At 41.4% G+C, this 60,948-nt stretch overlaps 4 protein-coding genes across 4 annotated transcripts in view; 3 read left to right on the top strand and 1 right to left on the bottom strand.

Annotated features, from left to right (window-relative positions):
• The first annotated feature begins 289 nt into the window (after positions 1-289).
• Positions 290-1,837, top strand: LOC133096691 (GTPase IMAP family member 1-like). The gene is made up of 2 exons (XM_061198290.1): positions 290-296; positions 492-1,837. Exons 1-2 carry the CDS (start codon positions 290-292, stop codon positions 1,445-1,447), a joined length of 963 nt encoding a protein of 320 aa, XP_061054273.1. The 3' UTR covers positions 1,448-1,837.
• Positions 1,838-21,966: 20,129 nt separating this feature from the next.
• Positions 21,967-22,270, bottom strand: LOC133096544 (large ribosomal subunit protein eL43-like). The gene has a single exon (XM_061198160.1). The coding sequence runs from the start codon at positions 22,268-22,270 to the stop codon at positions 21,992-21,994; it is 279 nt and encodes a 92-aa protein (XP_061054143.1). The 3' UTR covers positions 21,967-21,991.
• A 1,825-nt stretch (positions 22,271-24,095) lies between these two features.
• On the top strand, positions 24,096-31,618 carry LOC133096543 (GTPase IMAP family member 7-like). Its single transcript, XM_061198158.1, has 2 exons — positions 24,096-24,154; positions 30,696-31,618. Exon 2 carries the CDS (start codon positions 30,737-30,739, stop codon positions 31,616-31,618), a length of 882 nt encoding a protein of 293 aa, XP_061054141.1. The 5' UTR covers positions 24,096-24,154; positions 30,696-30,736.
• A 24,837-nt stretch (positions 31,619-56,455) lies between these two features.
• GIMAP4 (GTPase, IMAP family member 4) overlaps positions 56,456-60,948 on the top strand; it is a 6,358-nt gene continuing 1,865 nt past the window's right edge. Inside the window, exons 1-3 of the mRNA XM_061198157.1 lie at positions 56,456-56,536; positions 58,189-58,287; positions 59,369-59,422. Coding sequence (XP_061054140.1) covers positions 59,383-59,422 — 40 coding nt within the window. The 5' untranslated portion in view covers positions 56,456-56,536; positions 58,189-58,287; positions 59,369-59,382. The remainder of the gene's footprint in view (positions 56,537-58,188; positions 58,288-59,368; positions 59,423-60,948) is intronic.

The raw sequence follows: 60,948 nt of genomic DNA, 5'->3' as shown, positions 1-60,948 counted from the left end.
CCTCCCAACAGCCCTATGAGGACAGCGCTACAGTATTGATCCCATTTGTGCAGAAGAGCTTTAGCGCTTAGATTAAGCAGCTTCCCAGGGTTACACGGCTGGCAGGGGGTGGGGCTGTGATTCAGACCGAGGGTGTGGGACACCAGACAGCCCTGGTGGCCAGGCCCACGGCCCCTCCTGCCTTTCTTCAGTGGCAGGGTATCTGGGAATGTACGGCAGAGGCCACAGAAGTTGTCAAACAGGGAGCAGCTCTGCGCAGTGTGGATGACAGGTCATGTCACGCGAAGTAATGGCCTGTATCATACAGGGGTGTCCTCTACAGAAACGTTCACCAGGTGCTGGAGCACCTACAGGTGCACGTGTGACGTCAAAGAGGGAAGAAATAGACGGGTAGAGATCCCCCGGAGCTCACAAATCTCCGACCAGGGCACTCAGTAAAGGTTTGGTCCGAAAAGCAAAAGCCGAAGCACTCTGCTCTCCTTTGTCCAAAGGCGTCCAGGGGACTCGGGTACCGGGATATGTGCTTTCAGGTTCGGGAGCTTACACATCATTGGTGCTCACAGGTTTAGAAGCCGACGAGTCTGCCCTGCAGGAGCCCAGGCTGCGGCTCCTCCTGGCTGGGAGGTCAGGGACTGGGAAGAGCGCCACGGGAAACAGCATCCTGGGCCAGAAGCGCTTCCTCTCCAGGCTGGGGGCGACGTCGGTGACCCGGACCTGCGCCGCGGGCAGCTGCAGGTGGGCCAAGTGGGTGGTGGAAATCATTGACACCCCAGACCTTTTCAGCTCCGAAGTCTCCCAGACAGACCCGGGCTGCGCGGAGAGAGGCCGCTGCTACCTGCTCTCGGCGCCGGGGCCCCACGCCCTGCTCCTGGTGACCCAGCTGGGCCGCTTCACGGCCCAGGACCAGCAGGCCTGGAGGGGGGTGAAGGCGCTGTTCGGGGACGGCATCGTGACGCGCACCATCGTGGTCTTCACCCACGAGGAGGACCTGGCTGGGGGCTCGCTGCAGCATTACGTGCGCGACACCGGGAACCGCGCGCTCAGGGAGCTGGTGGCCGAGTGCGGGGACCGATTCTGCGCCTTCGACAACCGAGCCGCCAGCGGGAAGCGGGAGGCGCAGGTGATGGCGCTGATGGGGCTGGTGGAGGAGCTGGTGACGGACCACGGCGGCGCCGCCTACACCAACGACGTGTACAGCCTGGCGCAGGCCCTGGGCGGCGCGGACCCCGCGGAGAGGCTGCGCAGGGTGGCGGAGCGAGTGGCCGTCTGCGCGCAGAGGCGGCGAGAGCGCTGGCCGCTGGCCTGGCTGTGGCGGTGGCCCAAGGCGCCGGGGACCTGGTGTAGGCTGGGCGTGTGTACCCTGCTGGGCGCCCTGGTCCTGCTATACATGCAGATCTCCAGGCACCAGCCTGACGCCTTTGGTGAGATCAGTCCTGACAGACTGTAAATAACACTTTGACCCATCCACTGATAATTACCTTCATCCTTGGTGCTCTGCACCTTCAGTGCCCACATCTCTCCTTTCCTCCCTCACCTCGCCTATTCTACCAATTTCAGAGTCCTGCCAGGTCCCATCTCCCGCCTGAAACCTTCCTATGAGCTCCCCCTTTCCCAAAGCCAAACAACCACAGTTAGTTTTGCCTATTTTCTACTGACCTCAGACTGCCTTTGACTCTCTCCTGTCATTGAACTGTCTTCACCCCTGAAAGCAGATGAGGAGCCTTTGCCCTCTCACCCCCTGGACTCCCGGCACGACCAAGGTTAGAACCACCACAGAGCAGAGTCTGAGTACATACTCATTTGCTTGAATTGAACTGAATGAAAGAAATAAATGTACTGGACAATCACATTGTGTTAAATGAAATCAATATTTGTAGATGTTTGTTCACCTGCCTTTTTATATGCCCACTGAGCAAAGATCCAACTCTCTCATTCCTGACCCCACGTACAAAAACCTTGCACCCACACACACTCAGGTGTGTGATCGTAAGGAGAGAAGACACTGGTGCGCGCCTGCCCCTCTGTACCGGCAGGGGACTGTCTCCCTAGCATCCCCACCCACACCCCTCAGCAGCTTGAATGCCGGTGCTTCTGCAAGTGCAAGGAGACTATCACTGGAGACTTGATTCCCTAGGGGCCATGGAGGTCCTGCAGAAAGTCTCCTTCCAAGGAGGAGTTTTCTCCCTGGCTTACACACTCACAGGGTAAGCAAGGATATGATTTTTCAATTCAGAGATAAATCAAAAATTTTCAGCAGTTTGGTGATTTTTCTTTTATATGAATCTCAAAATAAAAGGCAAACAGGTCTTTGTGGGCTGAGAACTGGTGATATGATGGTGGGGTAGAGAGTCATCTCTGTCCCATGAGTATCTGGCAGAATCAGCTCTCTGGTTCAGGTAAGTGAGACAGGTTAGCCTGTGTGGTCAGTCCTAACTGTGCCTCCTTCTCTCTTCACCCACACTTGCTTTGTCCCCAACACCACCGTCTTCACACACCAACACAAGCTCATCTCTGATACGGCTATGAAATTCCAGATCTCTCCCCTACAGTATCCTCTGCCCATTGCCTTCACAGCCAGAGAGTCTCAGGTTACTGATGACCGCAGATCACTAAAGAGACATGTAAAAAGGGAAAATAATCTGCAACAGCTGAGCACATCCTGGAAAGCGGGGCCCACAACCCCTACATGGACACCATTGCAAACGTTAACAGGAACACCAGTGCCAAATGCTGAGGCTTGAAATTTCCTCAGCCAGAAAGGTCATTTTGGTTTAAGGGGTTGTGTGCAGATCTCAGCAGAGGTCCTGATAGAGGATCTTGATTTTGGTCTTGTTCACTTTTCAATATACTCTTGGAATGAACAAACAGAGAAAAATCCTGCCATTGTCACTCCACTGAGAAAAAGGATGGTCACTGGTGAAAATGAATGTGGAAAAAGAATGAAAATAGAATGACAAAGTGCCCAGTGTGAGCAACGGAAAGTTTCAATCCATGACCCAAATAATGAGAAACATTTGATTCTTGCTCTTGCTTTGGGGAAGAATGAAGCCCAGGGAGTTCCTAAGTGACTGTGATTGAGTTGATGGGCATATGGGGAGGAACATGCCAGGGATCCCAGAGGGCAGGCAATCGCCTAGTTCAACCCACACCCCACTAAGGCTGTCATCCAGTACACACAGGGGAAGAGAGTGTATCTGCAGGCAGTGTGTTGGGGGCTGTCTGTATATACGCAGGATATACACAAAAGGATAAAGAATGCCATGAAGAATATCTGAAACAGATTAATGGATAAAAACAACATATAGTGCTGGGAAAACTGGATATTCACAAGCAAACTAATGAATTTTGATCCTTATCTTGCACAATATAAAACTATTAACTCAAAATGGATCAAAGACCTAAATGTAAGAGTTAAAACTGTAAAACTCTTAAACCCAAGTGTAAATCTCCATGACCATGGATTAGGCAATAGTTTCTAATATATGACACCAAAAGCACCAAAGAAAAACAGATAAATTACATTTAATCAAAATTTAAAACATTTTCTCCATCAGAGAACACTATCAAAAAAGTGAAAAGACAACCCACAGAATGGGAGAAAATATTTGCCAACATATATCTGATAAAGATTTAATATCCAGAATATATAATATAATATATATAACAAACTCTTACAATTCCATAATAAAAAGACAAATAACCCAATTTTTAAATTGGCAAAAGATTTGAAAACAAATTTCACACAAATGGCCAATTAACACATGAAAAGATGACGAACATCATGAGTCATTAGGGAAATATAAATCAAAACCAAATAAGATACCACTTCATACGCACTGGGATGGTTATAATATTTTAAAAAAGAAAAAATAACAAATACCGATGAGTATGTGGATAAATTTAACCCTTATACACTGCTGGTGAGCATGTAAAATGGCACAGCTGCTGTGGAAAACAGTTTGGCATTTCCTCAAAAAGTTAAACATAGATTACCATATGACACAGTAATTCCACTTCCTAGGTATATATCCAAGAAGATTGACAACACATGTTCATACAAAAAATTCTACATAACTGGTAAAGCAGCATTGTTCATAATAGTCAAAAAAAGTGGAAACAACCCAAATGTACATAAAAAGGAATGGAGTGCAGTTACATGCTACAATGTGAATGAGCCTTGAAAACATTATGCTAAGTGAAAGAAGCCAGGAAAAAGATCACATAAAGATATGATAATATTTATATGAAATGTCCAGAAATGAGAGTGGGCTCATGAGAGTGTCCTTAAGAGGGTTTTAGTTTTAGTTCCTTGTACTCTATTAATATTTATATTCAGCTTCACTTTTTAAGCCTTTCTCCCCTCTTATGGCTTGAATTGGGGGCAAAAAAATGTTGAAACCCTAACCCTACGAATCTTACCTTATTTGGAAATAAGATCTTTGTAGATTTGATTGTTAAGGTAAGGCCATTAGGATGAGCCTTAATCCATACAACTGGTATCCTTATTGGAAGAGGGAAATTGGACATGCATCGGGAAGACAGTCATGTGAAAACAGAGGCAGAGGTTGGAGTAATGCTGCCTGGGGTCACTAGAAGCTAGAAGAGGCAATGAAGGATCTTCCTCTACAGCCTTCAAAAGGAGCATGGCCCTGCCAACACCTTTATTTTGGACTTCTGGCCTCCAGAACAGTGAGAGAATAAATTTCTGTTAATTATAAGCCACTTCGTTTGTGGTATTTTATTACAGCAGTCCTGGGAAACTAATATGTCTTCCATGTTGTGATTCTCTCTAGTTAGCCTTGGTCAACACACAATAATTACATGTTGCTACCATTCAGGGAGATGAAATGTCAGATCTTACATAGGTGTGGGGAAGCAGAGCAGTGAAGGGGAATGCAGGCTGCCCCCACATCAGTCTCCTCTGAGGATGGCATGGTGGTGGCAGTAATGACCTAGGGAGGACATTGATCCTGGAGGTCAGCTGCTGACCAAAACCAAATCAAGCTGAGGTTCACTGTAGAGCTGAGTGACATTCAAGCGAAGGGTGATTATGAAGTAGCTGATATGCAAGGACAAACTCAGAAACACCAGGAGACTTTTATTCCCTAACCCTAAATACATAGTTGGATAGGGAGTGAGGTGCCTAGATCCTGCTATTCTTTAGACAAGGGAGACAGAAGTGGCAGACTCTGGAGAGGCACATCATGCTCTGCCTCCAGACTTTTCATCAGAAATCATGGAGGTCAGAAGGAAGGGACACAATATTTTTCAAGTGTTGAAAAAAAAAGTGCTGTCAACCCAGAAGTCTATATCCAGAGAAAATATCCTTCAAGAATGAAAGGACAATCAAGGCATTCTCAGATGAAGGAATGTTACTTAAGGGAATTTGCCTCCAGCAGATCTACTCTAAAAGAATGACCAACAGGAGTTCTGAAACAGAAAGGAAAGAATAAAAGTACCAGGAAAGAAGAAAGTAGCAAAAATATGGGTAAGTAGACTGTCCTTCTCCTCTTGAGTTTTCTAAATTATGTTCGATGGTTGAAGAAAATATTATAACACTGACTGATGTGGTTCTAAATTTATGTAGAGGAAATAAATTTTAGAAAATTATATTGTAAACAGGGGAAGTTAAAGGGATGTAAGGGGAAGTAAAGTCTGTGTACTTCTCTCCAACTGGTAAAATAATAATACTGATGGATGGTGATAAGTTATATACACATATTACAATCCCTAAAACAGCCATTTTAAAAGTTATACAGAAAGGTAAATTTTAAAAACACTATCTATAAATCAAAATAGAATTCTAAAAATTGAGTAACCCACAGGAATGTAACAGGGGTAATAGAGAAATGAAAAACAGAACAAAGGAAAAAAAACAAAGTAAAATGGCAGACTTATGCCCTAACATCTCAATAATTATATTAAGTGTAAGAGCTCTAAATACACCAATTAAAAGCAGAGATTGGCAGAGTATATTAAAATACATGATCCAACTGCTTACAAGAAAATCATTTCAAATATTATGGTAGAAACAGGTTGAAAATAAAAGGATGGAAAAAGGTAAATCCTGCAAATATTAATCATGCAGAGGAAAGAAGAAATGGCTAAATTAATATCAAATAAAATAGAATTTAGAGCAAAGAAAATTACTAGATACAGAGAGACATTATATAGTGATAAAAAATGTCAATCCACCAAGAAGACAAAGCAATCCTAAATGTGTACTCCCAAAAAATAGAGATGCAAAATTTGTGAAGCAGAAACTGACAGAACTGAAAGGAGAAACAGACAAATCCAGAATTACCGTTAGAGACTTCCCACTCCTCTCTCTCTCAACAATTGATAGAACAACTACATAGAAAATGAGCAAGGATATAGAAGAGTTCAATGACACCATCAATCAACAGGATCGAACGGATATTTAGAGAACACTCTACTGCACTCTTTTCAAGTGCACATGGAACGTGCACCAAGATAGACCATATTCTGCGCTATAAAACAAAACCCAGCAAACTTAAAACCACTGTGGTTCTCTGACCACAGTGGAATCAAGCTAGAAAACGATAACAGAAGTGTCTTCTTCACTGCCCTATCAGCAGCATCATGACTCCCTAAAGGATCATCAGAACCTGACAAAAGACCTTGCTGATGGCCCTACAACGTCAAACTCTAAGTCTGAAAAGGGACTTTTCTGGGCTTGGAAAACACTCATGACACTGTCAGTGAAGGATGGGAAAGTAAGGGGTAAATGGCCATTCCCCCCCCCCCTTTTTTTTTTTAAAGTAAACAGTACCTTATTTTATTTAATTAATTTATTTATTTATTTTTGGCTGTGTTGGGTCTTCGTTTCTGTGCGAGGGCTTTCTCTAGCTGTGGCAAGCAGGGGCCACTCTTCATCGCGGTGCGCGGGCCTCTCACTATCGCGGCCTCTCTTGTTGCGGAGCACAGGCTCCAGACACGCAGGCTCAGTAGTTGTGGCTCACGGGCCTAGTTGCTCCGTGGCATGTGGGATCCTCCCAGACCAGGGCTCGAACCCGTGTCCCCTGCATTGGCAGGCAGATTCTCAACCACTGTGTCACCAGGGAAGCCCCTCCCCTTTTTTCTACCTGTTGCTGAAGCCAATCTCCTTTGCTGTTGAAGAGAAGAGAGGATAAGATTTTCTCTACCCTACATCTGTCTCCTGGTCCCACCACTCACCGATTCCTTTTCCACTTTGAGTGCAGGTGACTTTGATCAAGAATGAGCAAAATCAGTCTCTACTCACCAGCCTCTGCCCACCACTTACAGCATAGCTAACCCTATGGGCATCATCAGCTGCAACTAATGTTGGTGAAAATTCTGAGAGCAGCTGCCTGGTCGGAGGTACACATCTAGGCTATGCCAAGAATCGGCTTCACAGAACACTGCAAACACCACAGGTCTTATTTCTGAGGCACCATGAACAGCATCCACCTCTGTCTTCTCATAGTGATCTCAGGGGATCTGGCTTTACTTTCAGGCAGAAGAGAGAAAGCTATCTTTTTTTGAAAAAAGAGGAAACTGAGGCCCAGAAATCTTAGATGGCATATACCAAGCCACTCCCTGTGCAGGATCTGGAACCATAATCTAAGTGTTTGAATTCATCCTCCTTCTGTTCCTTCATGCACCTCTTCAACCCCACCCCACCCGCTGAAGGATAAGATTATGGGAAATGGGGAAACGAAACCACAAGTCAGAGTTTCATGGGAAGAAATCTGAATTATGAAACACAATTTCTCTTCCCTTGTCTGTGCTCAATCTTAAGGAAAAAAAGGAAATAATAAACATTATTGATAAAGGAGTGTTGAAATCTCAAACTCTAACTGTGGATTTGTCTATTTTTCCATTTATTTCTGTCAGTTTTTACTTCTTGAATTTTGAAGTTCTCTGGAGTTTTTTGAAGCTCAGTTACTTATGAGGAGCATCACGCTCAGCATTATTGTGTCTTGTTGATGGATTAACCTATTTACCATGATGAAGGGTACGCCTTTATCCCTGAGATAGAATGGTATTGTCCTGAAGCCACGTTGTCTGATATTATAGCCACTGTAGGTTTCATATGCTTAATCTATGCATGATATATCTTTTTCAACCCTCTACTTTAACCTATCTGTGTCTTTATATTTAGGGTGGGATTTCCTTTAGACAGCGTGCAGGTAGGACTTGCTTTTTTATCCCAACTGTCATATACTTGAAGAATTCAGATAATTTATAACTGATATGATTATTGATATGGTTGTGTTTAAATTCATCATCTTGCTATTTGTTCCTATTTGTCCCATCTCTTGCTTTTTTTCTGGTGAATTTTTAAATTTTCATTTTTTTTTTCTGCTATTGCTTTATTAACTATACCTCATTTTATTTACTTAATGGTTGCTCCACAATTTATAATAATGCACCTTTAACTTCTCACATCCTAACTTCAGAGAATGTTATATCACTATCACTTCACATATACTGGAAGTTCTTTTTTTTAAATTAGTTTTTATTGGAGTATAGTTGCTTTACAATGTTGTGTTAATTACTGCTGTACAGCAAAGTGAATCAGCTATACGTATACATATATCTCCTCTTATTTTAGGTTTTCTTCCCATTTAGGTCATCACAGAGCATTGAGTAGAGTTCCCTGTGTTATGCAGTAGATTCTCATCAGTTACCTATTTTATACACATTAGTGTATATATGTCAATCCCAATCTCCTGGTTCATCCCACCTCCCTTTCCCCCTGGTATCCATGTCTGTTCTTTACATCTGTGTCTCTATTTCTGATTTGCAGATAAGTTCATCTGTATCATTTTTCTAGATTCCACATATAAGTGATATTATATGATATTTGTTTTTCTTTCTGACTTACTTCAGTCTGTATGACAGTCTCTAGGTCTCTACACCTCTCTGCAAGTGTCATAATTTTGCTCCTTTTAATGGCTGAGTAATATTCTATTGTATATATGTACCAAATCCTCTTTATCCATTCATCTTTGATGGACATTTAGGTTGCTTCCATGTCCTGACTATTGTAAATAGTGCTGCAATGAACATTGGGGTGCATGTATCTTTTTGAATTATGGTTTTCTCTGGGAATATGCCCAGGAGTGGGATTGCTGGGTCATATGGTAGATCTATATTTAGTTTTTTAAGGAAACTCCATACTGTTCTCCATAGTGGCTGTATCAATTTACATTCCCACCAACAGTGTAAGAGGGTTCCCTTTTCTCCACACCCTCTCCAGCACTTATTGTTTATAGATTTTTTAAACAAATTTATTTATTTTATATATTTATTTTTGGCTCTGTTGGGTCTTCATTGTTGCACACGGGCTTTCTCTAGTTGCAGCAAGTGGGGTGTTAGGGAGTGTTCTAATTTCATTCTTTCACATGTAGCTGTCCAGTTTTCCCAACACCACTTATTGAAGAGACTGTCTTTTCTCTGTTGTATATTCCTGCCTCCTTTTTCATAGATTAGTTGACCATAGGTGTGTGGGTTTAGCCCTGGGCTTTCTATCCTGTTCCATTGATCTATATTTCTTTTTTTGTGCCAGTACCATACTGTCTTGATTACTGTAGCTTTGTAGTATAATCTGAAGTCAGGGAGCCTGACTCCTCCAGCTCTGTTTTTCTTTCTCGTGTTGGCTATTTGGGGTCTTTTGTGTTTCCATACAAATTGTAAAAGTTTTTTGTTCTAATTCTGTGAAAAATGCCCTTGGTAATTTGATAGGGATTGCATTGAATCTGTAGATTGCTTTGGGTAGTATAGTCATTTTCACAATATCGATTCTTCCAATCCAAGAACATGGTATATCTCTCCATCTGTTTGTGTCATCTTTGATTTCTTTCATCAGTATCTTATAGTTTTCTGAGTACAGGACTTTTGCCTCATTAGTACAGGTCTTTGCCTATTCTTAGGTATTTTATTCTTTTTGTTGCAATGGTAAATGGGATTGTATCTTTCATTTGTTTTTCTGATAGTTTGCTGTTAGTGTATAGGAATGCAAGAGATTTCTGTGTATTAATTTTGTATCCTGCAACTTTACCAAATTCATTGATTAGCTCTAGTAGTTTGCTGGTGCCATCTTTAAGATTTTCTATGTATAGTATCATGTCATCAGCAAACAGTGACAGTTTTATTTCTTTTCCAATTTGTATTCCTTTTATTTCTTTTTCTTCTCTGATTGCTGTGGCTAGGACTTCAAAAACTATGTTGAATAAAAGTGGTGAGGGTGGGCATCCTTGTCTTGCTCCTGATCTTAGAGGAAATGCTTTCAGTTTTTCACCATTGAGAAAGATGTTTGCTGTGGGTTTGTCAGATATGGCCTTTATTATGTTGAGGTAGTTTCCCTGTATGCCCACTTTCTGGAGAGTTTTTGTCATAAATGGATGTTGAATTTTGTCAAAAGCTTCTTCTGCATCTATTGAGATGATCATATGGTTTTTATTCTTCAATTTGTTAATATGGTGTATCACATTGATTGATTTGCATAAATTGAAGGATCCTTGCATCCCTGAAATAATTCCCACTTGATCATGGTGTATGATCCTTTTAATTTGTTGTTGGATTTGGTTTGCTAGTATTTTGTTGAGGATTTTTGTGTCAAGGTTCATCAGTGATATTGGCCTGTAATTTTCTTTTTTTGTGATATCTTTGTCTGCTTTTGGTATCAGGGTGATGGTGGCCTTGTAGAATGAGCTTGGGAGTGTTCCTCCCGCAGCAATTTTTTGGAAGTGTTTGAGAAAGCTAGATGTTAGCTCTTCTCTAAATGTTTGATAGAATTCTGTGAAGCCATCTGGTCCTGGACTTTTGTTTGCTGGAAGATTTCTAATCACAGTTTCAATTTCATTACTTGTGATTGGTCTGTTCATATTTTCTATTTCTTGCTGGTTCAGTCTTGGAAGGTTGTACCTTTCTAAGCATTTGTCCATTTCTTCCAGGTTGTCCATTTTATTGGCATAGGTTGCTTGTAGTAGTCTCTTATGATCCTTTGTATTTCTGCGGTGTCAGTTGTAACCTCTCCTTTTTCATTTCTAATTTTATTGATTTGAGTCCTCTCCCTTTTTTTCTTGATGAGTCTGACTAAAGGTTTATCAATTTTGTTTATCTTCTCAAAGAACCAGCTTTTAGTTTCATTGATCTTTGCTATTGTTTTCTTCATTTCAATTTCATTTATTTCTGCTCTGATCTGTATGATTTCTTTCCTTCTACCAACTTTGGGGTTTGTTTGTTCTTTCTCTAGTTGCTTTACGTGTAAGGTTAGGTTGTATATGTGAGGTTTTTCTTGTTTCTTGAGGTGGGATTGTATTGCTATAAACTTCCCTCTTAGACAGATTTTGCTGCATCCCACAGGTTTTGGGTTGTCGTGTTTTCATTGTCATTTGTTTCCAGGTATTTTTTGATTTCCTCTTTGATTTCTTCAGTGATCTCTTGGTTATTTAGTAGCATATTGTTTAGCCTCCATGTGTTTTTGTTTTTTACATTTTTTTTTCTGTAACTGATTTCTAATATCATAGCATTGTGGTCAGAAAAGATGCTTCATATGATTTCAATTTTCTTAAATTTACCAAGGCTTGATTTGTGACCCAAGATGTGATCTATCCTGGAGAATCTTCTGTGTGCACTTGAGAAGAAAGTGTATTCTGCTGCTTTCGGATGGAATGTCCTATAAATATCAATTAAGTCTATATGGTCTAATGTGTCATTTAAGGCTTGTGTTTCCTTATTAATTTTCTGTCTGGATGATCTGTCCATTAGTGTAAGTGAGGTGTTAAAGTCCCCCACTATTATTTTGTTACTGTTGATTTCCCCTTTTATAGCTGTTAGTATTTGCCTTATGTATTGAGATGTTCCTATGTTGGGTGCATAAATATTTATAATTTTTATATCTTCTTCTTGGATTGATCCCTTGATCATTGTGTAGTGTCCTTCCTTGACTCTTGTAACATTCTTTATTTCAAAGTCTATTTTATCTCATATGAGTATTGCTACTCCAGCTTTCTTTTGATTTCCATTTGCATGGAATATCTTTTTCCACCCCCTCACTTTCAGTCTGTATGTGTCCCTAGGTCTGATGTCGTTCTCTTGTAGACAGCATATATAAGGGTCTTGTTTTTGTATCCGTTCAGCCAGTCTGTGTCTTTTGGTTGGAGCATTTAATCCATTCACAGTTAAGGTAATTATCAATATGTGTGTTCCTATTACCATGTTTTTAATTGTTTTGTGTTTGTTTTCGTAGGTCCTTTTCTTCTCTTGTGTTTCCCACTTAGAGAAGTTCCTTTAGCATTTGCTGTAGAGCTGGTTTGGTGGTGCTGAATTCTCTTAGCTTTTGCTTGTCTGTAAAGCTTTTGATTTCTGTGTCAAATCTGAATGATATCCTTGCTGGGTAGGATAATCTTGGTTGTAGGTTTTCCCCCTTTCATCACTTTAAGTATATCCTGCCACTCTCTTCTGGCCTGCAGAGTTTCTGCTGAAAAATCAGCTAATAACCATACAGGGATTCCCTTGTGAGTTTATTTTGCTTTTCCCTTGCTGCTGTTAATATTTTTACTTTGAATTTAATTTTTGTTAGTTTCATTAATATATGTCTTGGCATGTTTCTCCTTGGGTTTATCCTGTATAGGACTCTGCACTTCCTGGAGTTGGGTGGCTATTTCCTTTCCCATGTTAGGGAAGTTTTCAACTATAATTTCTTCAAATATTTTCTCAGACCCTTTCTCTTTCTCTTCTTCTTTTGGGGCCACTATAATTCAAATGTTCATGTGTTTAATGTTGTCCCAGAGGTCTCTGAGACTGTCCTCATTTCTTTTCATTCTTTTTTCTCTGTTCTGCTCCTTGGCAGTTATTTCCACCATTCTATCTTCCAGCTCACTTATTCGTTCTTATGCTTCAGTTATTCTGCTATTGATTCCTTCTAGGGTATTTTTCATTTCAGTTACTGTGCTGTTCATCACTGTTTGTTTGTTCTTTAGTTCTTCTACATCCTTGTTAAAGATTTCTTGTATTTTCTCACTCCATGCCTCCATCCTATTTCCGAGATTTTGGATCATCTTTACTACCATTACTCTGAATTCTTCTTCAGGTAGATTGCCTATTTTCTCTTCATTTATTTTGTCCTGTAGGTTTTTACCTTGCTCCTTCGTCTGTAACATATTTCTCTGTCATCTCATTTTTGTTGATGGCTGGGGCTGTGTTCCTGTCTTGCTGCTTGTTTGGCCTGAGCCATCCAGCACTGGAGTTTGCAGGCAGTTGGGTGGAGCCGGCTCTTGGTGCCCAGATGAGGACCTCTGGGAGAGCTCACAGTGATTAATATTCCCTGGGGCTTGAAGTTATCTGGTAGTCCAGCAGCTTGGACTTGGTGCTCCCACCACAGGGACTCAGGCCAGAACCCCAGCCTGGGAACCAAGACCCCAAAAGCCACATGGCAACGCAAAAAAGACAAATACAAAAACAGACAAACAAAGCCCAAGGCAAGTAATAAAAACAGAACTGAACATACAAAAACAAAACAAAACAAAAAAACACACACTCACAAAAGTAAACAAACAGAAGAATAAAACCCAAGACAAATAACAAAAACAAATCCAAGCCAAAAAAAAAACAAGCGAACAACAGCAACCAAAGAACAAGGAAAGCAAAAAACAAGACACCCAAATAAACAACAGAGCCCAAGACCAAAAGAAGTAATAAAAACAAAACTAACCTAAACAAAAAACAAAAAATAAAATCAAAGAAAATGAACTAAAAGAAAAGCTAAGAAAATAAAAGACAAACAAGGCTTCCCTGGTGGTGCAGTGGTTAAGAATCCACCTGCCAATGCAGGGGACACGGGTTCAAGCCCTGGTCCGGGAAGATCCCACACGCGGCAGAGCAACTAAGCCCGTGCACCACAACTACTGAGCCTGCACTCTAGAGCCCGCGTGCCACAACTACTGAAGCCTGTGTACCTAGAGCCCATGCTCCGCAACAAAGAGAAGCCACCACCATGAGAAGCCCACGCACCACAACAAAGAGTAGCCCCCGCTCACTGCAACTAGAGAAAGCCTGCATGCAGCAACGAAGACCCAACACAGCCAAAAATAAATAAATTAAATAAATAAATTTATAAAAAAAGAAAAGACAAACACACAAAAATTACACAAAAACAAAAATAAAAAAAAGAATTGAACAAGAAGATAAAAACAAAACAACACAAAAATATCAAAAGAACAAACCAACAGCAACAAAAACAAACAAAAACGAGCAGAATAATAACAAAGAATAAAAAATAAAATAAAATTAGAAAAATAAAAAATATATTAGAAAAAATAAAAATGAAAATGAAACAACAAAACAAAACAACAGAAAAATAAAAATGAAAATAAAATAAATGAAATAAATAAATAAATAAAATAAAAATTAAAGTTCCCTGGTGTCTCTTCTATCAGTGTCCTTGCCCCCATGGTGAGCTACATCCAACCCCTGCCTCCCCAGGATGCCCTCCAAGTGCTCTAGGTAGGACTCTGAACCCACTCTGTCAGCCCCACCTGTGTTCCTTTTACCAGTGTCTGCTCCTGAAGCTGGCCCAGAGCACACATGCCCACGCAGGCCAGCTGGGGCACAGGCTTCCACAGGTTTGTCCCAAGAGGCTGGAGCAGCCAGAGGAGGCTTTGTCAGGGGTGGCATGGGGGCTGCCAGGACCCGTGAGTGCATGGGTTTTGTAGAGCTTAGTTTCCCCTTCGTGTTGTTCTTTATTGTAGTTGAATGAAATATAGCTAACAGGGTCCTAAGTGGCAGCTGCCATTGTCTCCCAGATTGCTATTTTATCTGGAATCCTTGGTTTTCCACTAAAGGCAAACATGTTATACTGGCAGAGGATAAGAAAAATGTTAGTGTCTCTTTATATTTCCAAATAGTCACGTGCGGCCTCTCAAAGCTTAGAAATGAGTCATTTAAGTACCATTATCAAGTTATATTTTTTTCATGATAAGCAACAGTCAAAAGCAATGAGGCTGCTCAGCTGTTTATTAGCTACTTAGGCTTTGAGAACTTCATTGTCAGGATTTTGAAAGATAGCAACATCCATACACACCTATTCCAGTTTAGAGCAGAGCTTATTTTGTTTCGTTCATGTTGGAGTCAAAAGTGCTGACTGCTGGACCTGCTTTCAGTGAGGCCCTGCTGTGGGTTTGGAGACTCACAGGAAAACCGTTTCACTTCATCCTCAGGCCAGGGCAGCCTGAGGAGGGGTCTGAAAAGGATCCTAAGGAGAGTTCAGTGCAATTTCCATGGTGAGATTTCTCCTTGGCCTAGCCTTTCTCCTCTCATCCCTTCTGAACACTTCAGCAGGTACCAAGAGCGGGACCTGGACCCCGTAACCTAGCCTTTCTAGCCTGTGCTATGACCACAGTTTCAAGTGATGGATAAGACAGAGTAGTGAGGAGGCGCAAGCAGGAAATGGCTGCAGCTGAGGCAGGATGTGGGTTTTTCTCTGCACAAGTGAATGTACAATAGAACACCCTGTTGCCCACTTCTTGAAAATCTAGGGGTTTATGGGAAACAAAAAGAAGTTTGTGCTGTGATATGCTGAGGTGTACATTGCAGTTGTTCCTTTACCCCTTGTTAAAGTTTTATTTATAGCACCCATCATTAGTAAGAAAGCACTGAAGAACATTGTCTTTACAAGAGGATTGAAGTGAAGCAACAAAAGCTGTCAAATTGAAACCAAAAGGAAGAAATGAAAATAATAGCAGAAATTATGCAAACCAAATTACAAACCGCAGAAAGAAAGCAAGTTATTGAATGCTATCGGGTGACTATGGCAGCCTCTAAATTCTTTCCCAGTTCTTGTTCTCTTAATCGGGCTCTTCCACCATTAGGATCATGGAATGGCTAAGAATCCAGGGGATTTCTAAGCAGACACTGTGGGCTTTGGAGGTGTGGGACTAAGAAATCTAGGGGATTTGTTCTCATTGGGCAAGGCCCAGATATTAGAGTATGATACAATTCCGCAATAGGCATCTGACTTCAATAATACTTCCTTATCTTCCCATCTGTAAAGATAATGAGCTCAGAAGGGTAATATTTTTCTCCCCCAAACCATAGATCTTGCTAGTGACAGAATCAAGACCCACCTATGTTTCCACTGTCTGCATTTCATATGTTAATGGAGAGACCTGGTGCCCATATGCTAATATGAGAGTGTACGACTGAGTCTCATGGAACAAGACAAGTGTCATGGGCTCACAGGAGGATGCTAAATGCTGTTAAACCACTCAGACAGAGATGGTAATCCTGCACTGCCAGTGTAGCCTAGGGAGAAGTCCTCCATACCTTTAAATGCATTAAAGCTTGTTTTGTCTTATTTTAAAGGATAATGTCCTCCTCTTCTTATTTTTTTAGATAAAACAATTCTTTTGTGTGAATTTGGTATTCTGTAGAAGTGTGGGCTGGGCTCTTGGTGGTGGGACTGGGACATGATGTAAGGCAGGTGGTCTTATAACTCACTGAGCTCATAATAGCCTGGCAGTCAGCCTGTTCCCCTTAAGAGTTTAGGAGACCTTAAATGGCACTCCCAGGCCTTGATTCCTTCAGCTTCCCTTTAGAAAAAAAACAACAATTTTTTGGTTTTTATTTTGGTGTTGTGAAAGAAAAATGTTGCTTGCCATATCAGCAAAGAAAGGATGCCATGGCCATTAGGCGAGCAGCCCCTACCACCGCCCTCCCCACCCCCATGGTGAGTCTGAGGGAACTCAGGATGGAGACAAACAGGCCGCCTGCTGCCACGCCCCCAGCCACTGCAGACCCCCAACCATGTCCCCTGAGGGGACTCAGGATGGCAGAGAGCAGGATACTGGCCTTAGACAGCTAAGGTGCATATCAAAGGAATGATTTCCATGAGCCCAGACTCTTGCATCTTCCCAGATAGAGAAAAGCACTAAATTCATTGACTTGTTGTCTGATTTTTTTGGTTTTTTTTTGAGTTAACAGTAATCTTTTCAAGTTCTGACTACCTATTTTTTTTTGCAAAATTCCTATATATCCTGGCTCCTCTCTTACCTGTTGGGAGTCAAACCACACAACTCATCTCAGAACTTAAAGAAGCTCAGGTTCTTTATGTCTTGGCACAGAAATAATTCGTTGAGGGACAAAGCGATGGGTAAGAAGTGGATTTATTAGTATAGGATGCTTGTGAAGGATACAAAGGTCAGGCAAGAGGGGCCTGCCCCGAGAACTAAGTGGGCTACATTTTTCTCATCAATGGATAAGTGGGGAGGGGGAGAAGACCACCTTCCTCCTCATTCTTTGAGTAGATGGCAGGCTTACATCATTAGCTCCTCCTTTGCACCAGGTGGGGGAGTTTTTGACCCTATAAGGTCCAACTGGGACTGTCACGGCGCTATTCAAATCAGCAGAAGGGTGGTAACATATACTCAAATATGTTAAATCATCTCAGATTTCAATATGGTGAGGGTCTTCCCCTTTGGAATGTCACCTTTCCCTTATATTTCTGTCCTTGGTATGTGCAGAGGTGCATGTCCTAAGGATCATTATCTTGCTGATGTCGACCAGCAGGATGTAGGCCTCATTTTTTCACTTAATGGCCTGGGGCATATCTCTCTCGTGCTTTTATTTATGACTTTATTGTTAAGCAAGCCTGCTTTGTTTCATGATGTTCTCATTGCTTTCTTGAGTGATAGTTAACTTACAGTTGTCTCCCAACGTTCCCTCTCTATCCTTAATCCCCTAGTGGAATTTCTAAGACTCCCTGTGTAACTATCCTACTCCATCCTCACAGGAGCAGTCCCTCACAGCCCCGAGGCTGCGTCCCGGGCTTGAAGTGCTCAGAAAGTCGACCGAATAAAACAGAATTCTCAGCTTTTAGGTTGTGCTTTTTTTTTTTCAGTTGACAGTTTTGGTAACCAATCACAAAGCGCCCCAGAGCAAATTTCTCTCCATCTGAACTCTACGAGGAACCAGAGCCTTGGTACCAGCAGAGGCCTCTTGTGCCCATCTGCCTCCTCGGAGGGTCCAGACGAATTTGCGTGAGTCTCTCCTGGTTCTCGGATCTCCCAAGTATTGATTGATGATCTTGAGTTTTATTTGGCAGTGTCTTTACCTGGCTCCCCAGTTCAAAGATATTGGGGAGTGACCCCTTCTAGATGAAAGATACTAGGGCAGCCCGGTTGAAAAACACTGGGATTTGCTCAGTTGGAAGGATACTGAGTGGTCTAGGACGAATGGTTAGGTAAGAGGCTGACCTGACATCTTTCCTCAAATTGGCTATCTTCACAAGAATTTGTCAGGATAAAAGCACACTAGTAAATTTTATCCCCAACAAACTCAACTTTAAAATGGGAAATAGATTCTCTCAGACAAGAATGAGGGGCATCAGAAAGCCAACCTCCGACTAAAAGTCCAGCCAGATTCATGTATGTACAGAGCTCATACTTATAAGTACCTACTAAATTGGAAATTAAAGGAACTCTCACCCTTAAAATGGCTAAGATGGGGCTCTTTTATTGCCTACGCAGTTAAATTAGAAAAGCCGGCTTAATAAAAACATCTTTTCAGTATTCTGATCTTAAAGAAACAAAAGCCCTTCCAGGGGGGACTGGCACTTCTCTTCCTGTGCCTTTGAAATGTCAATGTTCTACCTGATCTTCTTTGGGCGTTTCGGTGTGTGCCCCTGTGTGTTGAAGACTTGGTCTTGTTACGGAGTCCAAGCCCGCTCTGCTCGCTGCATGACAGGCCAATAAATCTGAGACGAGGTGTTGAGGCCAGGAATATGACTTTATTCGGAAAGCCGGCAGACTGAGAAGATGGCAGACTAGTGTCTCAAAATAACCATCTTATCGTCGGGGTCTGGATGCCAGCTTCTTTTATAGAATCAGAGAGGGAAGTAAATAAAAAGGCAGAATAGAGAGGGAAAGGTGGCGAGGAAATAAAGAAAAAAGGCCATCAGTCTTGCAAAACATCTCCTGGAATGGCCAGCTTCGGGGAGGGGATGTATTAATTTCTTCTGTCTTGCAGCCCTTCACAGGTGGGTAGGGTTCCCTGAAGCAGGCCATTATGTATGATTATAATCACAAAAGCAATGAAAAGCAAAGGCTGAAGGCAAAGAAACAGATCCAACATGGAGTCAGAACTGGCTCTTTCCTGTTACAGTCTCTGCCATCCAAAAGGTACCCACAGGTGTACATTTAGCAGCCAATCAAATAGACTTGGATTCTGAGCAGTCTTTTGCCTGTGTCAACTTTCAGGGTTTTTTTTTTTTTTTTTTTTTTGCCATCTTAACCTTTGTTGCGTCAGCCTGTACTTTCTTAGACTATTTTGGGGAATAAACCCTCTGGATCTTTTTTAGGTGCATCCTTTGCACCCTCTTGTGGGGAAGCCTCTTGCATCTTATTGGTTTGAATCACTATTAATATTATATCTCATTAATGGCCAGATGATGGATCCTTGAAATTGGAAAAACTTGTAAATCGGTAAATTTTTAGAAAGCTCTCATTATAAACAGATGTTTTCTTGGTGAAACCGCACACCTCAAATGGGACTCGAACCCACAATCTTCCAACTGAAACTGCACAACTCATCTCAGGACTTAATGAAGCTCAGGTTCTTCATGTCTCGGTGCAGAAGGAATTCAGCAAGAAGCAATGTGACAGGTAAGAACTAGATTTATTAATATAGGACCCTCGCGAAGGATACAAGTGGGCAAGCAAGAGGGCTCTGCCCCGAGAACTAAATGGGCTACATTTTTATAACCAAAGGAAAAGTGAGGAGGGAGAGAAGACCACCTTCTTCCTCATTCTTTGAGTAGATGTCATGCTTACGTCCTCTTTCACGTTGGGCGGGGGTGTTTTTGACCCTATACGATCAAACTAGGAATGTCATGGCGCTATTCAGATCAGCAGAAGTGTGGTAACATATACTCAAATATGTTAAGTCATCTCAGGTTTCAGTATAATGAGGGTCTTCTGCTTTGGAATGTCACCTTTCCCTTATATTCCTGTCCTTGTGTTACCAAACCCAGGTTCAGCTGCTAGCCGCTCAGAAGCCAATAATGTAAAAGGCAAGTGTCAGTAGAAAGGAAAAGTGTTTTAATCAGAAAAACTGGCAATCTGGAGAGAAGGTGGACTCATGTCCAGAAACCAATTCCGAAGACTCTGCTCAGCCATGACAGTTTTTAAAGGGAAAAATGGGGGACAAGAATCTCAGTGAATCATCAAAGCAAGAAGTTGGGTTCTGCATCCTTCTCCATTGTGTGCAGGCTGGCTGGCTCTCTCTTTAGATATTATCTTGCCTGTGTGATCTGCCTGCAGGATTGCCTAGGGGGCTTCTGGGGGCAGAGAGCTGGTCATTCCTTAGCTACTTAATTCTTCATTCTTCGTTTAATCTAGGAAAAGGATCAACAGGTTAGACGAGGCATGGTGTGCATTCAGGAGAGCTCAAGTCAGGAGTTAGGTTAAATTGCCTAGTGATCTCATTCCTATAATTGGGTTATTTTAAGGTTAGAGGGGAATGGAAATGGGCAAACAGGAAAGCGGCAAAAGAGCTGCTTTCAATTCCCCACTGTTAAAGATCATTCCATTTCTACGGGATTAGGGGCAAAGATTCATCTTCTATAACTTCATGCTGACATAGGGTGCCATCTTCTCAGAGTGGAAGATGCTGACATGATGGGTCTGTAGCACCTCTTTGCTGACAATTTTAGTTGCCTGTTTACATATATGAGCAGAAAAGCTACAATTCTTTGGCTGCCCACAAAGATATAGATTATTATGAGCAATAATGTTAATCGCATTCTCTTGAGGCCAGTTCCTGGAATTGTGCTGGCCCTCGATTCAGTACTGCTCAAGATAGAGCAGCTTATGTCATGGCTACAGTCTGGTTGGGGAGGGGGGGGCACTTCAGGGTTCTGCGTTCTGCTCCGTTCCACTTGGTCCTAAGGATCAGTATCTTGCTGACCTTGAATATCTTGTGCTTTTATATATGGCTTTATTGTTAAGCAAGCCTGCTTTGTTTCATGATGTTCCAATAGCTTTCCTGAGTGATCATTAACTTAGAGTGGTCTCCCAAAGTTGCCTAAAGTTCCCTCTCCATCTATAATCCCCTAGTGGGATTTCTAAAACTACCTGTGTAACTATCCTACTCTATCCCTATCACTGGTATTTTAAAATGGGTAAATAAAATGAATGTTAATAAGATTAAAGGAAAAGGTTTTGATAGAACATGACCTAAGGTTGGATGGTCCAAAAGGACCCCCCCAACTGGTCCCCAACATTAAAAGGCCCCAATCAAGGCCACTCTATTTACCCCAGTTTAAAAGAAATAAATATGTATATATATAATATATCTATATATATAAAGGGCAGAAGGAAAATTACACTGAGACACCTGAACAACGATTACCTGAGGCAGCAGTTAGACCAGTTAGTCAAGTTTAAAGATTGACAACAGGGCCTGGGTCCCTTGGCTCAACTCCTCTCTGGGGACCCAGAGTCTTTTTTTTTTTTTTTAATTAATTAATTTTTGGTTGCATTGGTTCTTCATTGCTGTGCGCGGGCTTTCTCTAGTTGTGGTGAGCGGGGGCTACTCTTCGTTGCGGTGTGCAGGCTTCTCATTGCGGCGGTTTCTCTTGTTGCGGAGCGCGGGCCCTAGGCGCACGCGGCGCAGTAGTTGTGTCGCACGGGCTTAGTTGCTCCACGGCATGTGGGATCTTCCCGGACCGGGGCTCGAACCTGTGTCCTCTGCGTTGGCAGGCAGATTCTTAACCACTGCACCACCAGGGAAGCCCCCAGGCAGATTCTTAACCACTGCACCACCAGGGAAGTCCCTGGGGACCCAGAGTCTTTTATACAAAATAGATTAAATGGTTGGCGATAAAAAGAAAAAAAAACTTCTAGGAGTCCTTGTAAGAACAAGCCTTGTTTTTTGTTGTTGTTGTTGTTGTTACATAAATTAACCCATTTATTGTAGGCTAGCAATGTTTCAAATGGTGGCGCTTCTACTGGTCCTTCAATTCCTTCCGTCTTCTGATGGCTGACTTTACTGTGACGGCAGAAGTGGTGTCGTAGGTCCAGGCACCACCAGCTACAGTTTTCATGCGGGAACCACAGTGCGAAATGCGCACAGCTCGTCTCTTCATCTTGGTGTTGCCACAGAAGGAGCAAGAGTACTTGGCGTGCTGGCTGATTTCAATTGTCTTCACCATTTTCCGGAGGGAGGCACCATAATGGGTCCCGTATTTACCCACCATTCTGACCTTCTTGGTGCATTTAGCCATGTCGCCACCACCTAGGTCCGAGCCCAGAGAGGAGAAGACCTGTTGATTGGCTCCTAATGGAAACTAAAGGTAAAGGTATAAAATGATAACATTGAGATGAAAGTTAATAAAAATTGGTATATGTAATTAGGCTTTATATAAGAGGGTTACATCTCTTTTGCTTAGTTATATTGTAGGATAGACATGTTTCACTGGGGATTACTTCCCTTGTGTGGCATTATAAGACAGGGCTTATGGACCTGCCCCTCAGGAAATATTTATTAAACCAACTAAAGGAAACTGATAGTGTTACCTGGGACTGTACAATATAAAGGAAAACTAAGAACTAATATTCAGGGGCTAATAACAGTGACAATAGAGATTTGCTCTTGGTCTAACCTGTGCACTTAAAAGAGGGTCTTTATTGAGTACCTACCGTAGGCAAGCTTTTGAAGGCATGATAAATTAAACCCTAAAGTTCTAAAACACAGAACTCTTAAATTTCAGTTTAGTTGAAAATCTTCTCACTGATATAGAAAAGCAAATTAAAGAAAATACAGTTAGGCAAATGCATCTTTAATAGCATTTGCGTGACAGACGATTTCTATTACTGAAGCAAACTTGGGTCTGCTCATCCGCCCACAGTGAAGCCAATCGACTGACACTGGGTTGTGGTGGAGAAAAGCGCCCTGTCGATTGTAAAGATGCCAGTACCAGGCTCCTCTCTTATTCTTGGGAGTGGTCCCTCAGAGCTAGCTGAGAGGCTGCCTCCGGGGCCTCAAGTCCTCAGAAAGTCTGCTGAATAAAAGAGAATTCTCAACTTTTCGGTTGTGCACTTTTTTCACTTGACAGTGTTGTGTAAATTGCCGACAAAAGCTAGAGTCTCCAGAGAATTTCAAAGCTAAACTCCTGAGAAAGCCACAACTTCTCTCATCACTGAGACTGTCACGGTCCATCTGGGCCAGACGTGTGGGTAGGGAATGCGGAAGAGCACATTCTAGTAAATTTGCACCGCTCAGACCATGTAATGCAGGAGAGGAGTCTTTAGGCCGTTAGGAGGAACAGAAAGCAGGCAGGGGAAAAGGTAGAGGAAAAGAGAAAGGTGATAGACTAGATTCCTAGAGCTGCTCTAACAGATTATTACAAACTATGAAGCTTCAAAGCAGAGACATTTATTGCTGCATAGTTCTGGGAGTTCACACTCAAAATGTTGGCAAAGCCATGCTCTCTGAAGGCTTCAGGGGAGGATCCTCCCTTGTGTTTTCCCAGCTGCTGGTGGTCGCTGGCAATCCTTGGCATTCCTTGGCTTGTAGCTGCATCACTCCAGTCTCTTTCCTCTTGCATTTTACTATAAGCAGCAAGGAGAAAGCAGACTGCACCTTCCACACTGTACTTAGAAATCTCTTCAGCTAAATATTCAAGTTCATCACTTACAAGTTCTACTCTCCACCCAGCAATAGACTGGCGCTATCCCTACGATACACCAAGCCACGTGTCTGACTTCTTTCTTCCCCGAAGAGCCCTGCAGTCTCCCAGTACACCCAGGAATGATGATCAGACACTGTGACTGGCTTTCTGGGCAAGATTTAGGTCATTTACTAAGGGCCGTTTGGATCCACCACAATAACCCCAAACAACAAGTATAACTTTGGAAATGTTGGTGTGATTAACAGGCACACGGAGAAAAAGCTTTCAATTTGTCAAAGCTGTAGCACCCACCAAATTATGGGGCAATATTTCTGTCTCTTTAAAGGCAAACAGTTCCTTCACTGGCTCCACCCAATCTGCTTCCTGGCTCAGAGGTTTCAGAGGGTGCAAACATTTTCCCCTCATAGTTAAAGCAAAAGCACGGGCTCAAACAGCTTCTTTGGAGAAAACTTGACAACTCATCAACTCCTTCAAAAGGTGAGCCTGGCTGAGAAGAGGCCCCAGAGGATAGAGCTGCGAGGGGCAGTAGGATACAGGGAGTCTGCGCGGGGGTGGGCTCTGGCCTGAGAAGGGACCAGGTGGTGTGCAAGCAAAGCAGTAAGGAGGATGCTGCCAGAGTGCTGGTGGTGGAGGGGAGAGAGGGGAGGAAAGATGTTTATGAGGATAATGTCCATACATCTCATGTTCAACATGACAAACTTTTGCTGAATACTGCACCGTCTGTCTAGTTGCTGTTGTGATAGACATTGAGTACCACTTGATAACCCAGAGTTTTCCCTTAATAGGAAATGAGTGTCCCCAAGGCAGGTCTTTAGAGCTGGAAGGCAATTCAGAGGCCACCCAGTCTAAACCCCTGTTTCTTGTTTTTAATTTAATTTTTTTTTATATTGGAGTAGAGTTGATTTACAATGTTGTGTAACTTTCAGGTATACAGCTCAGTGATTCTGTTATACATATACGTATATCCATTCTTTTTCAGATTCTTTTCCCATATAGGTTATTACAGAATATTGAGTAGAGTTCCCTGTGCTATACAGTAGGTCCTTGTTGATTTTCCTGAAAAAGGATCAGAACCCCTGAGAGCATGGTGACTCTCCAGGGATTACCCAGGTCACTAATGACACCGGAAATCTAGAATTCACTTTGAATTCTTTCTGACACTTCACAGAGAGAAGCTGTGTCCCTAATAGGGTGACATATGAGTTGCGGAGCAGGGGCTATGCAGAGAGGATTAGCTATTCTAAAAAAAACATGTATGTGAGACCCCCCCTCCTTGCCTTCCCTAATTATAGGCTTGCTAACCAGTTCACCATTCGGGAAAGAGTGTGGACTGTCTTCCCCTCATCTGCCTCTGACCTGATGTAGACTACAGAATGACGGGTCCAAGAAGGAACAAGAAGAGGCCATAGTGTGCAGTGCTTAAGAGTGAGCGTGGTAGTCAGACAGCCTTTGAATTGGACCCCTCTCTGCTCAACACCTATTGGCACAATGACCTTGGGCAAGTGTCTCAGAATTCTTGAGCCACATCAGTCTCCTCATTTAAAAATCTCAGGTAAAAAAAAAAAAAAAACCTCAGGTAATAATGTTAGCTTCCTTGCAGGTTAGTTTTGCGAGTAAGTGAGACACAACTGACCCTTGAACAACACAGATTTGAATTGTGTGGGTATACTTATATGCAGATATTTTTCAATAAATGCACATTCAGCTCTCCATATCCCTGGTTTTACATTGGCAGATTCAACCAAACAGGATGGAAATTTCCATCCAAGGTAGGTTGAATCTGCCAATGTGAAAACCCCGATATGGAGGGCCAACTGTACTAGCCATTTTATATGAGATATTTGAGCATCTGCAAATTTTGGAACATGTCGGGGTCTTGGAATCAATCCCCCCTCCATATTGATATGGAGGGATGAGTGTAATATACAAAACATATTTATTAGTGTGCTTGGTATACAGTATACATTCAGTAGCGGTTACACTACACCCAGGTTATTTTTTTATTGTGGAATTTTTTTAAACTTATTGAAAGATAAAGGGAATACTATAAGGAACTTCCGTGTACCTATACCAAGCTTCAATGATTATCAGTTTATGCCAGTCCTGTTTCATTTATATACTCACCACTCCCCAGCCACCCCAGATTACTTTGAAGCAAATGTCAGACCTTGTGTCACTTTATCAGTAAATATTTGAGTATGTATGTCTGACAAGATAAAGACCATTTTAAAAAATTACCATAATCAGACTTCAAAAAGCAATGAGAATTTCTAGAAAATTACCAGTTATATTCACATTGCCCTGATTGTCTCATAATTTTAAAAATTGTTTGAAGTTGCACCCAAATGAGGTCCATACATTGCAATTCATTGATATCTCTTAAATTTAACTTAACACATAGGTTTCTACCTTCCTTGTTTCTTGCTGTAAAATTTCTTTAAGAAAGGGGAAGTCTTTTGTCCAACAGAATTGGAAGTGTACACTTTGTTGATTACACCCCAAAATGTCACTTGTCATGCCCTTCTAGTTCCAGTGTTTTGTGTGCATTCTGTTTAGGGAGAAGCTTGGTCAGATTAAAGCTTGGCTGGTGCTTTGGTGGGAGTGCTTCACAGGTGCAGTTGTTAACGTCGATCAGAAGGCATAATGTTTGCTTGTCTCAGATATTAATGATTACCTTGAGCATACGTTTCCTTAAGGGCCACAAATTATGATATTCTAATTCTATCATTCTTTCTTCATTTATTAGATGGAATAATCCTATAAAAAGAAACTTCCCCTCAACAATTCTTTCATTTCCACGAGGCACAGTTATATAAGAAAGACAAGATAAATGCTTTGTTCTTTCCCTTTGTCAACGTTCAGAATGACATACTCCTAACATACTCCAAAGGGAACAACTGACTTCTTCTAAGAAGATGGCATTGCTATGAACACATAGATTTTAACTTATTTGATATATTTCAATCCCTTGGAATCATTATTCTTATTGATGCTCAAACTGTCTCATCTTTGTCCCGTTGGGGATCGTCTTCAAGTTGGCTCTTAAGTCCTTTTGATGCGATCCTAGTAATTTTTTCATAGCATCCTTGCTGTCTAGTATGACAAGATGGTCTATGCTCAACTCGTACATTGCCTGGCCCAGACCTGGAATCCATACTTTCTCCTAAGAGCCCTAAATTTTTGGTAGGAAATGGCATTTGAAGATTACAATCTGGCACTAAGGGTGCTCATTGTTACTGGGCTCATCATTGTTTTTATGCCTTTTCAATGGATTTCAAAACTATACAAACACACACACGCACATACACACAACTAAGAATAGGATTCCCGAAAACGATTTTTTGCAGGGTTTTTATTGCGGCGGGGGTGGGGGTGGGTGCTTAACTATATCCTACTGGGGATGGACAAAGAAATTACTGCATTGTCAAGTCTCTAGGACCAATTTTTTTGTGGTTCATCCACCACACAAAATACAATCTGGCCAGTTTGTTTCATTTGCTTTGGATTTTTACTAGTATTTTGAAATATAATTTTTGCTGTATAATATATGCTTTCAAGATCAAATCTATGAAATCTAAGTATATCCAAAGTAGTCTAGTTCCCAGCTTCTATCCCCAGCTTCCCTCCACCCTGTTTCTTCCATCCCCATATAAGTAACTTTTTTGTCTGCTTACTTTTCCGATTATCCTGCCATTGCTTTTACATATGAATGAAAAAATATATATATTACATTATATATATGTAGGCCCCGGTCCTCCTTGTTAGAGAAATGATAGTAAACTCTACATTATTTTCTTCACTTGGCTTTTTTTGCTTAATGATATATCCTGGAGATGTCTCCATACCTGGATGTAAAGATATATCTCATTCCGTTTTGCAGTTGGCTAGTACTGCACTGTGTGAATATACCTTAGTTTATTCAACCAGGCCCATACTGATGGGCATTTGATAGGTTTTTGGTCTTTTGCTATTTCAAATAGTGGTGCAGTAAACAGCCTTCTGCATAATTTTTTTCTGTATTTTTGTCAGTGTACCTTTGGGATAAATCCCCAAATTGAGGTTGATCATCAAAGGGTAAATGCACATGTACTTTTGCAAGATATTGCTAACTTCTCCTCTAGATGTTTTAGACTGCTTTTCCATTCGCACTAGCCATGTGGGAGAACACCTGTTTCCCCTATACCTTTTACCAATATATTATGCCAGCAAACTTTTGGATTTTTGCCAAACCTGTAGGTGAGAAATAGTCTCTTAGTGTAATATTAAATAATTAATTTAATTTTTCTATGTTTTGATATGTTTTTCTCTATTACGAGTGAATGTTAATCTCTTTTTATATATTCAAAGGATATTTACATTTTTTTCTTTGAACTGTTTATCTATATCTTTCTCCATTTTTTATCGAGTTGCTGGTCTTTTGTTTCTCTACTTTTAGATATTCTTTGTTTTTTTTTTAATTTTGTAATTCAAGTATTGTTGATTTACAATACTGTGTTAGTTTTAGGTGTACAGCAAAGTAATTCAGTTATATATATATATTTTCTGATTCTTTTGTATTATAGGTTATTACAAGATACTGAATATAGTTCCCTGTGCTATACAGTAAATCCTTGTTGCTTTTGTATTTTATATATAGTGTTATGTATCCATAAATCCCATACTCCTAATTTATCCCTCTTCCACCACTTTCCCCTTTGGTAATCAGAAGTTTGTTTTCTATGTGTGTGAGTCTGTTTCTGTTCTGTAAATAAGTTTATTTGTATTTTTTTTAGATTCCACATGTAAGTGATATCATATGATATTTGTCTTTCTTTGTGTGACTTACTTCTCTCAATATGATAATCTCTAGGCCCATCCATGTAGCTGCAAATGGCATTATTTCATTTTATTTATGGCTGAGTAATATTCCATTGTATATATGTACCACATCTTCTTTATCCATTCATCTGTCAGTGGACATTTAGGTTGTTTCCATGTCTTGGCTATTGTAAATGGTGCTGCTAAGAACATAGGGGCGCATGTATCTTTTCAAATTAGAGTTTTGTCCAGATATATGCCCAGGAGTGGGATTGCTGGATCCTATGGTAACTCTATTTTTAGTTTTTTGTGGATCCTCCATACTGTTCTCCATAGCGGCTGCACCAAATTACATTCCTACCAGCAGTGTGGGAAGGTTCCCTTCTCTCCACATTTTCTCCAGCATTTATTATTTGTAGACTTTTTTATCATGGCCATTCTGACTGCTCTGAGGTGATACATCATTGTAGTTTGATTTGCATTTCTTCAATGTTTAGTGATGCTGAGCATCTTTTCATGTGGTTGTTAGCCATCTGTATAGATATTCTTTGTGTAAAAGGAAAATTGCCCCTGCCCCTCTTTTATATAAGTTAGAAAAAAGAATTTTCCCCTAGTTTGACATTTGTGTTTTAATTTGTGTATGGAGGATTGTTTGTTTGTTTGCCTCACATTATCTTTTTGATTTTTATGTAATCAAATTTAGGAGTCTTTTTCCTTACTCTATTTCAAATCTTAGAAATATTTTCCCCACCCCCCGGTTACAAAGATTTAACCATGTTTCTTCTATTATCATATGGATTTTTTTTACATTTAAATTTCTAATCTATTTGGGATTTGAATGGCATCAGGAAGTGGATGCAGTTTTATCTTTTTCTGTATTGTTATCGCAGTGTTGCTTATTAGTCCATCTTTTTTCCCATTGATGTGAGATGCTGCCTTGTTGAATATAAATGTAACATAATTGAATTGAATTGAATATAAATGAATATAGTGTGCTCAGTTTGGTCTACTCCCGAATCTTCTGTTTTTGTTTAACTGTTCTCTCTATTCATGCACCAACATCATACTGCTTTAATTATAGAAACTATAATGTTCTACTATCTGGTAGAGCTAGTCTTCCCTCATTTTTCTTTTCTTGATTGCCAAGGCTAATTTTCTTTTTTCTTCATCCAAATGAACTTTATAATCAACTATTTTAGTTGCATGAAAAAAAAAGCGATGAAAAATATTTTTAATATATATTTATGTAAAATCATGTTAAAGAAGTATCTATTCATTTAAATTTTATGATTTAAACATGAATCAGTGTTGGGCTTCCCTGGTGGTGCAGTGGTTAAGAATCCGCCTGCCAATGCAGGGAACACGGGTTCGAGCCCTGGTCTGGGAAGATCCCACATGCCATGGAGCAACTAAGCCCGTGCACCACAACTACTGAGCCTGCACTCTAGAGCCCGTGAGCCACAACTACGGAAGCCCGCGTGCCTAGAGCCCGTGCTCTGCAACAAGAGAAGCAACTGCAATGAGAAGCCTGCACACTGCAATGAAGAACAGCCCCTGGTCCCCGCAACTAGAGAACTCCCGTGTGCAGCAAGAAAGACCCAATGCGGCCAAAAATAAATAAATACATAAATAAATTTATTAAAAAAAAAAAGAACATGAATCAGTGTTGAATTTGGCCAAATGTCTTTTTTGCACCTAGTTCCTTTTCTTCTTAACCTATTAATGGGATGTGTTGCAACAATCAATTTCCTCATGTTGAACCACCCTAGTATTTCTGAAACAGTAATACTTAAGGTGCATTGCTTTGTAGTGTCTAATAATTTATTTAGGATTTTTGAATCAGTACTCACACATGAGACATGTGTATCACTTTATTTGTTGGTGAAATCGTGGTTAGCTTTTGCGATCAACATTACATTTGCTTCATAGAAAGAGCTGAACGTTTTCCTTCCTTTTTATGTGATCAGGAATCGTTTAAGTAGCACTGAGATTATCAGATCTTTAAAGGTTTCAGTTAATTCCATGTGAAACCATCTGGACATGACTCTTTTGTGGGGATACGCTTTAAGTACTTTGTTATTTCTTCCACAGCAATTGAGCTGTTTATGCGTAGTAGAATATTACACATTTTCAGGGAGGAAAAGAAAGAAAAAAAAGAGAGTTGGGAATGGTTCCCACTTGCCCAAATTGACCCTTTTTCCCTCTCCTTCATTTTCTTAAGATCTTGTGGGTACCTAAGCCCCAGGGCCTCTTGATATAAACATGGCTGATGCCCAGGACAACGCTCTGAGGATCGTGCTGGTCGGGAAGACTGGAAGTGGGAAAAGTGCCACAGGAAACACCATCCTCGGGGAAAACGTATTCAACTCTAGGCTTGCTGCCCAGGCTGTTACCAAAACTTGTCAGAAAGCATCCCGGAAATGGGAGGGGAGAGACCTTCTCGTTGTTGACACCCCAGGGCTCTTCGACACCAAGGAGAGCCTGAGCACCACCTGCATGGAAATCAGCCGCTGTGTCCTCGCCTCCTGCCCCGGACCTCACGCCATCGTCTTGGTCGTGCAGCTGGGCCGCTACACGGAGGAAGAGCAGAAAACCGTGGCGTTGATCAAGGCTGTGTTTGGGGAAACAGCCATGAAGCACATGATCATCTTGTTCACTCGCAAAGAGGAGCTGGAGGACCAAAGCTTAAGCGACTTTCTGCAGCGTGCAGATGTAAAGCTACGAAGCATCCTCAAGGAGTGTGGAGACCGCTGCTGTACCTTCAGTAACAGGAGTACAGACCAGGCTGAGAAGGAAGCTCAGGTGCGGGAGCTGGTGGAGCTGATAGAGAAGATGGTGCAGAATAACCAGGGGGCTTACTTTTCCGACGCCATATACAAGGACACGGAGGAAAAGCTGAGAAGGCGGGAGGAAGTCTTGAAGAAAATCTACGCTGATCAGTTAGAAAAGGAAATTAAACTACTAGAAAAGGAATATGCCCATAGACCACAGGAAGAAAAGGAGGAACAAATAAAATTGCTAATGAAGAAGCATGAAGAACGAATGAAAAATATAAGGGAAGAAGCCAAGGAGAATTTATTGCAAGTTGTTGTCAAGGCGATTAAAAATATGCTTTCAAAAGTATGGCAAATGTTTTGGAAGTAGTGTAAATTGTATTTTTACTTCTCCATTTACTATAACTTGTTAATATGGTAGTTTGCATTTTCCAAAGAGGGCTAAAACCATATCTTCTCTCTGACTTCTTCTTACAATCTGACCTTGTTACTCTTTCCATTGAGTTATGGGTCTATGTTCCCTGCCTTGAAATTGGATGGACTTTGTGACTGCTTTGATAAATTCTGGGTGTTCGAAGCAACACCATGTGACTTCCAAGGTTAGAAAAGGAAAATGACTCCTTGCTGTCTCGGGGTGCTTGCCCTTGGAATTTGGCCACCATGTTGTGAGGAAGCCCAAGTCACCCACATGAAGAGGACTTGAAGTCACTGGCCCACTCCCCTGGCTGATATTTCAGCTGCCAGCCAAAAGCAGCTTCCCAGCCATGCAAGCGAGGCGACACCAAAGTGCATTCTCCAGTTGCCAACTGATGAAGCTGCAAAGAACAAAGATGAGCCATCCCCCCGGGGTCCTGCCCAAATTGCAGATTCATGAGAAAAATAAATGATTGTTGTTGTTTTAAACCACTAAGTTTTGGGATGGTTTGTTATGCAGTGAGAGCTAACCAGAATGAAATATCTTCCCAGCACATTCCCCACGACTCCCGGCTCCCAGCTGTCCTTCTACACGATGCCAGTGAATGTAAGAGGTTATGAAATTGACATAAGCAGGGAATGATCTATTTCAGAGAGTTCAAAGAGTCAATTTAGGAAACTTCAAATAAGAAACCCTGCATATGTTAAGTGTCAGCACCACTGGTAATGTGTCTTATTTCAATCCACATCTATGAGTACTTTGTTAGTGAAGCATCAGGCTTCTCTGGCACCATTACTCTGTGGTTCATGGAGATGTGGAGGTTGATAAATCCTCTTATTGTTTTTTTCTCTCTCTCTTTTTTTTTTAAGGTACCATCCTAACTTAAAATGTCCCTGCTGTACCTTAGAAATCTCTTGTGTGCCAAATATTTTTCTTGCCTCTGCAGATCCAGAGTTCACCCTTCTTTCACTCTAGCTTTTTGCCTCGGAGGCTGATCTATATGGACTACATCAGTGGGATCTCTTGCTCTCTGACTTCTGCTTGGTTTCTGCCAATGGGAAATCCAAGCAGGAGAGCTCTTGACGGTAGAAAAACAAGGTCAGGGTATCTGTTTTCCTGCCTCTCTCCCTGCAGGGGCATCTCCCACTAGCTGCAACCCTAAGCCAAAGCTCATCACTCCTCCCCTGGAGGCTCTCTACCCAGCTCTCCTTCTGGGTTCCAGCTTTTGTTCACCCCTTAGGGTAAGGATGTAATTTCCTCTCTGTTCCTAGCCCTCTCCCTTGTCATTTCCAAACCTTGTATCCACAGCTTGTAGGAAGCCCCTTCACTAGGCTCTCCTCCAACTACTTCATTATACTAAGCCATCTGTTTTCTGCTGGAATCCTGATTGATACATCTTATGACACCTACTTCTTTTTCTCTTTCAGAGCATTCCCTGACTTTTGTTGTTGTTGTTGTTGTTTTTCAATTCGCTCTAGTGTTTTCTGCCAGCAGAAAAATCTCTCCTGACTGTTGATATCTCTGGGACAAGTTTACCCCCATGGACTGTGACATTGGCAGTGAGCAGATAAAAGTTTCCGTCCGGCTAAAATAATTGCAAAACTTCAAAGCTAGAGGGATGACTTTATATCATTTATAATGATGGCAGATAACCCAAACTCAAATTGTTGGAATTTTTACAGCTGTCCTTTGCTTTGCCTGTGAATGTGACTGAGAGTATTTACTGCACTGGTGAAATTTAGGGAGGCAGGGATTCGAGATCAAATCTGGAGAAAATAGGATCCCAAATACCTGCTCATTCTAAGGGTCATCACAAATATTATGAATGGAGTAAAGACAGCATGGAAGAAAAGCCCATTGTGAGAAAACATTCATAATATATGCTGTGACATAACACCGCTAGTCCAAACTGCTATTCCCCATAACACAATTCTTATATTTAGAGGTAGTTCCTTGTGAGTGATTCATCAGTGCACTATTATCTCTAGAGAGCGAACTATTCATGCACTGTCCTGACACCTTTCATTTAAGAATCGTTTAAATGATATTTTCTCTCAGCAACTTGCAGAAGCATTATTCATTCAATTAACTTGTGTGTATCTAGGCATAGGTTAGGGCCTATGGAAGATGCAACTTATATTCCACTTTGGAAGGTAAGTCATGCCCAGAGGAGAAATGAGTAAATCAAATAAAAATCATCGACATTATCTTCTCCCGCGTTGAAGGAATTCTTGCCCGCTCGACTATCTTCACAATCCTTACATCCCAGTTTTCTCTGAAGGTGGTTCTGAGTTCTGAGGTCTCTGGAAATTCCAGCATTTATTGTGTGCATTATTCCTATTGTTGAAATATGTGAGAGCCATGACCCATAATTGGGGAATGAAAGTAGGATTCATAGGAGAAGACTTGAGGAAGAATTCAGGGCTTGAAATCTCCTATGAAGGATGTATAGGATGTGTCCATGTGGGTGCCTGGAATGATTAATCATGCTTCTCTTCAGAAACAGGAAAGTTAGGGTCTGCAGATAAGATCATCGGGGTAGACTCAGGAGTGACAGTACTCATTTAGGTTTGTGACAAGCTGAGTAGCAGACGTCAAAGGGCGGGTCCAATGTCAATGTCCTACATTGAAATTTTGGACTGAAGGTTATGTGAGAGGCCTGGGGTGAATGTGGCAGGATATTAACATAAATGTGAATTTCAGCTGAGTCCTCAGTATTGCCAACACCCCCACATTCCAAACTCATACACTAGAAGATCTGGGCAGGACCTAAGGAAGGAGCTAGAAGCCAGTTAGGTGAGGTTTAGCTCCTCAACTAATTCGGTAGGTATTTGAAGAGGTCAAGAGGAAAGGGCTTTTTAAAAGAGGTCATTCAGATCATAAGGACAACAAGCTTCAGGACTGCCAAATTCTTGGGCTTCATCTCGAGAGTAATTGGCTCCCTGGCAAAGAGGGGGATCTATGTGTAACCATGTGATTTAATAAGGGAGGCTCCACGGGGACTCCACTTGTGTGCCCTACCCAATAGGACGACGGTTCCCTCTCACCTCACAGCAAGAAAGGTGGCCCCTTGGGCTTTGATGCTGCCAGAGGACATGAGTGGTGTATGGTAAGAGATTCCTGGGAGGACATGGCCTGTGTCCTCTGGAGTTTAGCTTTGGAGCCAGGTGCTCCTGTGGGAAATATAATACGAAAGGACGTTGCTATGCGCCAGAGGGTAAAGACTGAGGAGGCTGATTGGAAGCAACCATAACTTTCACTGACTGTGGGGCAAAAGTATGTGCTCCCCATAAATCAAACGTGGGCCACACAGGAGGGAGTCAGCCAAAGCCAGCTTGAAGGGGACTTGCCCGGAAGTCCACCAGGGATCGCCACTGTGCCCGGAACTGCAGTCGAACTGACCAGCTGGAGGGGAGATAGTGGCCATCAGTTGGACTTGTAATTGCAGATTTCCAGGGAGACTCTCTGAACAGTCATTAATGGGGCCCCGTGAGGAAAAGAGCCACGAAGTGTGCCTCCATCCCCCAAAGCCAGATTACACCAGACTTGTCTTCAATGGTTTTTCCTCTTCTCCTCCAACCCACGAGGAGTCACAACCAAGGCGAGTGACGGGAGGAGGAGGAGGCGAAGGGCAGGGTGGGGAGAGATGGAAGAAGCCCTGTGCACACTGCTGGTCCTTCGGCGGAAGCAGGCAAAAGCCAGGGGAAGGAGAGGCTTTACCCTGCAATGAAATTCCGAGTTTGATTATTGGGTTGGATGTTGTAATTACACAAATGGGACTCACAGAGACTGGAGAGGGTTTGCGCTTAGGGCAGAAGCTATCCAAGATTTCCTTCATGAGGCACTAATGGGCCCAGTTTGATGGGCCAGTAGGAGACAAGAATAAATGTCTTCCTTCTTTGCCCTCCCTTCTTTGTGAAGCCTGTCTTATTTAATCACAGGCTTAGCCATAGATCACCTTCTTTGCTATGGAGGAGATCACTCTAGAGAAGAACGCCAAGATCTTGCCAGTCCTCTTCCTGTAAGAGTGACGCTGCGTGCTTCCCGTGAGTGGTGTAGCAGGAGTCCAGGGAAGCGCTCTGCTCGTGCAGATTACGGAAAGAAATTTGACATGACCACATTCCCAGAGGGGTATTTATGTGTACATCCCACACAGTCAAAAGATTCAAAGGGGTGGAGTAGGGCCTGCAACATCTGAAGGGGGGGAAGTGTCCCTAAGAGCCCTGAGCCTTATTTTCTCACGGTCAATCAGAGCGGAGCCTCGACCAGCTAAAAGTCTGTGCCATGGAGTCTCCCCGTCCTTGTGGCCAAGGAGAGGACAGGCAGTAAACCTCACTGCTATGAATAGGAGACTGTCACAGCAAGTTAATGGTATGACTGTGGCCAAAGTTCTGACCATTCTTAGAGATCACAACTTGACCTATGGAGAATGGATTTACTTTGTGCCAGAGTCTCAATCTGGTGAACAGGGTCAATGACCATACTTGAAAGCATGCTTCTGTTTGAAAAGAAAAGGAAGCTACAAATCAGAGACTTGTTTTCCACTGTGGCTTTTAAGTTCAAAGATGACTCCAGCAGAAGGGGTTCCAGAGATGTTGAGTAATGAGCCCCAAGGTCAAAGGGGGCATGTTTGAGACACAGCAATCATTTGTAAAGTGCTGCGTATATAATCCACGAACAACCAAAAGTTCATTGGAATGGTAATTTGTTGAATATAAAGGCAAAATTGCATCCTTTCTGGAAGGTATACACACATAGAAGCCCTTGATAAGTTCACCCAGTAAGTCTTGAATGGTAGCCAACAAAGCCTGTCCTTACTGAACGCTGACATTTCTCTAAAGAGAAAAGCTGCCCTCCAAACTAGAATGGCCTTGGACATGATCCCTGCCTGGCAAGGAGGCACCCGTGCCATTGTCCAAACAGAATGCAGTGTGTTCCGACTGCTGAGACTGTTAATGTATCGTCTTTATTGAGTCACATGAGGGCACAAGTGAACACCCTGAGGGATCCGACCCCCCTACCTGGGGACCTAGTAAATCAGTGGTTCGGATCATAGGGTTCTTGGTGCAAAAGTTGGTCATTGCTTTTGCGAATCATTGTCTTAACCTGCGTTTTCTCTTGCATGTGACTGTATTGTTGCTGTGACATCTGCCACCAATGCAGCCAGGGAGCTACCAAAGGAGCCACCTCCGTGCTAGCGAAAGCCCTTGCTGACCGCCAGGGTGTGTTGCGCGAGACGCGAGCCTGTGAGATCGCGAGAGCGGGTCACGGGGCTTGAGAGTTGGACCTAAGAACTGGACCCAAGCAGTTGGGGGCTCCCCACCTACTCCGCGGTCCTTGGAATGTGCATTCTGCCTGGCTTCCCCACTCCCAGAAGCCTCCCCAAGGATACAGCCTTGAGTAGAAATTGACACTATCTGGATGCTATACGGGACTGAACCCACTGAAGGCCTCTGTATGAAGGTTGACGATTCTGGCAGACACGGGTTGGAAAGCTATTCTCCTCGTGGCCACTCAAGACAAGCCTTGTAAGTTCCTTGCTTATTAAACCTGCCAGCTGCCCACCTGGAGTGGTCTGCCTCACCGTCGGGTTTCAGATGACACCTGGGAAGATCCCGAGGACGTTGCAAACCAACTTATATTTTTAAACATCAGTCTCATCTATATTTATAAACAAATATAAAAAATGGAATACCCAAGGCAATTGTTCTCAAAGTTTTTTCTTCTTGTTAAAAAGCGTCTCAATTATCTAAAACTCTTCCTAGATTGGGTTGCATTCTCTGAGATTTTCAATCAACAAGTTGCCATGTTGCGGAATAGGACTTTGTAGGTATTCCCTTTCCACACTGTTGAAGTTTAACCTGCCTTCTCACTCTTGGTCCTCTCTACCACGCTCCCTGATTTTTTTTTCTTACGTAAGTGAACATCTCCTATAATTATTCTATAATTCACACACTATTCCTTTTTTGTTTCTTTTCTGTCCCTTCAATGAACACTGAAAGATCCGGAGGGCAAGGATCTTCACCTGCTATTATTTGCTAATATACCCAATTGCCTAAAACAGTGCTTGGCACATAATAGGCTCGCAAGAAACACTGAATGAAAATTCTATTTCATTTGATATTTTGTTCTTGTTTGTTTAGAATTGGATTGCTGTATTTGCCTCTGCTTCTGCTTTCAACCTATCTCGTTTCATGTTTTAGATTTGGATTTCCTTTGCAATCCACTCCAAACAATACTTATTTTTTTATTGGAAATCTTTGGTGTACTTATCATAGTTGTAATTTATGATCTATTTGGATGCATTTGTATTATTTTATTATTTGCTTTCTACTTGTCCAACTGGTTTCATAGTTTGTTTTTCTTTCTTCTTTGTGCCTTAATTTGGATTATTTGGTTCTTCTTCTCACATTCTATTTTTTTTTTCTACTCAGTTGGAAATTATATACACTCTTCCTAATTTTCTTAGTGGCCACAGCACATATTCTTTTTTCAAAATTTTTAAATTTTTTATACCATTTTTAAAGGTTACATGCCATTTACAGTTATTACAAAATATTGGCTATATTCCTCATACAACACATATTCTTAACAAAGTCTAAAGGGAATCTATATTTTAATCTTCCTCTTACACAACAAATTACTATAGAACATTTAAACTCCATTCCCACCTTCCACCCCATCTATGCATTATTGTTGTGTATTTTTATTTTCTTATTTTTTTCCTTTTTAAGCCCTGGAAGTTATTACCTTTATCTTCTCTCCCTTTCTTTGTCTTTCCTTCCTTCTTTCTTCCTTTCTATTTTTTCTTTCCTTCTTTCTTTCCTTTGTTCTTTCTTTCCTTCTTTCTTTCTCTCCTTCCTTCCTTCTTCCTTTCTTTCCTTTCTTTTCTTTCTTCCTTTCTTTTCTTTCTTTCTTTCTTTCTTTCTTTCTTTCTTTCTTTCTTTCTTTTTCTTTCTTTCTTTCTTTCTTTCTTTCTTTCCTTCCTTCCTTCCTTCCTTCCTTCCTTCCTTCCTTCTTCTTTCTTTCTTCTTTCTTTTCAACCTCTGATTTACTATCTGTGATTACTTTCCTCTTGCCTCAAGTACACTCTTTACAAATTCTCTTAGTGAGGTTGTGCTGGTAGCAAGAACTCTCAGTCTTTGTTGTCAGTGTGGTTTTGAGAAGCAGACTTTAAATTCTCCAGGGCTGGTGAAATATCCTCAGAGCGACAGCTAGCTGCTGTACTCCACTTGCCCACCTTCACTTAGTTCCGTGTCTGAGAAAGGTTATTTTCTTGCCTGCTCACCTATGCTTTTAAGAAAATGTATGTAATATTTTTCAGTATTTTTAGTTGATTTCAGTGGGAGGATTAATAATCTAGATATCTGAAAGAGAAGTTTATTTTTATGTTTGGTTAGTCTTTTCCTGGTTTTGTTTCCTGCATGTATGGCTCCCGTTGGGGTTATTTTTGCTGTTTATCTTTGTCTCTTTCATCTGTCTTTCATATTGCAGTTTTTCATCAAACAGCAGCTCTCCCTGACTGCCTTTTCGTAGTTTGGAATAAATCATTAGAAAACCTGGAAGTTCCACGTCTGAGTGAGAGTGCCGACTGCAGGCTTCACCTGAGGTGACCGCAGGACAGGCTGTTATGTAGAGGGAACCCAAAATGCCAGAATGCAGAGGTTTTTCTCTGGAGATGCTCTAATCTTTAGGGGAGATTCCTTCAATTACCCGCTCGGGAAGAGAGACCTTGAAGTGTGAGGTTCCGAATGAGGGGGAAGTGAGGAGATGACTGGATCATGTGTCTCACTTTCACTTCTTCCACGAATCCCCTGCTTTCAGCCCTACAGCCCCATCCCCTTGGAGCTGAAATTTCTGAAGCCCACCTCCCAGAGGTGCTTCCGTCATCATCCGCGGCCACCTCAGCCACAGGCTCTCTGGGACCATGTTGGCTGTGGATGTTCTGCTCCGATGCATCCTTCCGGAAATCTGTTGAAACCTCTTGTCTCTGATACTTATACTCCTAATTGTCTATGGCATCCTGGGTTTTATTAGGGTTTTTTGCAGAAAGAGAACGTCTGTGGTCTATGATTGATCTCAGTCCGTTTTCCAGAATGCTTGGCATATGGCCAGTTTGCTATCTGGACGCTGAAATCCCTGATCTCCTGTTAAATAGAAGTAAAATGTAATGAGAGAGAATGCGCACTATTTACATCTTTATATTTACACAGAATTATCTGTGGCCGTTTACAACTTGGAAATAGAGAAATTCTAATACAAATTTCAAGTTGTTATTACTTCAAAACAGGCAATGATAAAAAATTGACTTGTTAAGTTTTCTATATAAAGTTTAGGCTTTTAAAGCACCACTGTCAGGATTCTAAAAGGCATAGAAAAGCAGAACAACCTGCGTCCACTGATTGCACTGGTTCTTTTCCTCAGCTCAAGACCGAGCTGTGAGTGTCCTTAATCAGGCCTCCTCTCCAGGTCTGAATCCATTGTGAGAGCATCACCCCACGTAGAGGAGGAGAAGTGGACCTTGCATCTTAACCTTTCTGCCCGGTGAAGCAACCACAGCTATGTGTGACAGGTAAGACCAAAGGTGAAGGTGATGAGGCAGGAAAGAGTTGTGGCTGAGGCAGGGAGGAAGTGCTGTGCACAGATGAATTTATAACAGCCATTCCTGTTATTGTGAGAAGATTCTGAGAAATGGGTGAACCACAGACTTCCCTGGGTTGTGCTGTGATGTGTGTGAAAATCATCCTCTGATCTCTTTACCATAGAATTTCTAGTAAAGTGGTACAGATATTTTACATGCATGAGAAGGGAGTGCGTGGGTTGAAAAAGGGCGTCAAATTATGAAGCAAAATGAGGAAATGCATAAAAGAGCAGAAACTGTTGAAAATAAAACTGCAAAGCCTTAGTGGTTTTGAGCTTCAGGAGGTGCAAAAATAGGTTCCAACTCTGCATGCGAACAGAACCAAATTCATATTGTTTTTTGTTTTTTTTAAACATCTTTACTGAAGTATAATTGCTTTACAATGGTGTGTTAGTTTCTGCTTTATAACAAAGTGAATCAGTTATACATATACATATGTTCCCATATCTCTTCCCTCTTGCATCTCCCTCCCTCCCACCCTCCCTATCCCACCCCTCTAGGTGGTCACAAAGCACCGAGCTGATCTCCCTGTGCTATGCGGCTGCTTCCCACTAGCTATCTATTTTACATTTGGTAGTGTATATATGTCCATGACACTCTCTCACCCTGTCACATCTCACCCCTCCCCCTCCCCATATCCTCAAGTCCATTCTCTAGTAGGTCTGTGTCTTTATTCCCATCTTGCCACTAGGTTCTTCATGACCTTTTTTTTTTTTTTTTCCTTAGATTCCATATATATGTGTTAGCATACTGTATTTCTTTTTCTCTTTCTGACTTACTTCACTCTGTATGACAGACTCTAACTCCATCCACCTCTTTACAAATACCTCCATTTCATTTCTTTTTATGGCTGAGTAATATTCCATTGTATATATGTGCCACATCTTCTTTATCCATTCATCCGATGATGGACACCTAGGTTGCTTCCATGTCCTGGCTATTGTAAACAGAGCTGCAATGAATATTTTGGTACATGACTCTTTCTGAATTATGGTTTTCTCAGGGTATATGCCCAGTAGTGGGATTGCTGGGTCGTATGGTAGTTCTATTTTTAGTTTTTTAAGGAACTTCCATACTGTTCTCCATAGTGGCTGTATCAATTTACATTCCCACCAACAGTGCAAGAGTGTTCCCTTTTCTCCACACCCTCTCCAGCATTTATTGTTTGTAGATTTTTTGATGATGGCCATTCTGACCGGTGTGAGATGATACCTCATTGTAGTTTTGATTTGCATTTCTCTAATGATTAATGATGTTGAGCATTCTTTCATGTGTCTGTTGGCAATCTGTATATCTTCTTTGGAGAAATGTCTATTTAGGTCTTCTGCCCATTTTTGGATTGGGTTGTTTGTTTTTTTGTTATTGAGCTGCATGAGCTGCTTGTAAATCTTGGAGATTAATCCTTTGTCAGTTGCTTCATTTGCAAATATTTTCTCCCATTCTGAGGGTTGTCTTTTGGTCTTGTTTATGGTTTCCTTTGCTGTGCAAAAGCTTTTAAGTTTCATTAGGTCCCATTTGTTTATTTGTGTTTTTATTTCCATTTCTCTAGGAGCTGGGTCAAAAAGGACCTTGCTGTGATTTATGTTATAGAGTGTTCTGCCTATGTTTTCCTTTAAGAGTTTGATAGTGTCTGGCCTTACACTTAGGTCTTTAATCCATTTTGAGTTTATTTTTGTGTATGGTGTCAGGGAGTGTTCTAATTTCATACTTTTACATGTACCTGTCCAATTTTCCCAGCACCACTTATTGAAGAGGCTGTCTTTTCTCCACTGTATATGCTTGCCTCCTTTATCAAAGATAAGGTGACCATATGTGCGTGGGCTTATCTCTGGGCTTTCTATCCTGTTCCATTGACCTATATTTCTGTTTTTGTGCCAGTACCAAACTGTCTTGATTACTGTAGCTTTGTAATATAGTCTGAAGTCAGGGAGTCTGATTCCTCCAGCTCCATTTTTCGTTCTCAAGATTGCTTTGGCTATTCAGGGTCTTTTGTGTTTCCATACAAATTGTGAAATTTTTTGTTTTAGTTCTGTGAAAAATGCCAGTGGTAGTTTGATAGGGATTGCATTGAATCTGTAGATTGCTTTGGGTAGCAGAGTCATTTTCACAATGTTGATTCTTCCAATCCAAGAACATGGTATATCTCTCCATCTATTTGTATCATCTTTAATTTCTTTCATCAGTGTCCTATAATTTTCTGCATACAGGTCTTTTGTCTCCTTAGGTAGGTTTATTCCTAGATATTTTATTCTTTTTGTTGCAATGGTAAAAGGGAGTGTTTTCTTAATTTCACTTTCAGATTTTTCATCATTAGTATATAGGAATGCAAGAGATTTCTGTGCATTAATTTTGTATCCTGCTACTTTACCAAGTTCATTGATTAGCTCTAGTAGTTTTCTGGTAGCATCTTTAGGATTCTCTATGTATAGTATATCATCTGCAAACAGTGACAGCTTTACTTCTTCTTTTCCGATTTGGATTCCTTTTATTTCTTTTTCTTCTCTGATTGCTGTGGCTAACACTTCCAAAACTATGTTGAATAATAGTGGTGAGAGTGGGCAACCTTGTCTTGTTCCTGATCTTAGTGGAAATGGTTTCAGTTTTTCACCATTGAGGACAATGTTGGCTGTGGGTTTGTCATATATGGCCTTTATTATGTTGAGGAAAGTTCCCTCTATGCCTACTTTCTGCAGGGCTTTTATCATAAATGGGTGTTGAATTTTGTCGAAAGCTTTCTCTGCATCTATTGAGATGATCATATGGTTTTTCTCCTTCAATTTGTTAATATGATGTATCACGTTGATTGATTTGCGTATATTGAAGAATCCTTGCATTCCTGGAATAAATCCCACTTGATCATGGTGTATAATCCTTTTAATGTGCTGTTGGATTCTGTTTGCTAGTATTTTGTTGAGGATTTTTGCATCTATGTTCATCAGTGATATTGGCCTGTAGTTTTCTTTCTTTGTGACATCTTTGTCTGGTTTTGGTATCAGGGTGATGGTGGCCTCGTAGAATGAGTTGGGGAGTGTTCCTCCCTCTGCAATATTTTGGAAGAGTTTGAGAAGGATAGGTGTTAGCTCTTCTCTAAATGTTTGATAGAATTCGCCTGTGAAGCCATCTGGTCCTGGGCTTTTGTGTGTTGGAAGATTTTTAATCACAGTTTCAATTTCAGTGCTTGTGATTGGTCTGTACATATTTTCTATTTCTTCCTGGTTCAGTCTCGGCAGGTTGTGCATTTCTAAGAATCTGTCCATTTCTTCCAGGTTGTCCTTTTTATTGGCATAGAGTTGCTTGTAGTACTCTCTCATGATCGTTTGTATTTCTGCAGTGTCAGTGGTTACTTCTCCTTTTTCATTTCTAATTCTATTGATTTGAGTCTTCTCCCTTTTTTTCTTGATGAGTCTGGCTAATGGTTTATCAATTTTGTTTATCTTCTCAAAGAACCAGCTTTTAGTTTCATTGATTTTTGCTATTGTTTCCTTCATTTCTTTTTCATTTATTTCTGATCTGATCTTTATGATTTCTTTCCTTCTGCTAGCTTTGGGGTTTTTTTGTTCTTCTTTCTCTAATTGCTTTAGGTGCAAGGTTAGGTTGTTTATTCGAGATGTTTCCTGTTTTTTGATGTAGGCTTGTATTGCTATAAACTTCCCTCTTAGAACTGCTTTTGCTGCATCCCATAGGTTTCGGGCCGTCGTGTCTCCATTGTCATTTGTTTCTAGGTATTTTTTGATTTCCCCTTTGATTTCTTCAGTGATCACTTCGTTATTAAGTAGTGTATTGTGTAGCCTCCATGTGTTTGTATTTTTTACAGATCTTTTCCTGTAATTGATATCTAGTCTCATAGCGTTGTGGTCGGAAAAGATACTTGATACAATTTCAATTTTTTAAAATTTACCAAGGCTTGATTTGTGACCCAAGATATGATCTATCCTGGAGAATGTTCCATGAGCACTTGAGAAAAATGTGTATTCTGTTGTTTTTGGGTGGAATGTCCTATAAATATCAATTAAGTCCATCTTGTTTAATGTAACATTTAAAGCTTGTGTTTCCTTATTTATTTTCATTTTGGATGATCTGTCCATTCGTGAAAGTGGGGTGTTAAAGTCCCCTACTATGATTGTGTTACTGTCGATTCCCCCTTTTATGGCTGTTAGTATTTGCCTTATGTATTGAGGTGCTCCTATGTTGGGTGCATAAATATTTACAATTGTTATACCTTCCTCTTGGATCGATCCCTTGATCATTATATAGTGTCATTCTTTGTCTCTTGTAATAGTCTTTATTTTAAAGTCTATTTTGTCTGATATGAGAATTGCTACTCCAGCTTTCTTTTGATTTCCATTTGCATGGAATATCTTTTTCCATCCCCTCACTTTCAGTCTGTATGTGTCTCTAGGTCTGAAGTGGGTCTCTTGTAGACAGCATATATATGGGTCTTGTTTTTGTATCCATTCAGCCAGTCTGTGTCTTTTGGTGGGAGCATTTAATCCATTTACATTTAAGGTAATTATCAATATGTATTTTCCTATTCCCATTTTCTTAAATGTTTTGGGTTTGTTATTGTAGGTGTTTTCCTTCTCTTGTGTTTCTTGCCTAGAAAAGTTCCTTTAGCATTTGTTGTAAAGCTGGTTTGGTGGTGCTGAACTCTCTCAGCTTTTGCTTGTCTGTAAAGGTTTTAATTTCTCCATCAAATCTGAATGAGATCCTTGCTGGGTAGAGTAACCTTGTTGTAGGTTTTTCTCCTTCATCACTTTAAGTATATCCTGCCACTCCCTTCTGGCTTGCAGAGTTTCTGCTGAAAGATCAGCTGTTAACCTTATGGGGATTCCCTTGTGTGTTATTTGTTGTTTTTCCCTTGCTGCTTTTAATATGTTTTCTTTATATTTAATTTTTGATAGTTTGATTAATATGTGTCTTGGTGTGTTTCTCCTTGGATTTATCCTGTATGGGACTCTCTGTGCTTCCAGGACTTGATTAACTATTTCCTTTCCCATATTAGGGAAGTTTTCAACTATAATCTCTTCAAATATTTTCTCAGTCCCTTTCTTTTTCTCTTCTTCTTCTGGGACCCCTATGATTCAAATGTTGGTGCGTTTAATGTTGTCCCAGAGGTCTCTGAGACTGCCCTCAGTTCTTTTCATTCTTTTTTCTTTATTCTGGTCTGCAGTAGTTATTTCCACTATTTTGTCTTCCAGGTCACTTATCTGTTCTTCTGCCTCAGTTATTCTGCTATTGATCCCGTCTAGAGTATTTTTAATTTCATTTATTGTGTCTTTCATCGTTGCTTGGTTCCTGTTTAGTTCTTCTACGTCCTTGTTAAATGTTTCTTGCATTTTGTCTATTCTATTTCCAAGATTTTGGATCATCTTTACTATCATTATTCTGAATTCTTTTTCAGGTAGACTGCCTATTTCCTCTTCATTTGTTAGGTCTGGTGTGTTTTGACCCTGCTCCTTCACCTGCTGTGTGTTTTTTTGTCTTCTCATTCTGCTTATCTTACTGTTTGGGGTCTCCTCTTCACAGGCTTCAGGTTCGTAGTTCCTGTTGTTTTTGGTATCTGTCCCCAGTGGCTAAGGTTGGTTCAGTGGGTTGTGTAGGCTTCCTGGTGGAGGGGACTAGTGCCTGTGTTCTGGTGGATGAGGTTGGATCTTGTCTTTCTGGTGGGCAGGTCCACGTCTGGTGGTGTGTTTTGGAGTGTCTGTGGCCTTATTATGATTTTAGGCAGCCTCTCTGTTAATGGATGGGGCTGTGTTCCTGTCTTGCTAGTTGTTTGGCATAGGGTGTCCAGCACTGTAGCTTGCTGGTCGTTGAGTGAAGCTGGGTCTTGATGTTGAGATGGAGATCTCTGAGAGATTTTTCGCCATTTGGTATTACGTGGAGCTGGGAGGTCTCTTGTGGACCAGTGTCCTGAAGTTGGCTCTCGCACCTCAGAGGCACAGCCCTGATGCCTGGCTGGAGCACCAAGAGCCTTTCATCCACACGGCTCAGAATAAAAGGGAGAAAAAATAGAAAGAAAGAAAGAAAGAGGATAAAATAAAATAAAATAAAGCTATTATAATAAAAAATAAGAAAAAAATTATTAAGAATAACTTTATTAAGAAAAAAATTTTTTTTAATTTTTAAAAATAGATTTATTAATTTTTTATAATAAAAAATAAGAAAAAAATTAAGAAAAAAATTTATTAAGAAAAAAATTTTTAATTTTTTAAAATAAAAAATGTGAAAAAACTTATTAAAAAATTTTTTTTAATTTTTTAAAAATAGAAAATAAGGGAAAAATTATTAAGTAAACATTTATTGGGGAAAAAAAATTTTTAAGTAAAAAAACAAAAACAAAAACAAAAAAAAAAAGGACGGACCTAACCCTAGGACTAACGGTGAGAGCAAAGCTATACAGACAAAATCTCACCCAGAAGCATACACATATACACTCAGAAAAAAAGGAAAAGGGGAAAAATTAATATATCCTGCTCCCAAAGTCCACCTCCTAAATTTGGGATGATTCGTTGTCTATTCAGGTATTCAACAGATGCAGGCACATCAAGTTGTTTGTGGAGCTTTAATCCGCTGCTTCTGAGGCTGCTGGGAGAGATTTCCCTTTCTCTTCTTTGTTCGTACAGCTCCCGGGGTTCAGCTTTGGATTTGGACCCGCCTCTGCATGTAGGTCGCTTGAGGGCATCTGTTCCCCGCCCAGACAGAACGGGGTTAAAGGAGCAGCTGATTCGGGGGCTCTGGCTCAGTCAGGCAGGGGGGAGGGAGCGGTACGGAGGAGGCGGGGCGAGCCTGCGGCGTCAGAGGCGTCGTGACGTTGCACCAGCCCGAGGCGCGCCGTGCGTTCTCCCGGGGAAGTTGTCCCTGGATCACGGGAGCCTGGCCGTGGCGGGCTGCACAGGCTCCCGGGAGGGGCGGTGTGGAGAGTGACCTGTGCTCGCCCACAGGCTTCTTGGTGGCGGCAGCAGCAGCCTTAGCGTCTCATGCCCGTCTCTGGGGTCCGCGCTGATAGCCGCGGCTCGCGCCCGTCTCTGGAGTTCGTTTAGGCGGCGCTCTGAATCCCCTCTCCTTGCACGCCGCGAAACAAAGAGGCAAGAAAAAGTCTCTTGCCTCTTCGGCAGCTGCAGACTTTTCCCGGGACTCCCTCCTGGCTAGCTGTGGTGCACTAACCCCTTCAGGCTGTGTTCACGCCGCCAACCCCAGTCCTCTCCCTGCGATCCGACCGAAGCCCGAGCCTCAGCTCCCAGCCCCCGCCCGCCCCGGCGGGTGAGCAGACAAGCCTCTCGGGCTGGTGAGTGCTGCTCAGCGCCGATCCTCCGTGCGGGAATGTCTCCGCTTTGCCCTCCGCACCCCTGAGGCTGCGCTCTCCTCCGTGGCTCTGAAGCTTCCCCCCTCTGCCACCCGCAGTCTCCGCCCGCGAAGGGGCTCCTAGTGTGTGGAAACCTTTTCTCCTTCACGGCTCCCTCCCACTGGTGCAGGTCCCGTCCCTATTCTTTTGTCTCTGTTATTTCTTTTTTCTTTTGCCCTACCCAAGTACATGGGGATTTTCTTGCCTTTTGGGAGGTCTGACGTCTTCTGCCAGCGTTCAGTGGGTGTTCTGTAGGAGCAGTTCCACGTGTAGATGTATTTCTACTGTATCTGTGGGAAGGAAGGTGATCTCCGCATCTTACTCTTCCGCCATCTTGCCCCTCCCTCCCCAAATTCATATTGTTAAAGGGCCTGGAGACAAGGTAGTGTGACAACTTGGGGCCAGTTTTACAATCAGTCTACCACAATTGACTCTCCTACTCGCATCCAATTGTACCTAAATGGCAGGAATTTTCAGCTTTATTGAATTTTAATTTGCATAAAATGAAATTCAGGCATTTTTTTCAGTAGATTCAATAATCAATTAAACAATATTTCTAAGTTTGGTATTGACGTATATATGTGAGCTTATATATGAGCCTGTAATGAGCTTATATATGTGTATACATGTTGCAACGAGTATTCATTTCATTTATTTATTTATTTACTTACTTACTTATTTATTTATTTTTACCTTTTGATCCCTTTCACCCATTTCTCCCACTTCCACCCTCAGCCCCCGCCTCTCGCAACCACCATGCTGTTCTCTGTATGTATGAGCCTGGCTTTTGTTTTGTCTAGATTCCACATATAACTGAGTTTGTACAGTATTTGTCTTTCTGTCTGATTTATTTCACTTAGCATAATGCCCTGAGATCTATCCATGTTGTCACAAATGGCATGATTTCCTTCTTTCTTATGGCTGAATACTATTTGTGTGTGTGTGTGTGTATCTCCTTTATCCTTCCATCCATCAATGGACACCTAGGTTGTCTCCATATCTTGACTATTGTAAATAATGCTGCAATGAACATCGGGGTGCAGATATCTCTACTAGTCAGTGTTTTCATTTTCTTTGGATAAATACCCAGACGTGAGATGGCTGGATCATATGACGTTCTATTTTTAATTTTTTGGGGGAACCTCCATTCGGTTTTCCACAGTGGCTGCACCAATTTATATTCCTACCGACATGCATGAGGTTCCCTTTTCTCCACATCCTCACAACACTTGTTATTTCTTGGCTTTTTGATGTAGTCATCCTAACAGGTGTGAGTTCATATCTCATTGTGTTTTCTTTTAATTGAAGTATAGTTAGTGGACACTATTATATAAGTTACAGGTGTACAATATAGTGATTCACAATATGTAATGGTTATACTCCATTTATAGTTATTATAAAATATTGGCTATAGTCCCTGTTTTGTACAATATATCCTTGTAGCTCATTTTATACCTACTAGTTTGTACCTTTTAGTCCCCTACCTCTATATTGCCCCTCTCCCTTCCCTCTCCCCACTGCTAACCACTAGTTTGTTCTCTGTATCTGTGAGTCTGCTTCTTTTTTGTTCTATTCACTAGTGTGTTGGTTTTTTTAGAGTCCACATATAAGTGATATTACACAGTATTTGTCTTTCTCTCTCTGACTTATTTCACTTGCATAATACCCTCCAAGTCCATCCATGTTCTTGCAAATGGCAAATTTTCTTTCTTTTTATGGCTCAGTACTATTGCATTGTGTATCTATATATACCACATTTTCTTAATCCATTCATCTGTTGATGGACACTTAGATAGCTTTCATGTCTCGACAATTGTAGATAATGCTGCCATGAACATCGGGGTGCATGTATCTTTTCGAATTAGTGTTTTTGTTTTTGTTTTGTTTTTTCAGATATATACCCAGGAGTGGAATTGTGGGGTCACATGGTACTTCTATTTTTAGTGTTGAGGAGCCTCCATACTGTCTTCCACAATGGCTGCACCAAGTTACATTGCCACCAGCAGTGCAGGAGGGGTCCCTTTTCTCCACATCTTCATCAACTTTTGTAATTTGTGTTCTTTTTGATGACAGCCATTCTGACAGATATGAGGTGATATCTCATTATGGTTTTGATTTGCATTTCCCTGATGATTAACGATGTTGAGCATCTTCTCATGTGCCTGTTGGCTACCTGTCTGCTTTGGGAAACTGTGTATTCAGGTCTTCTGCCTATTTTTAAATCAAGTTGTTTGTTTTTGATGTTGAGTTGTATGAGCTGCTTCTATATTTTGAATATTAACCCCTATGTGTCATATCATTTGCAAATATTTTCTCCCATTCTCTAGGTTGTGTTTTTGTTTTGTTGATGGTTTCCTTTGCTGTGCAAAAGCTTTGAAGTTTATTTAGGTCCCATTTGCTTATTTTTGCTTTTATACTCTTTCCTCTGCTTTAGGAGACAGATGCAAAAAAATATAGCTGTGATTTCTGTCAAGAGTGTTCTGCTTATGTCTTCCTCTAGGGGTTATATGGTATCCAGTCTTACATTTAGGTCTTTAACCCAATTTGAGTTTCTTTTTGGATATGGTGTTAGAAAATGTCCTAATGTCACTCTTTTACATGTAGCTGTTTAATTTTTGTAGCACCACTTATTGAAGAGAACACCTTTTCCCCATTGTATATTCTTGCCTCCTTTGACCATATGTGCATGGGTTTATTTCTGGGCTCTCTGTTCTGTTTCATTAATCTATGTGTCTGTTTTAGTGCCAATACCATATTGTTTTCATTACTGTAGCTTTTTAAATAGTATAGTTTGAAGTCAGGGAGTGTAATTCCTCCAGAACTGTCCGTCTTTCTCAAGATTGTTTTGGCTGGACTTCCCTGGTGGCGCAGTGGTTAAGAATCCGCCTGCCAAGGCAGGGGACATGGGGCGTAGCCCCCGCTCGCTGCAACTAGGGAAAGCCCGCACGCAGCAACAAAGACCCAACGCAGCCAAAAATAAATAACGAGAAATAAATAAAGGAATTTTTTAAAAAGATTGTTTTCACTTCTCTGGGTGTTTTGTGTTTCCATGCAAATTTTTAAATTATATGTTCTAGTTCTGTAAAAACTGCCATTGACGTTTTGATAGGGATTGCATTGAATCTGTAGATTGCCTTGGGTAGTACGGTCATTTTAACAATCTTAATTCTTCCAATCCAAGAACACAGTATTATCTTTCATTCTGTTTGTGTCATCTTTAATTTCTTTCATCAGTTTCTTATAGTTTTCAGAGTACAGGTATTTTACCTCCTTAGGTAGATTTATTCTTAGGTATTTCATTCTTTTTGATGCAATGGTAAATGGGATTGTGTTCTCAATTTCTCTTTTTGATAGTTCATTGTTAGTGTATAGAAATGCAACAGATTTCTGTGTATTAATTTTGTATCCTGCAATTTTACTGAATTCATTGATGAGCTCTAATAGTTTTCTGGTGGCGTCTTTAAGATTTTCTATGTATGGTATCATGTCATCTTTAAACAGTGACAGTTTTACTTCTTCCTGTCTGATTTGGATTCCTTTTATTTCTTTTTCTTCTCTGATTCCTGTGGCTAGGACTTCCAAAATTATGTTGAATAAAAGTGGTGAAGGTGGGCATCTTTGTCTTGTTCCTGATCATAGAGGAAATGCTTTCAGCTTTTCACTGTTGAGTATGATGTTAGCTGTGGGTTTGTCATATATGGCCTTTATTATGTTGAAGTATGTTCCCTCTATGTCCACTTCCTGGAGAGTTTTTATTATGAATGGATGTTGAATTTTATCGAAAGCTTTCTCTGCATCTATTGAGATGATCATATGATTTGTATTCTTCAGTTTGTTAATGTGGTATATCACACTGATTGATTTGCAGATGTTGAAAAATTCTCGCATCCTTGCATAAATGCCACTTGATCGTGGTGTATGATCCTTTTAATGTATTGTTAGATTTGGTTTGCTAATGTTTTGTTGAGGATTTTTGCATCTATTTTCATCAGTGATATTGGCCTGTAGTTTTCTGTTTTGTGATATCTTTGTCTGGTTTTGGTATCACAGTGATGCTGGCCTCATAGAATGAGTTTGGGGGTGTTCTTCCCTCTGCAGTTTTTTGACACAGTTGAGAAGGACAGCTGTTAACTCTTTCATAAACGTTTGGTAGAATTCACTTGTGAAGCTGTCTGGCCCTGGACTTTTGTTTGTTGGGAGTCGTTTAATAACTCATTCAGTTCCATTACTAGTTACTGGTCTGTTCATATTTTCTATTTCTTCCTGGTTCAGTCTTTGGAGATTGTACCTTTCTAGGAATTTTTCCATTTCTTCTCTGTTGTTCATTTTATTGGCATATATTGTTGTTCATAGTAGTCTCTTATAATCCTTCGTAATCTTTTGTATTTCTGAGGTGTCTGTTGTAACTTCTCCTTTTTCATTTCTAATTTTATTGATTGAGTCCCCTCCCTCTTTTTCTTGATGAGTCCAGCTAAAGGTTTATAAATTTTGTTTATCTTCTCAAAGACCAGGTTTTAGTTTCATTGATCTTTGCTACTGTTTTCTTTCTTTCTGTTTCATTTATTTCTGCTCTGATCTTTATGATTTCCTTCCTTCTACTAACTTTGGGTTTTGTTTGTTCTTCTTTCTGTAGTTCCTTTAGGTGTAAGGTTAGATTGTTTATTTGATATTTTTCTTGTTTCTTGAAGTAGGACTGTATTGCTAGAAACTTCCCTCTTAGAACTGCTTTTGCTGAATCCCATAGGTTTTGGATTGTCATGTTTGCATTGTCATTTGTCTCTAGGTATTTTTTCATTTCCTCTTTGTTTTCTTCAGTGATCTCTTGGTTATTTAGTAGCATACTGTTTAGTCTCCACGTGTTTGGAGACTTTTACGTTTCTTTTTTTCCTGTAATTTATTTCTAATTTCATAGTGTTGTGGTCGGAAAAGATGCTTGACACAATTTCAGTTTTCTTAAATTTACTGAGACTTCATATGTGACCCAAGATGTGATCTATCCTGGAGAATGTTCCATGTGCACTTGAGAAGAAAGTGTAAGCTGCTGTTTTCAGATGGAATGTCCTAGAAATGTCAATTAAATCTATCTGGTCTATTTTGTCATTTAAAGCTTGTGTTTCCTTATTAATTTTCTGTTTGGGTGATCTGTCCATTGGTGTAAATGAGGTGTTAAAGTCCCCCACTATTATTGTGTTACTGTCGATTTTCTCTTTTATAGCTGTTAGCATTTGCCGTATGTATTGAGGTGCTCCTATGTTGGGTTCATACATATTTATAATTGTTATATCTTCTTCTTGGATTGATCCCTTGATCATTGTGTAGTGTCCTTCCTTGTCTCTTGTAACATACTTTATTTCAAAGTCTATTTTATCTGATATGAGTATTGCTACTCCAGCTTTCTTTTGATTTCCATTCGCATGGAGTATCTTTCTCCATCCCCTCACTTTCAGTCTGTATGTGTCCCTAGGTCTGAAGTGGGTCTCTTGTAGACAGCATATATAGGGGTCTTGTTTTTGTATCCATTCATCCAGTCTGTGTCTTTTGGTTGGAGCATTTAATCCATTCACATTTAAGGTAATTATCAATACGTATGTTCCTATTACCATTTTCTTAATTGTTTTCGGTTTGTTTTTGTAGGTCCTTTTCTTCTCTTGTGTTTCCCACTTAGAGAAGTTCCTTTAGCATTTGCTGTAGAGCTGGTTTGGTGGTGCTGAATTCTCTTAGCTTTTGCTTGTCTGTAAACCTTCTGATTTCTCCTTCAAATCTGAATGAGATCCTCGCTGGGTAGAGTATTCTTGGTTGTAGTTTCTTCCCGTTCATCACTTTAAATATATCGTGCCACTCCCCTCTGGCTTGTAGAGTTTCTGCTGAGAAATCAGCTGTTAACCTTATGGGAGTTCCCTTGTATGTTATTTGTCATTTTTCCCTTGTTGCTTTTAATAATTTTTCTTTGTCTTTAATTTTTGTCAGTTTGGTGACTATGTGTCTCTGCATGTTTCTCCTTGTGTTCATCCTGCCTGGGACTCTCTGTGCTTCCTGGACTTGGCTGGCTATTTCCTTTCCCATGTTAAGGAACTTTTCCATTATAATCTCTTCAAATATGTTCTTGGATCCTTTCTCTGTGTCTTCTCCTTCCGGGGCCCCAGTAATGCAAATGTTGGCACATTTAATATTATTCCAGAGGTCTCTTAGGCCATCTTCATTTCTTTTCTTTGTTTTTTCTTTATTCTGTTCTGCAGCAATGATTTCCACCATTTTGTCTTCCAGGTCATTTATCCATTGTGCCTCATTTATTCTGCTATTGATTCCTTCTAGTGTATTTTTCATTTCAGTTATTGTATTGTTCATCTCTGTTTGTTCTTTAGTTCTTCTAAGTCTTTGTTAAACATTTCTTGCAATTTCTCAATCCTTGCCTCCTTTCTTTTTCTGAGGTCCTTGATCATCTTCACTATCATTATTCTGAATTCTTTTTCTGGAAAGTTGCATATCTCCACTTCATTTAATTATTTTTCTCGGGTTTTATCTTGTTCCTTCATCTGGGACATAGTCCTCTGCCTTTTCATTTTGTCTATCTTTCTGTGATTGTGGTTTTCGTTCCCAGGCTGCAGGATTTTAGTTCTTCTTGCTTCTGTTGTCTGCCCTTTGGTGGATGAGGCTATCTAAGAGGCTTGTGCAAGCTTCCTGATGGGAGGGACTCCATCATCTCACTTTTAGCTGGTGTGTGTCCTTAGATCTGACATGAGTCTCTTGTAGACAGTATATATATGGGTCTTGTTTTTGTATCCATTCAGCCACTCTGTGTCTTTTGATGGGAGCATTGAGTCCATTTACATTTAAGGTAATTATTGATATGTATGTTCTGATTGCCATTTTGTTAATTGTTTGTGGGTTGTTTTTATAGGTGTTTTTATAAATTTCTTTTTCTTTTGTCTCTTCTCTTGTGATTTGATTACTATCTTTAGTGTTATGTTTGGATTCCTTTTTCTTTTTTCTCTTTTCCTTTTTCCTTGTGTGTGTGTGTGTGTGTGTGTGTGTTTGTGTGTGTGTCTGTGTATCTATAATAGATATTTGGTTTGTGGTTGCCATGAGGTGTATATATATATGATTGTTTTAAGTTGCTGATCTCTTAATTTCAAATGCATTTTTAAATCCCTGCTTTTGTACTCTCCTCCTCTCATTACTGTTTTTGATATCATCTTTTACATCTAATTGCTTTGTGTGTCCCTTAAGTGCTTATTGTGGATATAAATTATTTTACTGCTCTTCTCTTTTAACCTTCCTACTACCTTTGTGCGTAGATGATTTCTCACCTTTATGTTTGCCTTTACCAATGAGCTTTTTCCGTTTTGTAATTTTCTGGTTTCCACTGGTGGCTTTTTCTTTTTCTCCTAGAGAAGTTCCTTTAACATTTGTTATAAAGCTGGTTTGGTGGTGCTGAACTCTTTTACCTTTTACTTGTCTGTAAAGCTTTTGACCTCTCCATTAAATCTGAACGAGAGCCTTACTGGGTAGAGCATTCTTTGTAGGTTTTTCTGGCCCAGTTGGCTGCCAGGCCCTGGCTTGTGCTCTGGCTGCTGGCCTGCTGCTGCGTGGGGCTGGGATTCGGTGCAGCTGGCTGTGGGACCTGTGGTGTTCCAGGGCTGGTGCTGGCCCACTGGTGGGTGGGTCCAGGTTTGGGGTGGCTGCCTGCAGGGTCCAGAGTGCGCAGGGCTGGTGCCAGTTTCCTGGTGAGTGGCATTGAGTCCTCTCATGGCTGGCTGTTTGGCTTGGGAGGCTCTGGGACTGGTGCCAATTGGCTGGTGGGCAGGTAAGCCCCTGGCAGGAATAGGCTAGAGGGAAGTCTCCAAGAATGGAGAAGACTCCATTCTATGAGAGGTGTCCTTGTCATAGAATGAACTCCCCAAAACAGCTGCTGCCAGAGTCTATGTCACTAGGGGAGTCCTCCTTGCCTCCTGCCTCTCTGGGAGGCTCTCCAGGATCAGCCAGTGAGTCTGCCCCAGGCTCCTTTCAAATTACTGCTTCTATGCTGGGTCTCAGAGCATGGAGATTTTGTCCGTGCCCTTTAAAAATGGGGTCTCTGTTTCCCACAGCCTTCTTGCTCTCCCATGTGCAAGCCCCTCTGGCCATAAACGTCAGATATTTTGAGGGCTCCTCTTTCTGGTGCAGGATCCCCCAGACTGGGGAGCCTGAAGTGGGGCCCAGACCCCTTGCTCCTTGGGGAGAACCTTTGTAATTGCAATTATCTTCCCATTTATGTGTCATCTACCTAGGGGTGTGGGCCTTGACTATACCCCTTCCTATCTGTCTTGTGGTTCCTTCTTTATATCTATAGTTGTGGGAAATCTTTTCTACTAGTTTTCAGGTCATAATTGTTTTCTAAATACCTGTAATTTTGGTGTGCCCATAGGAAGAGGTGAGCTCAGGGTTTTCCTACTCCACCATCTTGGCTACACTCTGAGCGGCAACTCTCTGGTTTTGACCCAGTAGTTTTTTCTCAAACTTCACGGCATGACCCACATTTCGTCCCTCCCCATAAAGTCTTTGCGTGGTCTGATATGGTAGCAACTATGCAGATGTGACTATTTAACTTTAAATTAATCAAAATGGAATAAAATTAAAAATTCAATTCTTCAATCACACTCATCACATTTCATGAGCTCAGTAGCCCATGTGGCTCAGGGCTACCACGCTGAACCACATAAAACAATCTCATCATTGCAGAAAGTTCTGGCACTGCTAGGTGATAAGGTGGGCAGGTCTCTTGCATAAGCAAGTTTGGACAGCTCCTCCCCTCACTTCCTCTCTCCTCTTCCTTCTGATAGCTTAGTGTCGCCTCCTGGTTTAGCATTGCTTTCAAAGTTGGAGAAAGGAGCAGGACCCAGATTTTTTTTAGGTAAGGGAATAGGGGTGTTTGTGGGAGTGGGAAGAGAGGGAGGGAAATGTGTGATTTGGTGGAGGGGGGACTTCTCTTCTGGATCTATATCTTAAAACTCCCTGCAAACTTGCTCTCAGAATATATTTCTCATTGGTTCCTGTTTCCTGTCTTTGCTGATTTTAGGCGGTAATCTGTTTTGAGTCCTACAAATTGATAACTCTTTCAGCAGTCACTGCTCAGAGGATACTTGTAGGAATAAATGATTGTTTTCACCATTGATAGAATTTATAAGTAAAGTTGAAGCTTTCAGGGTTTGTGTTGGCTGAGCAGACAGAATTAGCTGTGTGGGGAGCTGGTGGTGAAAAGAGCACTAGGAGATGTAGGAGACGCAGTTCAGCAGCCCCGTGTCACAAAGCCAGCACACGGTCAGGGTCAGAGACTCTGTTACCCAGTTAATGATCTGCTCAGAGCTGCCCCTTTGGACCTGCCTTCTCAGGAACAGTCCCGTCGTGGGCTTCACCCAGAGATGGGGAAGGGGAACTTTTAGGAGATAGGAGGAGGGAGATGCCAACCCATGTTACTGTCTACAGTTCAGGAGAAGCTGGGGATCAATGGATGCTTCTTCCTTAGGCAGTAGGAGGAGAATTCAGCCATCCAGTGTCAGTATGGAGGGACGTTCAGTCCTCTGGTTTTACATCAGAATTAGGAGAAACAGAAGAGCATTAAAGAATGCTGAAGAGAAAGTCCACAGACTGAATGGAAACACCCCAAACCTTTTACTTTCCTATTTCTGGTATCTTACTCCTTCTCCTAAAATCAATCACCAACATCAACTTTGTGACCAAAGCTGATTTTTAAAAATTCTGTGATTTTTCCTCCCAGTTTACAAGAAGCTGCTTTCTACTCCTTATTCCTAATCCACTTTCAAAAGAAGTGCCTGTCTTTCTAACAGTGTTTGAAATTTGTATTTGTTGGCTTCCTATCAGATAGGCTTTCTTTAACAACTAGCATTTCAGCCTGTCCTACTTAAAATCTGATCTGCTAAGAGTTCTTCAAATGGGTTTCTCCGTTGCCCAACGTTAGTAGGTAGCAATGAAAGAAAACCTTTAAAACATATTACCGTGTTTCAAGGACGCTAGGTGTTGTTAATACGGAAAGGATAGGGGACTTCCCTGGTGGCACAGTGGTTAAGAATCTTCCTGCCAATGCAGGGGACACAGGTTCTATCCCTGGTCCGCAAAGATCCCACAGGCCATGGGGCAACTAAGCCCGTGTGCCACCACTACAAAGCCTGAGCTCTAGAGCCCATGAGCCACAACTACTGAGCCCATGTGCCACAACTACTGCAGCACGTGTGCCTAGAGCCTGTGATCCGCAACAAGCGAAGCCCCTGCAATGAGAAGCCCGCACACTGCAGTGAAGAGTAGCCCCCACTTGCCACAACTAGAGAAACCCTGCGCACAGCAATGAAGACCCAATGCAGCCAAAAAATAAATTAATTAATTTAAAAAAAATAAGGAAATGATCATCTTTTTCACAAGCCGGATTGGGCTGGACATAAAGCTCAATCAGACAGGAGGCAAGAATCGGGGGATTTTTTTTAATCAATTCATTTATTTACAAATATTTATTGAGATCCATGCTTTGTCCAATATTGTGCTTGTCCCTAGGGAATAACGGGGCACACAAGACACAGACGGTTCACCATCACAAAGCTTACAGTCTACGAGGAGACAGTAAAAAAATCAGACGAACAACTTCCTATTGTGGTACGTATTCTATAGAAACTCTTGGAGTGTGGCTAGCACAAACTCCACACCAGAGCTAATTTGTTGGTTGGTGATGGGGGTGGAGAAGCCCTCTCTGGAGAAATAACAGAACACTGAAGCCTCAGGGCTGAGAAGAAATGAGCTGGGCATTGGATGGGTGTGGGAATGCTCCAGGGAAGGGGAAATATTCCCCAAGGGTCTAGGAGCTGGAGGGAGCTTAGAGGATTCAGAGGACATTGAGGAGGCCAGTATGGTTCAAGCCTTTTGAAAGAGAGAGAGAGAGTAATTGAGCATGCAGGGCCTTTTGGACCATTCCAAGGGTTTTCAACTATTTGAACAATAAAAAGCAAAAGGAATCCATTAGGGAATTTAAACAAGGAAAAAAAATCAAATTTCAGTATTAAAAAGTCATCTGATTATTGAGTGGAGAAAGGATTGAAGATGCAATATCAGTTGGGAGCCTATTACATTGCAATCAAATGACAGTGGGTTGGATTAACATGGAGATGGGGAGAAATGGAGAATTTTGTATTTTTTGGAAGTAAAATCAATAGGATTTGGTGACAGACTGATGAGCAAGTGAGGAAAGAAGCGTTGTGGAGGACCCCAAGATTCTGTGTGAGCCATTTGGTGGTGCCCTTTACTGAAATGGGGACCAGGCTGGGGATGGAGGTCAAGGGTTCCATTTTGTCTGAGTTCTGTGTGAGATGCCCATAAAATTGCCAACTGGAGAAGTTGAATGGGATTTAAAATTTGGAACTCTGAGAAGGGTCTAGGCTGCAGGCTACATATAAATGGCATTCAAAGCAATAATTCACTGAATAGAGTGGGGAAGGGCACCCAGAACCAGTGCCAAGGAAGACCCTGAAGCACTTACATTTCTGTAAAGAAAAACGAACAATCTGAAAATGAGACTGAAAACAGAGAATGGAGAAGTATTGGGAAATAGAGGAAGAGAAATCGAGTAGCAAGCAAGTTTATGAAAAAAAAAGAAACTGTTGGTTACATGAGGTTGACATTTCCAGTTTCCAGTTACTCTCCATTTCCCTGAAATGACATAGTTATTTTTCTTTATTTCCAGGAATTCAAACTACAATGGCGGCCCATTACCCCAGCAACTCCAGGACCAACCACGGTGAGAGGCTGCTCGGGGCTAGGCAGGCCAGGCTTGGGGGAGGAGGGCCGGGGCTCTCCTGTCCTGTCAGTCAGTCCCCATCTGCGCAAGAGCAAAACATTTTCAACCACATTTCTTATTTTCCCTTCATTTACTCTGCTCTCTCATTTCTCTCGACCCTCTACGCCTTCTCCTTGTGATGTAGCTTAACAGCTAAGAGGAAGAGAGTTAGAATCTCCTGATTGATATGAGCTTGATGAGGTTTCTTATGTGCTACTTCCTACAGCGTGGACACACCAGAACAGCGGGTTGTAGCCTCCCTGGTTGTTTCTCTGCCCCTCTCTTCAGCCCAAGAGAGGATTGGGAAGGAGGAACGTGGGCGTAATCAATTCCTCATTCAGGTCCCTAATCTCCCTGCTGCTGGTGGCCTCACTATAACCAACAAATTCAACAGACTGATCACCCCGTTCCTCACATAACCCTCCCTCTACTCCCTTATCCATAGAAATTGATTATATCGTTTGAGCTTTTGCTGGTTTAGCAAACCAGCACACAATTTAGGAGCCTAAAACATCAACCGTTTAGTTGGCTCTTGGTTTTGTGGGTCAGTTGGGCAGTCTTTGGGTCTGGATCAACTTGGCTAATCTCAGCCAGACTCACTCATGCATGTGTGGTAGGCTGGTGGTTCAGGATGCAACTGGATAATCTCGGCTAGCCTCATAGACACGTCTGGCAGTCAGCAAGCTCTTGGGCAGTCCCGGGGGACAGGGATAACAGGCCCTCGTGTCCCTCATCCAGTAGGCTAGTCCAGGGCAGTTGTAAGGTTCCGAAAAGCAGAAAGAGAAGGCAAACTACAATAAGTCAGCACTTTTGGAGTCTCTGCTTGATCATGTTTTCACGATCTTGCTGTCCAAAGCAAGCCACATAGCCCAGTCAGATTCAAGGGTTGGAGAAACGGACTCAGCATCTTGATGAGAGTAGCTGCAAATCCACATTCCCAAGAGGCATGAGTACAGAGAGGGAATACTTCATGGCTGTGTTTGCCATCTATCGTAGATTGCCATCCATTTGCTGTCAACATTGGCCAATTGTTGCAGTGTTGGCACTGGCCTTTGGTGCCTTTTTATCTCGCCAGCCATGATTTTCCTACTCCCTGTCTCTAAGGTCAACCAATGCCCTCAGGATATCCTTAGGTTGGAATCTTCCATTGTGATGCTAACTAAATAGTAGTCTGAACTCCCATCCACATTTTTCCTTAGGTAATCTTAGCCATCCTGTATCCAGTGTTCTCAGCTTTGGGAAATTTACTTCTTTCACCCCAGGATTCTGGTTATCAAATGTGAGAAACTCTGCCTTAGGGATCCAGGGATCAGCAAAAGCTTCACCATAAAGTGTGTGGGAGATGGGGATGAACTACAGATTTTGTGGAAGCCAGAGTGGGAGGTTCTGCAATTTCCCTCTTCTGTTTGAATGATATTTTTAAAAGATTATTCCACTTTACAGAATAGACTGAAAGGGCCAAAGCAGAAGTAGAGAGACCAGTTAGG

This window comes from Eubalaena glacialis, chromosome 8 (genome assembly GCF_028564815.1).
Source record: "Eubalaena glacialis isolate mEubGla1 chromosome 8, mEubGla1.1.hap2.+ XY, whole genome shotgun sequence".
NCBI lineage: Eukaryota > Metazoa > Chordata > Mammalia > Artiodactyla > Balaenidae > Eubalaena > Eubalaena glacialis.
Note: the sequence above shows the minus strand (reverse complement) of the source record. Positions and strands in the feature narration are given on the sequence as shown.

Excerpts from the sequence above, each read along its gene's own strand:
- LOC133096543 (XM_061198158.1), top strand. The coding sequence starts at position 30,737 with ATGGCTGATGCCCAGGACAACGCTCTGAGGATCGTGCTGGTCGGGAAG.
- LOC133096544 (XM_061198160.1), bottom strand. The coding sequence starts at position 22,270 with ATGGCTAAATGCACCAAGAAGGTCAGAATGGTGGGTAAATACGGGACC.